The 69,978-nt window shown below is 44.5% G+C and overlaps 7 protein-coding genes across 10 annotated transcripts; 6 read left to right on the forward strand and 1 right to left on the reverse strand.

The window, feature by feature from the left end:
• Positions 1–1,115: 1,115 nt before the first annotated feature.
• On the forward strand, positions 1,116–2,847 carry LOC120671981 (uncharacterized protein At4g15970-like). Its single transcript, XM_039952260.1, has 3 exons — positions 1,116–1,491; positions 1,596–1,979; positions 2,125–2,847. Exons 1-3 carry the CDS (start codon positions 1,231–1,233, stop codon positions 2,611–2,613), a joined length of 1,134 nt encoding a protein of 377 aa, XP_039808194.1. The 5' UTR covers positions 1,116–1,230; the 3' UTR covers positions 2,614–2,847.
• A 15,489-nt stretch (positions 2,848–18,336) lies between these two features.
• Positions 18,337–27,331, forward strand: LOC120672892 (alpha-glucosidase 2-like). Its single transcript, XM_039953500.1, has 22 exons — positions 18,337–18,820; positions 19,573–19,646; positions 19,898–20,149; positions 20,379–20,553; positions 20,681–20,767; positions 20,877–20,945; positions 21,394–21,490; positions 21,729–21,811; positions 22,797–22,904; positions 23,072–23,193; positions 23,317–23,424; positions 23,518–23,591; positions 23,967–24,092; positions 25,115–25,182; positions 25,277–25,426; positions 25,532–25,582; positions 25,877–25,933; positions 26,023–26,169; positions 26,261–26,352; positions 26,542–26,651; positions 26,733–26,796; positions 26,893–27,331. Exons 1-22 carry the CDS (start codon positions 18,476–18,478, stop codon positions 27,044–27,046), a joined length of 2,613 nt encoding a protein of 870 aa, XP_039809434.1. The 5' UTR covers positions 18,337–18,475; the 3' UTR covers positions 27,047–27,331.
• A 7,312-nt stretch (positions 27,332–34,643) lies between these two features.
• LOC120672894 (probable arabinosyltransferase ARAD1) lies at positions 34,644–38,285 on the forward strand. 3 transcript variants are annotated; one of them, XM_039953505.1, is made up of 6 exons: positions 34,644–34,955; positions 35,247–35,527; positions 36,730–37,026; positions 37,193–37,288; positions 37,490–37,573; positions 37,668–37,727. In XM_039953505.1, the coding sequence occupies exons 1-6, from the start codon at positions 34,766–34,768 to the stop codon at positions 37,680–37,682; spliced, it is 963 nt and encodes a 320-aa protein (XP_039809439.1). In that variant the 5' UTR covers positions 34,644–34,765; the 3' UTR covers positions 37,683–37,727. The 3 variants fall into 3 exon arrangements, with proteins under 3 accessions (XP_039809439.1, XP_039809437.1, XP_039809438.1); XM_039953503.1 differs by having other exon boundaries at positions 37,490–38,285; XM_039953504.1 differs by having other exon boundaries at positions 34,741–34,980; positions 37,490–38,285.
• Positions 38,286–41,791: 3,506 nt separating this feature from the next.
• On the forward strand, positions 41,792–45,135 carry LOC120672893 (exocyst complex component EXO70B1-like). 2 transcript variants are annotated; one of them, XM_039953502.1, is made up of 2 exons: positions 41,792–43,928; positions 44,648–45,135. In XM_039953502.1, the coding sequence occupies exon 1, from the start codon at positions 41,928–41,930 to the stop codon at positions 43,914–43,916; it is 1,989 nt and encodes a 662-aa protein (XP_039809436.1). In that variant the 5' UTR covers positions 41,792–41,927; the 3' UTR covers positions 43,917–43,928; positions 44,648–45,135. The 2 variants fall into 2 exon arrangements, with proteins under 2 accessions (XP_039809436.1, XP_039809435.1); XM_039953501.1 differs by having other exon boundaries at positions 41,800–43,924.
• A 7,257-nt stretch (positions 45,136–52,392) lies between these two features.
• Positions 52,393–54,610, reverse strand: LOC120672896 (SNF1-related protein kinase regulatory subunit gamma-1-like; the record flags this gene model as incomplete). Its single annotated transcript, XM_039953507.1, has 5 exons — positions 52,393–52,875; positions 53,058–53,218; positions 53,314–53,589; positions 53,707–53,892; positions 54,095–54,610. Coding segments are annotated over 5 exons (1,419 nt in total), but the record flags the coding sequence as incomplete, so codon positions are not given.
• Positions 54,611–54,980: 370 nt separating this feature from the next.
• LOC120672895 (probable mitochondrial import receptor subunit TOM20) lies at positions 54,981–58,592 on the forward strand. The gene is made up of 6 exons (XM_039953506.1): positions 54,981–55,307; positions 55,422–55,500; positions 56,414–56,583; positions 56,821–56,868; positions 57,189–57,272; positions 58,091–58,592. Exons 1-6 carry the CDS (start codon positions 55,206–55,208, stop codon positions 58,226–58,228), a joined length of 621 nt encoding a protein of 206 aa, XP_039809440.1. The 5' UTR covers positions 54,981–55,205; the 3' UTR covers positions 58,229–58,592.
• Positions 58,593–59,864: 1,272 nt separating this feature from the next.
• On the forward strand, positions 59,865–63,309 carry LOC120672079 (disease resistance protein RGA5-like). Its single transcript, XM_039952369.1, has 2 exons — positions 59,865–60,864; positions 61,224–63,309. Exons 1-2 carry the CDS (start codon positions 60,041–60,043, stop codon positions 63,259–63,261), a joined length of 2,862 nt encoding a protein of 953 aa, XP_039808303.1. The 5' UTR covers positions 59,865–60,040; the 3' UTR covers positions 63,262–63,309.
• The last annotated feature ends 6,669 nt before the right edge of the window (positions 63,310–69,978 follow it).

Consider the following 69,978-nt stretch of genomic DNA (forward strand, 5'->3'; position numbering starts at 1 on the left):
GAAGGTCAGCCCTTGTCACCTGAAGATGCTACCAAGTACAGGAGTCTTGTTGGTGCTTTACAATACCTCACACTTACCCGTCCAGATATTGCGTTCTCAGTCAACAAGGTTTGTCAATACCTTCATTCACCAACAACTGATCATTGGACTGCAGTCAAGCGTATACTTCGATTTCTTAAGCACACCATAGGCGTTGGCCTTCACATTCGGCGGTCTCCTTCTATCATGGTCAGTGCCTTCTCTGACGCCGATTGGGCGGGGTGTACTGAGGACCGGAAATCTACAGGTGGTTTTGCGGTTTTTCTTGGTCCTAACTTGATCTCGTGGTGTGCTAAGAAACAGAAAACAGTCTCTCGATCTAGTACCGAGGCTGAATACAAAGCAATGGCAGATGCTACTGCTGAGATCATGTGGGTGCAATCGGTATTAGCCGAGTTGAATATTTCATCTCCAAAAAGTGCAAGGCTTTGGTGTGACAATATGGGGGCCAAGTATCTAGCATCGAACCCTATCTTTCACGGGCGGATGAAACATGTTGAAATAGATTATCACTTTGTTCGAGACCGAGTTGGTAAGAAGCTGCTTGATGTCAGATTTATATCTACGGAAGATCAATTAGCTGATGGCTTCACTAAGGCGCTACCTCAAAGAAGATTCTTAGAATTTCAACACAATCTCAACTTAATCAAGTTGTGATTGAGGGGGGATGTTAGAATAGATAGTAGCGCATGAGTTGTAATAAAAAATACACCGAGTCCTACTAGAGATAGAAGTCCTAAAGATAGAATAAGATCAATTACGATCTGTAACTAATTAGGACTCAGTGATCCCTGTATCGTGAAGCCTCTATATAATGAAGCAAGGGCGGCCGCTGTTGTCCAGGCAGGCACGCATACTCATCCATACGTTTTAATTCACTGTTGCTCCAAAAAATATTCTTTATATACATAATATCAAACTGGGACTTAAGAGTTTTAAGACCCATTGTTTACAAGTGCAAAGGAAGCCCCTAGAGGATATATATAAATATCTGCGTTTGGCACAAGTGCTACCAGACAGGTCGAATAAGCTCAGATAAATTCTGCAGGAGACACGAGCGTTGGGTAGCACGAACTGGCACATCTATCATCGCTCCACAAAAAGTCAAGCTCGCAACAGACGCACGATGCACATCACATATTAAGTTGAGCACACCGACACGAGTAGCAGCATTATTGGCTCGCAGCAGGAATGGCGACGACCTCCAAGTCCAAGGTCGGCACCTCTCTGTCTCCGGTGGTCGTCTTCCTCCTCGGGGCGGCCTCGGCCACCGCGGTGCTCATCTTCTTCGTCACGTCGGCGGCGAGGCCCGCGTGGCCCGCGCTGGAGGCTGGTGCTCAGAGAAGAGGGGAGGTGCCTGGCTCGGCTAGTGTGCGTTGCGGCACTCCACGGGCAAACGGCGCGGCCGGAGCAGAGCAGCACGTCGGAGTGACAGCTCCTCCGGCTAATGAGGTAATGCTGCACTCCTCCTTACTAGTAGTTCTTGTGGCCGAGAGAGAGCAGATCATATGTTTGTGGTCGGGCATTAATTATTGGAGTTTTGATTTCGCTTGCAGACCGGCGCCGACGACGACGGCGAGTCGGAGTTCGCGCGGATGCTGCGGCGAGCGGCGATGGAGGACCGGACGGTGATCATGACGTCGGTGAACGAGGCGTGGGCGGCGCCGGGGTCGCTGCTGGACTCGTTCCTGGAGAGCTTCCGCGTGGGCGAGAACGTCTCGCACTTCGTGAAGCACATCGTGGTGGTGGCCATGGACGAGGGCGCGTTCCGGCGGTGCCGGGCCGTGCACCCGCACTGCCACCTCCTCCTGCCGGAGAAGGAGGGCCTGGACCTCTCCGGCGCCAAGAGCTACATGACCAAGGACTACCTCGACCTCGTCTGGAGCAAGCTCAAGCTGCAGCAGCGCATCCTCGAGCTCGGCTACAACCTCCTCTTCACGGCACGCACACACAACACTAGATTATTCTATTTCCTTGCATCCATCTCCGATGCGATCGATGAATGCATCGATCTCTAGGCTAGTTCGTCGCTATATAGACTAGCTCGTTGAGTGACTGACTGATGCGGTTACGTTAGTGGCGCAGGACGTTGACGTGGCGTGGTTCCGGAACCCGCTGGTGCACATCACGATGGCGGCGGACATCACGACGTCGAGCGACTTCTACTTCGGCGACCCGGACGACCTGGGCAACTTCCCCAACACGGGCTTCATCCACTTCAAGTCGACGCCCCGGAACGCCCGCGCCATGGCCTACTGGCACGCGGCGCGGCGGCGGTTCCCGGAGAACCACGACCAGTTCGTGTTCAACGAGATCAAGCGGGAGCTCGCCGGCGAGCTCGGCGTCCGGATCCGGTTCATCGACGCCGCGACCGTCAGCGGGTTCTGCCAGCTGGGGCGGGACCTGAACCGGATCGCCACCGTGCACATGACCTGCTGCATCGGGCTGGAGAACAAGCTGTTCGACCTCGAGAGGGTGGTCGCGGACTGGAAGCGATACATGGCGCACCCGCTGTGGGAGCGCCGGATGGGGAAGATCGGCTGGACGTTCGAGGGAGGACGCTGCATACACTGACCGAGTGACCGGCCGGCGACGGCAGAGAGAAGACTGCGCGAGCGTCTGCCTGTTCATAACTCAGAAATGGTACACGGTGCACATTAGGTCATGTATGCATTTGAATTTTCGGATACGTGTATATGTATGCATTATATTTGATTTTTTCACATGTGCATATGTGACCACACGGTCTATTAAATCAATGGGCGGATATGGATCATGGTTGCCTACAGAATCAAGGACATTTGAGAAGATGAAGGGTTGGATGAATATTATGCAAGAGGAAAGAACAACTGAAACAATAAGTTAACCCCGAACCAGTTGCGATCATATGGAGTTGTTTTCCCCTTAGTTGGGACTCAATTCTGCCGGGCTTGTACAAATAAACTTCATAATTCCAGCAGTCGAACCCTTATTGTAGGGATGTTGAAACCGTTGCCCCCGAACCACCAGTTTGAACAGATGTCAAGATCTTCTTCAGCTGGGTATCTCAACATGCTTTACCTCATCTAAGATGCAGTTGCACGATACATCTCTGCCAAACTCCATTTGGTATATCAACGCAATCACGCTTCACACGCCTAGCCATCTGTTCTGTCCGTGTCCAAATTATTTGTACGTGTTCGTTTGGTTATACTGTATGATAGAGACGTGCCCTTACTCCTTCTGAAATAAGTAGCGTTTTTGAAGACGACTAATTGGTTTCATTCTTTTTTAATAATGACTAGGAGTAATTGGATTTATTGTTGATCATCAACAGAATAAAATGAGGATACTGTACGTCTGTAACCACTATGGGCGAGGTAAGCTAAACTGTCTCATACGCGAGGGACTGTGTCTGATCAGACGGCAGCATGTCGATTAGGTAACTAAATCCACCACGCGAATCATTAGAGCCGCCAACTGAAATCGATCGGATCGCAAGTTCCTAAGGGCTTGTTTAGATGCGAAAAGTTTTGAGTGATAATACTATAGCACTTTCGTTTGTATTTGATAATTATTGTCCCGTTATGGGTTAACTAGGCTCAAAAAATTCGTCTCGCAAATTATAGTCAAACTGTGTAATTAGTTATTTTGTTTAGCTACATTTGATACTTCATGCATGCGTTGAAAGATTTGATGTGATAGAGAATTTTGTAAAATTTTGAAATTTTGAGTGAATTTAAACAAGGTCTAAATCCATTTTGATTCGATACGGACTCATGAGCCCAGAGTAGTAACTTTCCCCCCTGAGATGGGCCCTTTTAACGCATAGAGTAGTAGTACTGCACAAATGAGGGGCCCAGAGAATAAACGGCCCATGTCCAATGTACACATGCCGACGCGGCCTCCGTGACCACTGGCGGCGTAGCAACCACCGACGTGGTGCTAGGCAATCGGCGTATCGGCGAGCGCGTCGTGGCAGGCTGGCTGCGGCGAAGAGCATCGGCGTCGATCGTAGACATGCGCCCCGTTTGGTTTCCTAAAATTTTAGGAAATAATTTGACCGCTAATTATAATATTAAACCAAGTCAGTTTACAAAAACAAATTGTAGAATCCCTGCGCTAGAAACCCTAAAAAATCTAATAAGATTTTGAACCGTGTAATTAGAGAATAATTACTGTAACAAATCATCGATTAATTACTATTACTAGATTCATTTAGTACTCTATGCATGCGAGCTTCTTTTCTCGGGAGACGTGTTCTAGAAATCCAGAACGAAACCAAACAAGGCCATGCTCTGAGCCTTTGATCAGACCTAGAAATGCTTGAAAATAATAGGCATCGTATTCAGAGTTTCAGATTGTGACAAAAATATTTATCCTAGAGGGTGTTTAGTTGGTAAAAAAATTTAACAAAAAATTTGTACAAAGAAAATTTTACAATTTAGAAGTGGTAAATGTAATTACAGATCTCGCCTAGAAATCATTAGCAGATGGTTACTGTAGTATCACTGTTGCAAATTATGGATTAAGTAGTTTTATTAAATTCGTCTCGTAATTTACAGTCCATCTATATAATGAATTATTATTTTTATCTACAGTTAATAATTCATGCATTTAAGATTTTCTTTGATATGATGGGTGAAAAATTTTGGGTGAGCAACTAAACAGGATCCTACTAGATGGGCGCAAATGCCTTACAATATTTAATTTCTTAGCCTGTAGATGGATGGGTATGGCCTAGGCGGCTAGGCCCAACTAGCACAATGCAATCACGATGTCCGCTACCATGGCTATTAGGCGTAAAAACAAGAATACGCAACCCCAGTTGCAAGGCGGAAAAATAAAGCAACTACCTAAATCAAGGCAAAATTTGCCTGCGGATGCCGTTAAAATGGCGTTTTTGCTATAAGCCACTAAAAAACTCGATTGCTGCTCAGGGACACGTAAAATCATGATTCTTTGCTAGGAGACACCGCACCTACTATTTTATTCAATTCAATTGGAGAATAACGTGAAATGGCAACTTTACCCCGCTGCCTTGTCCTCACCCTCACCCATCCACGGACCTCTCTTCTCTCATGCTTGCGAACCACGAGACGGCGCGACTCCTCCCCGGCGGCCCCACCTGCAGCCCCTTCCCTTGCGATCCCGGCGTCTTCTCCTCCCCAGCGCAACCCCGGCGGGCGCTCCTCCCAGCACGTAGGAGTGCTGGCGTGCATCTCCGGCGGCGCTCTCTCCGCGCGGCCAAAGCGAACAGACGACGACCGACGTTGTCGGGTACCCTGATTAGAGGCACCCTAACCAGGGGACTAAATCACCCTTAAAACGCAAAACATACATTAGGCAATCTGGACCACGAAGGTTTACAGCCTCCCTCCGATCCGAAGGAAAGGAAAGGAATAAAAAAAGCCCAATCCACGGCCCAAGTACACAGTGCGGCCCATCCGAACCCGCGGGGCGAACTCTGCCTCGCTCGAGGGCTCCCCGTCGGGACCCTCGACAGCGCTCCGCGTCTCCGCCTCGCTCGAGGGTAGCGAGCCTACCATCGAGCACGCGGGTCGACTCCGCCTCACTCGAGACCACCCCTCGACAGAAAAGACATACGTCCATCCGTTCACCCGCCCGCCGTACGGAGGCATTGAATGCTCACGACTCCGCCGCGGCACCCGGATCAGACGGCGTCAGGCCACCTCTCCGCACAGTGGCTGTGATCAGGGTCTTATCCACCAACTCCGGTCACTGCACCACCATCCCTAGCGCTGTGGCACCACTGTGGGAACCTGCGATGCACTGTGCGAACGTGCGCGGCGCTGTTCCTTCCACTGTGCTGCCAACCCCTTGTACTTCCCTCGTACTTTCCTCGCTGCAGGACTCTCGAACGGTATGGGCATGACCCTCGGGTGCGGCCCAAGCCATGACCATATCAGGATCCCCGCCTGCAGGACCCTCGGAACACCGCCACGTCGAGCACAGGGGACGGTACCCTCTACATCGACCACCACGCCGCCCACTGGAGCTGCCAGGACGCCGGCACGATCTCCGCAAGACCAAGGACGACCGCCACGCCCGGCGCCTTACTCTCCAGTGCAGCACAGTGTACTTTCTACAGTATTCTGTCACGGCACGCCCCCGATTCGGGAAATGATGATAATGTTGAGCCTAATGCAAAAGTACTCACATTTCAGATGGTTGGATCAACTCGAGGCACCCCTAGTGGTTTTGGAGCCGGGGGGAATGGCGATCCACCTCCACCTCCTCCACCAGTGGTTATCGCTGAGGTTCTTGCCGCCCAGACGGAAATTTTGCGGCAGTTGGTTCAAGCTCAGCAACAACCGCGGGGTGTGCATCATGCTCATCAAGCACAAGAAGCGAGCTACCAAGATTTCCTCAGTACTCAGCCTCCGCTGTTCACTAAAGCGGATGAGCCTCTGGACGCGGATGCTTGGATTCGCACAATCGAGTTCAAGTTTTCTCTATTGACTACTCCTTGTTCAGAAGCAAACAAGACTCGCTACGCCGCGCAGCAGCTTCGCGGATCAGCTCGAATGTGGTGGGATCATTACCACGGGATGCTACCGGCTGATCATGTGGTGAATTGGAATGAGTTCAAAATATATTTTCGGGATCATCATATTCTAGCTAGACTTCTTGACCGTAAGCTCAACGAGTTCTTGGCATTAACTCAAGGCACTCGTACTGTAGTGCAGTATGCCCAGGCATTCAATCAATTGTGTCAATATGCTGGACATCACGCGGATACCGACGCTAAGAAGCGTGAACGTTTCCGTCGAGGCCTTAGCACGAAGTTACAAGAAAGGCTAAATCTTGTCCATGCGGATTCTTTCAATGGATTGGTGAATATGGCTATCTCTCAGGAGGATCTTATTTCTGCACACCGCACTGAAAAGAAGCGCAAGGCACCTGCTGGACCCTCGAGTACCTCTGCACAGAGGTATCGTATTGTGCAGAACAACCCACCCGCACCCTCTCAGAAGGCCCCTCAGCCAGGGCGTTGGATTATTCGTCCTCCTCAGCAGCAGCAGCAGCAAACTCGATTCGGGCTACCTCAGCAAGCTCGATTTGCACCTCAGCAGCAGCAAACCGGCCCTAGGCCGAATATTCCGCAAGCCGCTCGCCCTGACAACAATAACCGCTGTTTCAGATGCGGGAGTCCGGATCACTTTGCCAAGATGTGCCCCCAGGCGGGACAATCTCAAGGGCAGGCTTTTCGCAGAAATGATCAAAGTAAGGGCAAGAAGCAAACAGTTCAAGTCAGGCAGGGCCGACTTAACTTCACCAGCCTGGCTGACCTTCCTGAGGGAGCACCAATTATGTCGGGTACATTCTCCATAAACCATCACCCCGCAGTTATCTTATTCGATTCTGGTGCATCTCATAGCTTCATTAGTTCTAAATTTGGAGCAAAAGTTGGGTTAGATTTTTGTCACACCAAAAGCTCTTACTTGATATCTACTCCTGGTGGTAAAGTAGCATCCAACCAATTGGTTAGAACAGCGCCACTTAGTTTGGGTAGTAAAACCATTCCTACCACTTTAATCTTATTGCCACTAGAAGGTATGGATATTATTCTGGGGATGGATTGGATGAAAAGACATGGGGTACTGTTAGATATCTCTTCCCGAGCCGTTGAAATAAATTCTCCAACTCATGGTCATTCGGTCCTATATTTACCTCATCACCCGTGCAACAACTCTTGTGCCTATGCCATGAAAGATATTCGTCTCGAAGATATTCCTATAGTCCATGAATATGCAGATGTGTTCCCGGACGATTTACCTGGTATGCCGCCAGACCGGGATATCGAATTTATCATTGAACTTCAGCCTGGTACGGCACCTATTTCAAAAAGACCATACCGAATGCCACCTAAAGAATTAGCTGAATTGAAAATCCAGCTGCAAGAACTTCTGGACAAGGGTTTTATTCGCCCAAGTGCTTCACCTTGGGGTTGTCTAGCATTGTTCGTAAAGAAGAAGGATGACAGTCTGAGGTTGTGTGTTGACTACCAGCCTCTCAATGCGGTGACCATCAAAAATAAATATACACTTTCCCGCATTGATGTACTGTTTGATCAATTGGCTGGAGCAAGGATCTTCTTCAAGATTGATCTTCGTTCGGGGTATCATCAAATTAAAATCCGGCCTTGTGATATTCCCAAGACCGCTTTCCCAACCAGATATGGTCTCTATGAATATTTGGTTATGTCTTTCGGTCTCACCAATGCTCCAGCTTATTTCATGTATCTCATGAACTCGGTATTCATGCCGGAACTTGACAAGTTTGTCGTAGTTTTCATCGACGACATCCTGAAATATTCCAAGAATGAGGCAGAACAGGAACAACATCTACGCATTGTTCTTCAACGTCTCAGAGATCATAAGCTGTACGCCAAATTCTCCAAGTGTGAATTCTGGTTGGACACAGTCAAATTTCTGGGTCACACTATATCCAGTGAAGGCATCTCAGTTGATCCCAGCAAAGTATAAGAAGTGATGGACTGGAAACCTCCTACTTTAGTTCATCAGATTCGCAGTTTTCTCGGATTGGCGGGGTATTACCGCAGATTTATTCCGGATTTCTCTAGAATTGCAAAACCCATGACAGAACTACTAAGGAAGGATGTCAAGTTTAAATGGGATGCGAAGTGCGATGAAGCATTCCATACATTGAGAGCACATCTAACCACAACACCAGTCTTGGCTCAACCTGACAACAATAAACCCTACGATGTTTATTGTGATGCTTCAGGTATGGGTCTTGGTTGTGTTCTAATGCAAGACAATAGGGTTATAGCATATGCTTCCCGAGCTCTTCGGCCACACGAGCTAAATTATCCCACTCATGATCTTGAGCTAGCCGCAGTGATTCATGCTCTCAAGATTTGGAGACATTATCTTATGGGCACTCATTGCAATATCTATACCGACCATAAGAGTCTCAAATATATTTTCACCCAAAGTGAGCTGAATATGAGGCAACGAAGATGGCTGGAATTAATCAAAGATTATGACCTGGAAGTTCATTATCATCCGGGCAAAGCTAATATCGTAGCCGATGCGCTCAGTCGCATAGTTCACTGCAATTGTCTTTCAGTGGAGTCGTATAATGACACATTGTGTGCTGAAATGCAAAAGTGAAATTGGAAATTATTCCTCAGGGTTCTCTGACTCATATTTCTGTGGAACCAACACTGTATGACAAGGTCATCATGGCACAATTACATGACAAAAGTGTTGGAATCATCAAACAGAAAGTATTAGAAGATGAAAGTAAATACAAGTGTTTCCGTGTGGACGATAAAGGAATCTTGTGGTTCGAGGATCGCCTTGTCGTTCCCAAAAATCATGAGATGCGGAAACAAATCCTGGACGAAGCACATCTCTCTAAATTTTCCATTCATCCGGGTAGCACCAGGATGTACCAAGACCTCAAACAAAATTTCTGGTGGACTCGTATGAAGAGAGAGATTGCCAAATATGTCGCAGAGTGTGACACATGTCAGAGAGTGAAAGCTAGTCACTTGAAAGTTGCTGGAACTCTCCAACCTCTGCCAATTCCGTCTTGGAAATGGGAATATATCAGTATGGATTTCATCGTGGGTTTACCGAATACCTCTCAGCATCATGATTCCATTTGGGTCATTGTCGACAGGCTCACAAAGACCGCTCATTTTATTCCAGTGCATACTGAGTATCGAGCCAAGAAATATGCCGAAATCTATATCGATCTTATTGTCTGTCTACACGGTGTACCCAAAACTATTATCTCTGATTGTGGTCCTCAGTTTGTGGCAAGGTTTTGGGAGCAGCTCCAAGAAGCTCTCGGAACTAAATTAATTAGAAGCTCAGCTTACCATCAACAGACTGACGGACAGACCGAAAGGGTGAATCAAATTCTCGAGGATATGCTTAGAGCATGTGTCATCCATTATGACAAGAACTGGGACAAATGTTTATCCTTGGCGGAGTTTTCTTATAACAACAGCTATCAGGCCAGTCTGAAGATGGCACCCTTCGAGGCCTTGTATGGACGACGGTGTCGAACTCCTTTGAGTTGGTCTCAGACTGGAGAACGCAAAATATTCTGACCCGAATTAGTGGTCGAGGCTGAAGAAAAGGTAAAAATAATACAAGCAAATCTCCGAGCAGCCCAGTCTCGGCAAATGAGTTATTTTGATAAAAGAAGGGATCCTTTGAAGTTCACGGTTGGTGACCACGTTTATTTACGAGTATCACCAACTCGAGGCGTTCAACGTTTCGGAGTCAAGGGTAAACTCGCACCTCGCTATGTTGGGCCATATGAAATCATTGAAGAATGTGGACCCGTGGCCTATCGCTTGCAACTTCCTTCATGACTCGCCGCCATCCATAATGTGTTCCACATATCCCAACTCAAGAAATGTGTTCGAGTTCCTATTGAAATTATCGATCAACAAGAAATTTTAGTGGAGCCCGATCTCTCTTATACCGAATATCCACTCAGAATTTTGGATCAAAAAGAGAGAGGTACTCGTCGAAAGGTGGTTAGAATGTATAAAATTCAGTGGTCTCATCACACTGAAGAAGAAGCCACCTGGGAGACAGAAGAGTATCTTAATCGACATTATCCGGGTTTTCTTAGCTCCACCTCAGGTATCTCTTTTCCCCTACCTAAATTCGATCATCCAATCTCGAGGCGAGATTCTTTTAAGAGGGGTAGGTTGTGACACCTCAGGTGTCAGTACACTTAAATACAGATCATTGTACCCATTTAAACTTAAAAGAAAAATGTGGGAAATTAATTCAAAGAGGAGGGGTGAAATAAAAGTCAAAGTCTACAAAAGAAAGTAAAGGAGAAAGAAAAAGGAGTAAAAAGCCACTCAAAACTCAATTCAAAAATGTGCACAAAATTTTAGTTGGCTCATGAGAGGTACTTCAATTGACATGTGCTCAATTGAACTTCAGCCAAAAACCAAACAAAAACTGAATAAAACCAAAGTCCTTTTGTGCAAGTTTGAAAATTTACAAATAGTTCAAAATGTGAATTTCAAATGAAAATTTGCATAACACAAAAGTTGTAGATCTTGAAAAGTTATGCAAGTTAGGTATTCAATACTTTTTCATTTGAGCCCTCTAAGTAGGAGATATTTTTAGTTTACCAAGAGGTCCCTGAATTTTCAGAAATCGCAGATATGGCCTGACCTCCATCTCTCTCCTCTCGGCTTGCTCTGTTTCGCCCGCCGCCCGCCGTACGCCACCGGTGGACCTCGTCCACGGCGCGTCCGTAGCCAAATGGACCCGGGGAAGCCCTCCAGCGCCACCTGGCTTCCCCTTGGCACCTCCCCACGCTCACACGCGTCCTGGGCGTCCTCCCGAGCCAACACGACACCCCGCCATGCGCAGTGCCGCCCGTCCGCTCGCCGTCGAGTTGCCCCGGACCAAACCAGCCTCCCCCAGACGCCACTCCCCTCGCCCAGGTGCTTTCTGTCCTATAAGTACCCCCAGAGCCCCGCCGTCGCGCGACTTCTCCTCCTTCTTCCTCCTTCCGCCGTCCGCCATGGCCGGCGAGATCTAGCTCGCGCGGACCGGCCACCACAGCCTTGCATTGCTTCATCCATCTGCCCCAGAAGCTTCTCCACATCCCAGTTAAGCTCCAAGCATGCGGAATCGAACCCAAACCCTTTCCCGTCGCCGTTCCCCTTCTGCGCCGCCGCCGCCGAGCTCGGGCTCACCGCGGACTGGCCAGCCCAGAGGGAGACCGAGCACGACAGCTACCCCAAGAGCTTCCTCATGCTCTTGCGGTGCTCGTGCACGCCACGTTCCCCTACCCCGAGCCCTCCTTCGCCTACAATGCCGGCGACCCGAACATCTTCTCCGCCATTAACGCCGGCGAGCTCGTTTCCGACCTTCCTCCACCCGAACCGCTACAAGGGTAGGTGTTCCTCGATCTCCTCTCTCCCACACGCCTCCCCGCTGCAGCCTCGGTAAGCCCTGCCTAGCAGAACACCATCGGCAAGATGCAGCGGCGGAGAAGGCCGGCGAAGGGCCCGGTTGTAATTTGTTTTTTTGTTCAAGGGTGTGTTTGCAAAAATTCCAGTGTATGATAGTGAACTTCTAAAATGCTAAACAAATCACAGAAAAATCGTAAAAATGCAAACTCAACTGATATGGAATCCTTGTAACAAGATCTACAAGTTTTGTGATAGTCAAATCTGCAGAAACTCTACCAAATTTAATCTAGGAAAAAGAATAAGAAAATCAACCTATGCATGTTCAGGAAGTTCCACTCAACAAACGACCTTGATTTTTGAATATGTTGTCACTGATGGAATATTAAGCTCACAGTAAAAAGATGGCACCCAACCAAAACATTTATCATGTTGGAACAATCAAGATTCTCTAATCTGTTGTTGACATTCAAGATTTAATACTGGAAAACATATACATAAACTTGCTCTGGAATTTCTACTGCATGTATATGTAACTGAAACCTCGTTAAACCATAAATTGTAGAATTATTAGAGTTCATTTGCTATATACCATGATTTATGCATGTTTAATCAACTTAATTCTTCATATATAGTTTTTGTGCTCAGAAAAATCTATATTTATTTCTGAAGTCTCACTTTAGTTCTGTGATCCTTCCTAAAAATTTGGAGCTGCAGTTACTGAGTTTTGCTTTAGTTGAAAATCATGCTTAGCATCTCATGGGTAGATTTACCATTTTTGTTCTGAGTTATCTACACCATATCTGATCATGATTTTTGGACATATTCTTATTTATAATATTTTATCTCTATAATAAAAAGTTCACATGCAGTACTGGTCAAATGAACTTTGAGAAATTTATGCTAACTCATGTTAAGTTAACTACATAATTAATTTATCGTGTTGATATAAAGCTTGGTAATTTTTCTGGAGTGTATTTAGCTCATAACTAGGCTCTGGTAAAAATTTGAGAATCATATTCCTAGTATAACTCTTTGTAGAATTAATCTTAGTTTATGGCTTGCTAAATTTGTTCATTTTATCACCTCTGCTGTATAAGTGAATAAAATCTGGAAAAATTACAGTACTGAGTAGATGCTATAAAGTTGCTCTCGTAAAATTTGTAGTACAAGAAACCATGTCAAACATTCTGTGCAAAAAGGTGAAGCAACTAGAGTAATCTACTTACATGACTAGTTATGGATAATTGCTTTATGATTAGATGCTAAAATTATGCCATAGATGCTAGAGTATCTGATCTGTGTTACTTTAATTGTTCTTCACTAGCTCATGAGTAGATTTGTTGATATGAAATAGTGAAGGCATGCTATGTTTTAATATTGGAAATGAAAACCAAACCCCACACTCATTCATGAAGAAACGTAATTGTGTTTACTACTCCATAAATGACTGCCCATGAAATGAAATGTTGAAATCATCACTGAATTAGCTTTTGTTGGACTACAACTTTATCGTGAAGGAAAGAAATCGTTATTCATGAATAACTCATAATCTTGCATTGCATATAGAAACGGTTAATCTCGCGGACGGTGACTACGAATTGGTGCCCGCGGACTCTCGTGTTGATCAGGAGGTTAATTTGAATTGTGCTAACTTATCTCAAGGCCTGGGCCAAGCCCCAGAGGTTTTTCTGCCTGACAGTGCCCAGGAAGGCAAGCCCCGGTGCATAATCCCATTATTTTACGCATTATATTCATTCTACTATTTGTATTTGTTGTAATATTTTATTTGCGCATTTACGTTTTCTAGGAATTGATCGAAAACTTTAGGTGCATGATCTCTAGGTACCTATGTTTGATACCCGGATTCTTTTATCGACTAGTTGCCATGCTAATTAGGTACGGTAGAAGTCGAGGGGTTTCCTGCCTCTCGCGAGCAAATAGGAATTTTTACTGACTTTAATTCCTGCTGAAATATAAGGACAACGAGCGGGGTTGTGTAGTTGTGATACCCCGCTGGTGTAGGCAAAAATGGCTAAGGTCGCGGTGTGTGGCTCATTTCGTTAAGCGTTTGAAAGTACTAGCCACATGCCGAGAAATATGGTAATCGGTAAGCTTAAATAACTGATTGGACCGGCGAGTGGAACGACCTTTCACCCTCCTGGTAGAAGTAGGGTTTATATTTTTGTCGCGACGTACGGGTGCAGAGACGTCGGGCTCTGTAGTCGGAGAGGGTGACCCGGATCCACGGACTGGAAAGAAAGGGGGAAAGTTGTGTGGGTGACTTGGTTCTCATATGTGTGGTCTAGGTTCCCTTGGCCAGGTTGAAATTCGATTCGGAATCGTCCGCCTCTCACGGCATGAGATTGCTTAATGTTTTCGGTCACACAGAGTAACAAGTGGAACATGATGATGATAATACTACTGTATGATTAAATGTATGCTCTACCATGTTTGAGTAGAGTTAGTTGCAAATTTAGAATGGTTAAACTCCCACTAGAAAATGGCTAAGTATAACTTGAAAGTAAGGATCAACACATAGTGACATTTTTGGCAAACAAACCCCAGCAACCAAAAAACCTTGCATGTCTAGTTATCGGACTATGTTATATCCGGTGACGGGTCAGTCTTGCTGAGTATTAGTATACTCAGCCTTGCTTGTGGCGCTGTTTTTCAGGTACTAACTTCGAAGATCTGTTTGCGAGTCTTACTTGGCCGTGTACCTTGCCTCCGGGATGGTCTGTTGAGTGGGATGGCCCTTCAGCTGGTGCTGACCACCCTCCCGCTGAGTGACGCTTTCGTACGGGCTTTATCGATGCATCACGTTGTTTCGCTAATTATCTTTTAATGCTTCCGCTGAACAATGAGACTTGAATAATTTGAGTAGATGGAACTATGTAGTACTGCGCTACTCTGAACATGGTTTGTAATAAATTTTCTTTCCGCTGCAACCACTCTGAGATGTATGAAATGTTCTGTGTTGTAATCTCTGGGCTCACCTTCGTGTGAGTGTTGTCTGCTGATCCTGGAATAGCGTGGCTTTTATCGAGGCTTCACTCGAGGAACTACCGGTGAGTGCCAATTTGGGTCAGAGTTGCTTAGCAACAAAGATCAGTGCACCCGGGCCCAGTAGTTTTGGGTGGTTCCGCCACAGCAGACGAGTCGCGCCCATTCCCGGCGGGCACGACGCTCCGGTTCGGGAGTCTTGACTTCGTCGCGACCGGCGACGGCTACGGCACGGACATCCTCCCGTCTGGAGCCAACCCTGACACACCGACACCACCGTTCCGGCACGGGAGGTGCCCTCGCCGACACGCGCGGCAAGTGTGCATGGCGTGGCGCGGAGTGGCTCGCCTTTCCTCCCCCACACGGGTCGAGGCAAGCGAGTCGCAGTCCGGCGCCGCGACGGAGGACATCGTCACCTCACTATCACCGACTGCGGGAACGGCTCGCCTTGCCTCCCCCACACGGGTCGAGGCTAGCGGGTCGCAGCCCGTCACCGTGTGGAGGACGTCACCGCTTCACCGCCACCGACTGCAGCGACGGTGCCTCCCGAGGAGGACGTGACCGCGACGTCGCCCCTTCCTTTCGGGATGCACACCCCGCTGCTACCCACGCTTCATCCGTCAGCCCCCACGTAGGCGTGTACGAGGACTCGCCAGGTCATCATCTGATCTCAATCCGCAACCTTGTCGCACCGCCACCTGACAGCTCGTACCCAGACTCCGCGGATGAGGGGTACGTCTTCGTGCGTGAATGCGTCACTCCGGACTTCTCCGGGATCCGCGATCGCGAAGCACTCTTGTCGTTTCAAGCTGCGGCGGACTACTGCTTCGCCTGCTCCGATGACTCCAGCGGGGAGGACTGCGATCTCGCTCGGAAGTTCTCCATGGCCGAGCTGGCGGAGCGGGGCAACGACGTGGCAAACGACACGGCGGACCCACCGACGAACTGACCAGTTGAGCCACTGGCGAAACTCCGCTGCGCCCACAACAGCCACTCCGACGAACGGCGCCCAGAACTAACGCTTGGAATATTTAGCAGCTATGTCGCTTCTATCCTTAAATTCCAAGTCGCATACGAGAATTTCCTTGCAGAAATTTATCTAAGTCGCATACGAGAACACGAAAACTTAGTAACAAAAACGGTGCGCACGAACTCACGAGGCCTCAAGCGGCCACGCTATCGGTTCACATTAATCTGTTTTCTCGCACAGAAACATGTTTAAGATAAATTGTTAATCTATCTACATGGGCTCTACGAGCCACCGACTTTCTACAGGTCTCCCTCTCCGTCGCTTGTACCATCGGGGGCCACCCTCGGGGGCTACACCCTCGAAGGCTACCCCCGGGTGCTGCACCGGCGTACAAGTTGAGCTAATGGAAAGGACGAAGTCGTCACCAACGCTTGGAACATTCAGCAGCTACGTCGCTTCTATCCTTAGAATTTCAAGCTCTTTGTACATCATTTGTACTCACATTTAAATTTTCCCGAAGCAATAAAGTGTATACTTTACTTATTTATTTTTGGGAACTTTCCGAACCCTCGGGGGCTCGGATGCGCACGTACACTGAGGTACGCTTGGCTTTACCCTCGGCAAAGCCCAGCCTCCCTCGTGGGCTACTACGGGGGTAACCCCCGAACGTCCCCGAAATCACGAATGCTTTTTCGAAAAATTTCCGTATCCAAGTTTCTCGTATACTTGGAAAGGTAGACGCAAGGCGCAAACAACTAAGTAACGGGATCGGCCGAGCCGCGGGACCGCCTACACCTCCGGGATACGGCATCCCCACTCACCTCCCTACGTCTAAGTCATTTGTGAACTCAAACTTCCTCGCTGAAACCTATCTAAGACGCATACGAGAACATGGAAGTTAAGTAGGAAAAAATGAGGGCTCGAACGCACAAGGCCTCGATGGGCCACACCGTCGATATACATTAGCAGATTTCTTAATCCAAAAGTACGATTACTACAAGTACTAACTTATTACATGGGTGAAGCGTCCCCTCATAAGAGAAGACTTAAATGTGATACAAACATCAGTCCCAGGAGGCTGATGACACATTTATTACATCAGATGGTATATCACCATACAACTCTACGCGGTAATAGGCAGTAAAGCGCCACTATCGCGAGGATAACAACTAAAACCCACACCACGGCATTAACTACATAGAGGTCATCAGAGTCTTGCGCCATACGGAGCTCCCTGCGGGTGACCCTATCCACAGACAAGGTTGGGTGTAGGACGGAACCTCTACTCAACGTCTTCAGGAACGAAGTCTGGATCTTCCTCTGTAAAAATTAAGAATGGGGTGAGTACAAACGTACTCAGCAAGCCCAACCACACCCACGGAGGGGGTATAAATAGAATATAATGCACATGATAAATCAAGGATAAGGCTAGGGTTTAATTTGCGAAAAACTATCTTTTGTGCAGGGGTTTATTTGAAAGAAAATGGATTTTCAAACGCAATTATCTTGCACTGGATAACACATAGGATTGATCGACACAGGATCCCAGTTTCAAGTTGCTGCCGGACTTCTCATCCGCCGTAGCACACGACACAACTGCCAGATATTTTTCCAAAACAACTCACGCCAACCCATCCATTCCCAGGAGAAATACTAGTTGTGTGACCAAACCGTAACTCGCCCAGTATTGTGGGCACGGCTATTCGAATAGATTTTAACTTTGCAGAGGTGTGCAACTTTACACACAAGCGGGATACCACAGCACGATCAACTTAGTGTCAGTGCAGATCCCAACAAAGCCATTACCCACCTTAGCTAGATCTGACTAGCCAACACGAGCTCCACCAAAGGGCCATTGACCTATCACTAAGGTTTAACCAGGGCATAAGTCACACAGAGTTTATCCCTTATCCTTGATCACCCGTTGCTCTCAGCTCTCCTGATGGCTATCAGACTAGCTAGTGGGGTTTATGCTAAGTCGTTGCTCATACAACGGTCGAGTGGTTTGCACGATAGTGGAGTTAGGCAAGACGACACACCAACTCGGTCCTTAATTGTGACAAGACGGATATCTCCCCACCTTGCTCTACCACACAGGTACGAGCACACCAATCGGCAAATCACACAGAAGTGCCATCCATCCCGTCTAAACTCATCTTTTGAAAATTCCGCATATTTCCTTCCCACACACACTCACACATTTTCTTTTTATAAAACAAGTTGTACCGTGTTTAAGACCCTAAGCATTCTAGCAGCGATCAACATCCAAACAAATCACATTCAGATATTAATCTAGGTGATCAAAGAATGGTTATAGCAAATCAAGGAGTGGTTATTCAACCATGTTTTCAGCAGTGTGAAAAACACCATGTTTTTTAGTGGGCTGTGGCAAAAGCACCATTTTACCGGTGTCCTACGGCAAATTTTGCCCTAAATCAAAGGTTCCCCTGCAGACTCCAGTCTCCTAGTGAACGACTCGACGGAGTCACGGTCCCCAGCAGAACGGAGAGATCGCCGGCGAGAGTTTCCCGATGACCGGCGGCGGCGGAGGCAGCACCCGGCGTCCGTCCGCCGCCGCTAGGAGCCGCGGTAGGCCCTCCGACGCCTCGGAGCCGGAGCCGGACGCTCGCCGAGCCGCGGCCGCAGCGGCGCGGCGCCGTGGCCGTGGCGACCATGGCCCCCTGCGTATCATGGACGTGAGGCGCCGAACCCTCGCGTTCTTAGGGATTGCTTCCTTCGCCCTCATGTTGGTTGCCTTCGTGGCGTATACGGGCGGGTGGTGGGAGGAGGTGGAAGGGGAGGGCGCGGCGACGCTACGAAGGGTCATGCGCTCCGTCACGCCGCTGCCAGCGCCCAGGATGATGGATCTGCCTCAGGTGATGCCCATTGGTTTTCCATTTTGTTTTTTCGAGCGTTATATATTAAGTTGCAGTGTGTAGAACCTGAAGGTTGAAATGGCACAAGAGCTATGCTAGCGGGGAAGCACGCCACGGGAACCTCTAGTTGATTTTGAATTGGTATCAAGTATCAACCGTAAAATAATGGTGATTACTGATTTAGCATGAAGTGGTATTGTTACCATGAACTAGTGTGCATCACTGTTTGAAATGCGTTAGTAAATGCCGCCATTGATCAACAAGCCTAATCAAATTTGTTTACTAGGAAGCATGAACTAGTAGTTGTGCATCACTGGTTTATATTTTATTGATGATGGAGTTATCTGAAACGCATTAGTAAATGTTGCTATGGATCAACAATCCTAACCAAGTTTGTTTTCTGGGAAGCATGAACTACTAGTGGCGCATCACTGGTTTATATTAGATTGATGATGGAGTTATCTGAAACACATTAGTAAATGTTGCCACTGATCAACAAGCCTAACCAAATTTGAGGATGGCTAGCTAGACTTTCTTGGTTACCAAGCACTTCTTTTGATAAAATATACACTATATTTTCTAATTCGTCTGCTGATATGCATTTGAATTTCTCATCTAGGTGTGTTAATTCACTCTCCATCTATCAGTTGTTCTGAATAATGCAAATTTGAAAGGCTCTCATTTCTTCGCATCATTAAGTTTTGGTTGTAAACAGGTTAGCTTTATGGTGGTTCATGTTTAACTGGTTGCAGTTCCAAGGTGACCACAAGGAAAGCTTGTATTGGGGCACTTACAGACCAAATGTGTATCTTGGAATTCGTTCAAGGTGCTTAACTGCTGCAACACCTCTGTATTCTCCTTTATAACATGTTGTCTATGAATACATTTGAAATTCACGGGTTTTGTATCTTTAGCTTTGATGATGTTTTCGTACCCTTCCCCTCCCCCCTAATTGATTCCAGTACTGTATGTGCGTAGTGTTATTTACTATTAGTTGAAAGTATAATTTCTATGCAATAAAAGTTCTGTTGAATCAAGCATTTTGAGAATTTTATGCTACTATTACTTGTATTCCAGATCTCCTCTGTCTTTAATTGCTGGATTGATGTGGATTGGCTTGAAAAATGGGCAATATTTTCTTCGTCATGTTTGCCAAGATTCTGATGAGCTGAGCACATATGGGTGGACAGTTCACAATGGTAGGGATTATGGACATCAGGTGCTGGTTGATCATGGTCTATTCTTGACTACTAGTTTTCTTAAAGAGAAAGGAGAGGGCAGTGGTTATGGTGGAGACTGGGCAGTTCGATTGAATGCTAACAGTGAGAGGTAAGCGTACATTCATTATCTGTAAAAATGAGCATTTCAATTTTTACTAAAAAGATGTAAGTGCTTCTCAATTTCTAAACATATTAAACACTGGATGGAAAGAATGATGATTCTGTGTCGTTTTTTGTTGCCTGATCCCAATTCAGTAGGATTACCCTGTCATTAATAATTTGCAACCCTGCAAAATAATCAAACCAAAAGAATTAATTCCATGTTAAAATTTGTCTAGGTCAAGTTTAAGTGATTCTCAAGGAAGCAGCACACATCTATTTTTCTACGTTGCTGACGAAAGTGGAAAGTCAATCACTATGGGGTCACATGTATCTTCATCAAGGGGCCCTGTTCTTTTGGCATCTGGATCGCACGATGAGATTGGTGATTGGGAATTGTACTTGAGATCTGAGGTATCCATGTCTTGATATCTTCTGACCTTGTTAACTCTTCAGTGTTGCGTGCTGTTGGGATGTGCTGACACAACTCCATTTGGCTAACTTTTATATGGATGTATATGTAACTCTGTTTTTCTCACAGGACAATCTGGAAATTCACAGAGCTGGATTCAAATCAATGAGTATGCATAATCTGAGTGACCTAGTACAACAGGCCGTTGCAACTAATGTATTTAAACTCTTCACCATCTACCTTATTATTTATGGAAAAATTCTGTACATTTTATGTTTTATGAAGTTACGTTTCCATGTTGCTACTTATGTGGACTTCTCTCTAGGCAATGCAAACTGGGAACCTTAACTTGCCAGACACGACTGAAGATTCTTCAAATATAATGATCTATCAGGTAACTTGAAGAGGACAAGGAAATTTGTTCAGTCATTATAATGTCTATGCTCATGTATGTGTGAAGCCTTTTTGATAGAAAGAATTATCAACATCCTCTTATTAACTTTTTCTAAAAGATTAAATGATGTGCTGCATGTATTTGTTTCCTCACTAATATCTGGAAGCAGGTGTTGCATGTCGTAACTTTGATCATTAGCACATCATAAAGCATCCACAAAATGCAGTGTGGTAGAAAAATAATATTAGCACATTAGCTATGCGCACTGTTATGTATATAAATATGTATGGGCGCATTATATCTCCACAAAAAAAGAATGGATTTAGCACCAAGGAGGATACAACTAAGGTTGTTTGGACTTCTGATCCATGTTTGTATTGGTTTAGGCCTCATGTCGTTTCTTGTGAGCTATGAAAGTATGATTTGTACTTTACTTTTATTTTTGCAGATTTCCATAAAGACTCCTGCTCAAATAGATATAGTATTCTTGTCAGGGTCTGCCTCGAAAAATCCAACGGTTGAAGAACGGATTAGCAAGCTAACAGGTGATCTGCTGCATATTGCATACTGCATACTGATACTTTCGTGTGTGTTTGTCATGAGGTGCAAAGAAACTTCTTTATCAAAACAAATCTACTTGGGCTCTTGAGTTTCGACTTGTTCTACACTCTTGCGTAGTTTGTCAGATCTGTTTTTACGTACGTCTTATGCTTTCAGTGAATCTGAAATGGACAATGTTGGAGGCACAAGTATATTCATTGTCTTAGTCACTGATGATGTCAGGTCCCATGCTGAGCGCTCGTCTTGAATCAAAACAAAAGGAATTTGAAGAGAGATATGATCAAATATTCAATGTCAATAATAAGGTACACTCTGTTGGATGAACATCCTGTTTTCCATTCCACATTGTTTTGTTTTTTCAGTATCTGCAGTTGTTCTCTTCTCATTGTATGTTACTATTTCCTACAAATTACTGTTGGCCCAAATGAAATCTATTTCTCTCGACCCGTTGGTCCAAGGGGCACTGGGTTGCATATATAGGGGAGGAGACTTAGCCAAGTCACCTCTTCAACCCAGTCCTACCTAGGTGGCCACTGGAGGCCAGAAAATCCTCCGTGTGATCCCATCGACGGTCGAGATCACCCGGGGGGGGGGGTGCTATACCTAGCCCTATCTAGTAATATAGATAGATACATAGACACACATATGCGAGACTTATCTAACAATTACAATATATGTGGTTTCTTAATTCAAATGTCTTCCCCAAGGGATGACTCTTGTATTCGTTTGTGTGTATATCGGTAGTGCAGTAGTGTCATTCAATTAAAAGTGTCAGCGCGCTTCATTGTACAGTTGAAAAGCATTTTAAAATTTAATTGCTTTTTTCTGTGAGATAAGCAATATTGTCATGTGGGCGTGACACTATATGCGCCGGCCCCGTCACAGGGACGTGCCTAGGGCCGCGCAAGACACTGCCGCTGCGCCGTAGGTGTGCGTGTATTGCTGAGCATGCAGCAAGTCTGTTAGCCGCCAGCCATCAGGCCCTTAATTCTAGCGATTGCTTTCCAAGTTGGTTAGAGGACACTATTTATTTGATGTGATCCGGGATTATCAGTTTAAGCAAGTATAAACCATTCCCTAATCTCCCTCTTCCTCTCAATCTCACCCCCTTCACCATTGGGCGCTCCGGGGAAAACCCTGACGCCATTATCGGTCGAGATTACGAGCTCCGTAGTCGAGGGCCAGCCACGCTCGGGCCCAACACCCTTGACAAATATTGTAGATAATCGGTGAAGCTTGACTAAAGTTTTGTGCTGGACCTACGCTGATGTGGTTTTTACTTTGATTCAGATTGATTCCAAAGAATTATCTGTTGGTAGAGCTGCCTTGTCAAATCTTCTTGGTGGTGTTGGCTACTTCTATGGGCAGTCCAAAATTGCGCTTCCAAAAGGTTTTACAGTAAGTTTTAGGGCTTCAGCTGACATCAATTCCATTTGGCTATCTCAGGTTACTTTTATTTCTGTTGTTGGCAGTGTGTTAGTTTCATGTTGTTTGTAGTATTTTGCATCTGAATCTTAAGATGATTACCACAGACAACCATTAATGCTTATTTTTTTCTCTCCCAGCAAAAAAACGGGGATAAATATATTCCATATTGGCCAGCTGCGTTATATACTGCTGTACCCAGCCGCTCATTCTTTCCAAGGGGATTTCTGTGGGATGAGGGCTTCCATCAATTAGTCATTTGGTAATATTCCATCATCCCAGTGTTCAGTTAAGGGTTTGCGATAATGCAGTTCAGTAAGTTTATTGGTCTGTGCTGGTTTTATCACTTTCTGCTCTAACACACATCCTCGGTGGTGATGTACAGGCGTTGGGATGTGCATATATCAATGGATATCATTGGACATTGGTTAGATCTGCTTAATTCAGATGGATGGATTCCTAGGGAGCAAATCTTAGGAGCTGAGGCTTTAAGGTAGTTTCCGCTATGAACTATGGACTATGGTCAAAACCAGTGATAAATCTAGTGTCACATGTCTTATATCATCCAACTTCTGCAATCATGCAGTAAAGTTCCTGAGGAATTTGTTCTGCAGTACCCTTCCAGTGGAAACCCTCCAACTTTATTTCTTGCGATACGTGGTAAGGCATTACTTTCTTTCTTGCTCTTTACATTGATGATGTTTTATTTATCAGTGCTGATATCTCTAGTTCTTTGTTTTTCTCCACATTTAGTGTAATGTGCATTCTTTTCATGCCTTTATTTGAAAAATGTTGAAGAATAACACATTAAATGAATCTATATTTATTAACTGAAGTTCTCTATTATGACAAATCTTGCAAATTCTTTTGGTCTGTACAGTTTTGTTGCATGTTTATCAAATTATAAACACCAAATGGTAAGAAATTTTGTTGACTGGAAGGCACCACAGGTCTGTTAAATGGATGGTGGTCTATAGTCAAATCTTGCTTTTGAATATTCAATTAATTTGCCGTATGCCCTTTTTCTTTGGACAGATTTGGCAAGTGGAATACATGCACAACAGTTTTCAGATGATGAAGCTGAAAAGATTTCCGCTTTCCTTGAAAGGGCTTATATACGGCTGAATTCTTGGTTCCAGTGGTTCAACAGTACACAATCAGGTAAGCTTTACTTGTTCCACTTTAATTTTCTGTACTCACTGACTAGTGTGTGGGTTGGAGTTTGATGCTATTTCCATGATTATTTTCTGAGAAATCCAAACATGCCAAACCAACAAGCTGTAATATGGTCTTTTGACATGATAGTTGAAAGCCTAACGAGAACCACTAGCTCAATTGACTATTGTTAGGCACAGTGGTTGTATGACAGAAAAAATCACAAGTGATATGATTTGGCCTTCAAATCCTTAATTGGGTACTATTAATTTTTTCGGTTGGATTGAGAAATTTTACCCTGTTACTGCTGGCTTCAGTTCACTTATTGTGGTCGGCATAAGTTTCTGGTAAGATAAATATTGACAATCTGACAGAGTCATATCAGAAATAAATTATTTGGAGTGTATGACCAAACCTAAGCTTGATCAGAAATAAATTATTGACATATCTGACAGAGTCATATCGGTCGATCAGCTAGACTACCTTTCTCCCTTGAGATAAATATCACATTTACAGAAGTGATTTCTGGTTTCTCTATATTTTCTGGCCTCAAGTTTGTGAACAAAAATATATATTTGGTTCTCAACTATATTTTTGCAAGTGTGATGCTCAACTAGTTCAGTAGCTCTTATATCACAAATCCACTGGTCCAATGAGAAAGAAATGTGACAACTGTTTTGAGTGTTTAAAGCTTGGAAGTTGGAATACTTGTGTACTTTCTGGTCCAACTAAGGGACCTGGCCTGCTTGCTCACTAGGAAGCATGCACTTTGGTAGGGAATGGTTTGTGTGTTTTGTTGATCCTCTAAGAGATAAACACCATGTGGCTTCACTTTGTGCACTAGAGTCTAGAGCTTTCTTGTATCCGTGTAGGCTGTAAGATATGAGATATTTGTCCTACAAAATTGTAGTAAAAGCTATGCCCTTGTGAAGGCCAAATGACCATGGATATATGATTGTTCCGTATATTTGTCTACTTGTCATGTCACCGCTTCCCTCTTTGGCTAATTTATCCTAAATTGTCCATAGGTAAATACGAAGGCACCTTCTATTGGCATGGAAGAGACAACATGACAACAAAGGAGTTGAACCCAAAGGTTTTTTTTTTTGCATAATTCATTGTTGCTTGCTCCTGTACTGATTAGAGTTCCTTCACTCTGCACTCACCTAATTTTCCCAAGTACTTTGCAGACTTTGACATCTGGATTGGATGATTATCCTCGTGCATCTCACCCTAACGATGATGAACGCCATGTTGACCTTCGTTGCTGGATGCTTCTAGCTACAAACTGCATTCGTTCAATTGCGGAGTTTCTTAAAATGGATAGCGCTCTTGAGAAAGTAATTCAGTATGGATGTGGGAACATGAATTGCTAATTTCAAGTTGACTTGTCTCAACCATTGACTTTGGCTCTTTTTTTGGAAAACTTTGTTGAATTTTTGCAGGATTACTATAAGATGTCAAATCAACTTTCAGATTTTGGAACACTTAACAAGGTATTGTGCTGTCAATTCCTTAAATTTTGTATCACTGGAATTATTATTTTGGAGACCTCTGAGTGTTTAGGCCTATCTTGGCTCCATAAAACCTAAAATCCCTCCTCTTGAGTGCGGAACTCTCAATAATTTTGCCTTTATGTAATATTTAACAGAGTTATACATTTATCAAAATTCTGCCCCAAATCATATGGGTTTTATTATAATGGTCATGTTCTGAACCCTGTTTTGTGCCTTCTATGATACAGTATCATGTTTACTTCCAAAATTGATCGATGGTTGGCATTTTTACAGTGGCACTTGGATGACAAAATTGGTGCTTATTTCGACTATGGTAACCATACTGAAAAGGTTAGGCGTTTTGCTTCCTCTTAGCTTTGACACTTTGTTTGCCACACATTATTCTCAACTTTGATTGTGATGGGAGGTCATTTTTGTAGGTCCGATTGAGATGGTATGATGTCCAAGACAGGGATACTATGAGACGAGAGCTCTTGCGAGAAACATTACAACCCCCTCAGCTGCAATTAGTACCCCATGTTGGTTATGTCAGCCTCTTCCCATTCATGATGGGAGCTATTCCACCTGTATACTCTTTACTTCTGTCTGTTTGTTTGTCACTTCAATGATTTTTCTGATGTTCATCCTAAGTAATAATGGCCATTTAACTGTGCTCAGGAATCATGGGTTCTTGAGAAACAGCTCGATCTAATATCCAATACCTCTATATTGTGGACAGATTATGGCCTTCGGTCACTTTCTAGAACAAGGTATAAATGGTCGTGATTTTGTTCTTTACTCTGTAAGTTTTGAAGTATGGCTGTATGAGTAGATTACCCCCCCCCCCCCCCCCAATACACACACACACAAATGTAGCTTCTGATGAGATGGTTATTGTAACATCATTATTTGCTCATCCAACTACTGAGGCCTGAATTATCTGTTGATACATGGTCCAGTTCAATATACATGAAGCGTAATACGGAGCATGATCCCCCATATTGGAGAGGTGCCATTTGGATAAACATGAACTACATGATTCTTTCAGCACTACATCATTATTCACATGGTAAGCTCTTGAATTGGCCACTTTATCCCCACTGCAAATCTCTATGTTGGCACGCTGATATAACATTGTGCTTTACTGTAGAGGATGGCTCATACAAGGGCAGGGCAGGAGAATTATATGACAAGCTAAGATCAAATCTTATCCGGTGTGTTAGTTTTTTCCCTCCATTAAAGCCTATTAGTGCAGAACTGCAGCTTGTCTAATATACTGCTAATGCTACTTCCCGGCTCAACATTTACAGGAATATCGTGAAGAATTACCATGAAACTGGTTTCTTCTGGGAAAACTTTGACCAGAAGAACAAGGGAAAGGGAAAGGGTGCACGGTCATTTACTGGATGGAGTTCACTTCTTGTTCTTATCATGGCAGAGTCGTACCCGACATTGCATAGGTGAGATATACATGGCTAGCAACCACAGAAGAAGATACCCGGGGCAATTCAAATGGAATGGGGGGGGGGGGGGGGGTGGCCATTGTTTGGCTCGACTTCAACCAAAAAAGTGAGGGAACTTGATTCATAGCATACTAGAATTACTCCTGGTCAATCTGTTTAGAATTAGTTACACATTGACATCACTATTCCGTTCTCTATCACCGTAAAGTATGAGCTTATAGAAACCGCAAACAATGAAAGCTCGTTAACTATTCCTTTTTCGTTAAAGCTGAACTGTGGAGCTGTACTTGCGATTGCTATCGAGCCTCTGATGGAGGTAATCTGCACCGCCCTTTACATGCTTGGCGATTTGTACACTGTCCTGAGGGAACATGATGGACAGAGTTAGTGGTACAACGCAATGCAGACATGTGTTTACAAATCGTTTTAACACTCTGTACGACTGCAACACACCAATCAATCAATGCAAATGGAAGCACGATCATCTTCAGCGAAAGAGACATCGGCACGAAAATAACGACGACGACACGCCGTTATTATTATTAGCTAGTTTCTTTCATCACCCAATGCAGGCTAACTACAGTGCCGGGAGAAATAGCTATGACAAGCTAAGCTAGCGTCGCTCTCAGGTTTATTAGGCGCTGATTTGATTTCTTTTATTTGCCACAATCACGCACGCGTCCGGTCCAAACTCCAAACTAAACGGCTCGATAATGCCAAGCTCGTCTTGAGTTGGATGTGAATTGAAAACTGAGCTCGCCACGGCGCGCGCGCGAATCTCGCGTTCAAATATCAAATTGTAGAATTTTCCTCGCCATGTGCATCGTGCATGATGAGTATACGGGGACAAGCAAGGCTGGCGACTTCAATTTTCCAGAGGTACGAGCAATTAGTGGTACAACGCAATGCATTACTACATGTGTTTAGGAATCGTTTTAACACTCGGTAACGTAGGCCCTGTGTGTCACTGTGTCTTGCTTGCTGCGCCTGCGAGCATCAATCTATCCCGTCTTGCAAGCAAAGTACTTGTCCTGAAGACTGCGTGTGTCCTCACATCTGGTCTTCTGGATTCTAATCATAGCGAGGAGCACCAGATCTGGAGCTAATGTTCCCTTCCCCTAATAATGCACAGTTACTGGCTTCCTTTTCAGTTCTTTTTTTTCGTATTATAAAGCACACGACCCAGCTGGTAGCAGCCTGTTAGATTTATTAGAGCAGCACTGCCATACTCGAACAATCGTAGTCCTGCCGGAGAATCACATGCGATCAATTAACGGAATTCCTAGTTTTGCCAGGCCTCCTGCAATTGATCTCTTTGATTCACGCGTCAGTGTCATTTATGTACGGTGGTAGTACCATTGCTCCGAAGTCCAAGCATGCAGTACTCGTCTGCACTAGAGTACTGAGGAATTTCCCATCATTTATTTGGGAAAAACTGTTGTTATGAAACAAGAAGGAAAGCATATACCTTATCCGGTATTTTAAAGGGATTTTCTCTCTTAATAGGGAGGGAAATGTGCTTAAAGTTTGCTTCTGATGATTAATCTTGTTAGAAGTGAAAGTGAATGGAATGGTTGGATTTTCTTGATTGATAGATATCACTGTTTATATACAAGACCAAGGGAGGTCGAAGGGACATGCCCCTTCGGTATGGCCCCTTCGTGAGTTGGCCCTTTCGTGGATTGGCCCTTTCGTGATGGCCCTTTCATGAAAGGTAACCGCCTACTGACTAATCTTATTAACTATTACAGAAATTGATCACTAATTCTAATTTCTTCATAACACTCCCCCTTGATCAATTTGTCCTTCTTGTGGTCTTGTAATCAATCGAATAACTCCTTGAAAACCCAATGTTAGTAGACCCCTGAGATAAATCCAAAGTCTTAGTCTAATAACACCTTGACCCTATGGTCAATATGCTTCAAATATCATCTTTCAAAAACTCCGGTGGGGAAAACAAGATGACATAGCATATAACTTTATGTTGTCATTGCCTCATCAAAAACTTTATATGAGAAACCTCAAAAGGAAAAACTCACATAAAGAAAAGAGTACAATGTATCATATGTCCCAATATCATCCACCAAAAACCCCTTCGGAAAAAATGGATGATATGACATAGTCTTGTGTTGATATTGCCTCATTAAAAACTTTATATGAGAAACCCGAAGAGAAAACTCATACAAAGAAATGAGTGCAATATGATGTTTTCAACAAGTTATTAATCAGAGAGGCGAGAGACTCTCCCCCTGAAACTTGCAAACCTTTCATACCAATGTATTCAACGCATATAAAATATGAAATATGGTAGACTATGTGAAACTCTCAACGAGATTATCACAATACTTAGTTTGCAAATGTTCATATGTCCATATGACCTATGGAACAGAAAGTATTGCATTAAGTATAACTTGTCTCCATCTAAACAACACAAGCTGCATTACCTTTATAGATAATGACATTTGATTCAATAGAATCAATACCACATAACTTCATTCTACCAAGCTATGCACATTCATGCGCAGTCTTGTATAGTACAATGTCAGAATAATTAATGGAATTGACCATTAAATGTCTACTTAAATACTATTATATAATGGTATTTCCATATTCATGTAAAGCTTATTTCAATGATCTGGGATTTTGGGGATCTTATAGATAACCAGAATCATGATATCCACGTAATCGGCCAAATCCGTATGTGATATTTTAAGATATCAAAGATATTCTTAACTTGAATCTACTAGCCTTAGGTAGAATAGCGCAACTATTAGATAGCAAATTATTGCAAAGACAATATCCGGCCGGAAATTTTTGCAATATATATATTAACGCATAAATAGCACAGAGATAATGGATCACATGTCCCATTATCTTAATTCAATCACTATAGCATAAAAACAATCTCCCCTCATATCTTTTCTATCATGAGGTAGAACCACCATAGAATTCCCTTTCATATTAAATGATTCAATATGATATGGATATAGATAGCTTTACTACAAAAACCTGGGAGAAGACCGTATCTCCCATCTCTAAACTCCGTCTATAGATTATAACATGTTCTTCACAAGTGTTCATTACCAATGATGTCAAGTTTATTGACAATCATATCATACTAGAAATTCCAATTAAGGATTCTGAAATGAACACCACGTGTAATCAATCATGTATCCCTTCAATATAAAGAATACATACAAAGTCGATTGTACCAAAATTGACTTAACTGTTTTAAGCCATATATCGACTTAAGTAATATACGGTATATGTTGTGATTATATATATAAGTATTGGATATGTGAACTCCTTCCCGAAAGTTTCACAATATACCAAATCAAGTGATCGTATGTAATCACTACATCTGTCAACTGCAAATATAGATGCTTTTGTACTGCCAGTCAAAAGTTAGTATCGGAAATTTTATAATTTACTATAGAGAATAACTTGCATTTGAAAATCAATGCTCTGAGCTTTGCGTAAACCCCTTGTGCTACTAGTCTTGCTTTAATCTCACCACCTCATTGTTCTCAATCCATTCTAGGATGAAAACACTTTTGTACCCACAGTAAAGGTACGTCTAGGTGTTGGCTTTACTACCAAACACCTCTCTTTTGGTGAGCAAGACTATCTCTGTATGTATAACTTTACTCGTCAAGTTCCAGTAAGAGTGACAAAGCACTCTGCCATGGTCTTATTAACTGGATAACTTTGAATAATGTATATAATTTATTCAGAGAAGTATGAGTCGACTCATGTAGCCTTTATATGATATAATTCTCCGGTTATCAAAACTCAAAAATGGACCCTGAATGACTCATCGTGACTTCCTTAAACGAGAGTCAGAGCTTTCCGATATCCCAGCATCAGTATTTTGGTGCACCTCTAAGCTGGGTTGTGGATTATAAATGTCCCCTAGGTATATTTCAACCAAAGGTTGAGTTGTATTTACTAATTTAGAAGAAAAGTCTTCTATTGCTAGCATGAATAATCCTGCTTTATGGCAATACTGCTCCCCCTCTTATTTACAATTGGGAGTTGAGTGGTTTTACTTAGTACCACTACTCTTTCTGGCACATACTTGCATTAGATTAATGATTAGTAAATGCATGTGACAGTTTATTTGCAATACTATGAAAATCTTTGAACTCAAAGTTCAGTTAATTTAGTACGTGATCCTGAGCTTGAAATGCTTTATGCATTCAAATGTTTTCCGGGCATTATATATGGTACTTCAAATCTCCCCCTAATGCCTGGAAAAGCTCATTTATACTAAAACTCAGCATATAGGTTGTAAATAGATCCTCTCTAAGAGATCGAGATACTGAACAATCGACGAAGATTTGAAATCTCAGATGATCCCCAATTTTCTGTGTGAACCCATCAATGTATGCTGTGGTGGTGAGAGTGGTACGTATACAACGTAACTCAATCTTACACAAATAGGAAATCTTCATGTATTTCCATGTACTATATGTATATGGGAGATATGCAATTAATCATAAGTCAGGAGTGTGTAAATCTACCTGACTTCAATACGAAGTTGATGATAGCAATCCAATAATGATGATCCTGTTATGACTTTAATGTTATACTTATAGATTCCAATTTATGCTTTTGGATATGTAACTAAACTCTTGTGATACCAAGCAATCGTCATTGAAGGTATAAAGGTTTAGTAATGTTCAAGATAATGCTCATAACTAGAACCATTATCTACCAAATGCATGATTGAGTGTGTAAATTTTACACACTCTAGATCATCTCATAGATGTATCTATACAACCATGAAACACCTGAACTGTCCATACAATCTTTGTACGAACCCATACATATTCTTTTGAATATGATTAAGAAATTTAATAAAGTCAACCTGATTTTAAGATAAGAGAGTCTTAAAATCTGTTTCCCCATGTTATTTATCGTATCCACACTTTGGGAAAGTCAGGACCAAATGAATTGCCATTAATTTCTCACGCATCTCTTTGGATGCCCAGGTTGATCATTTCAAATTGAATAGATCAACCGTGTGAAAAATTTGGATACGCAACATGGTGTACGGGATGGTTGTATGCATAATACAACAAAAATGAGATCCATCTCATTACTTATATGCCATATCCAAAGTTGTCTTTTTGTGTTTTCCTAAAAACACATGTTGATATCTCTATACTTTAGTAAAATATGAGTTGAATTAGGACATAATTAAATGTCATCAATTGTTTACTCATATCCTTAGGAAGAATGATAGTGGAGAAGAGTCGACCAAACTATCATTGCATCGCATTAGCGATAGCCAAAATTATTCCCTCTTCTTGTCATAAGAACCAGGAATATTTTGCTTCCATAATTATAAAGTTTGTGGTACAAATTATCCACTAGAGACATATTATTTCAAATTGGAGTGATTCCCGTACAATCTATATATGGCAAGAATTCAATGGAATTTTTGTCTAATATATAGAAAAATCCATAAGTATTGTCAAGTATCAAATTCATCAATATGATACTCACAGTAGTTATGCATTGATAACAAATGTTACAATATATTTTGATGGACTAAATAATATCAATGGACCTTGAGATTATTCTCAAATCTCAAAACAAGTCATTCGAATTATGTTCGATGATCTTGTTGTCCATGAATTTATGTTCTCTTATGATAGAAATGGGAGTCTTTGTTATGCGATCTTAGAAGATCTGGCAAAAACAATCAAATTCCTAGAGGGCTTAAAATTTCAGATTGAAAAACTTTCAAATCTTATGTCCTAACTCCTATTTTATCCCTTATTGATGTTTAATATAGATAAATTGTTCCTTCCATAAAATATTCTTATCGATAATCTTTATGGATGTAGTGCCTTAACAATAGCAAGGCACATTTTCTGTTATCTATAATAAACAACCCCAATCAAGGGTCATTAAATTCTTTTATTAGTTTATGGGATAAAAGCAATATTAATGTCCATTATTTATGTGGGATATTGATGCCATCAAGAGCGAGTTCAATAGACTCCTCTGAAGTCAATATCCAAAACATGTGACAGACCAATGATTTAATTAATTTACACTTAAGGTAAATTAAAAATCACTTTGATGTTGTAATTTCCAATGCAAAATTTAGGGGATCCATATCTTCTTTTTGTTTTGGATAGTTGGAGGTAGTCGACGAACTTTAAACCTCACAACAATTAGAGGTAGTCATAAGTTGTGTAGACCTCATAGACAATCATTATTAATATGACACACACATAGTAGATAATCTCTATGTCCAAAAACATAGAGTAGATCTCTCAGTAGTAGGCAAATAAATTGCTGCTATAGGCATGGTCTCTAGGCTGATATATTCACATGAATATACCGCAGCCAATGCCTAAGACTCTATTAGGGTGTAACCTTTAATAATGAATGATGGTAGTCACCATAAAAATGTACCATTCGTATATTACCAAAACACTTATCTGGAAGAACACAATATAGGTAATCATCAAGTTCAAATAAATATGATGTAGACCTCTTAGCAATGGGCGAATAATCGCTGTCATAGGCACGGTCTCTGGGCTGAATAATTCAATATGAATTAAGCGCAGCCAATGCCTAGAACTCCATTACTTGTGTTGGGATCCCAGATGTATATAGGATATGGATATAACAATTTTGCATAATCCATCATTAATTAAGAAATTCTTAATTAAGAGAAACAACCGTTGTTAAAATGCAATTTACGGAAAAATTACCAAATTAACAAGGTTAACAAAGTACTTTACCGTATTGGTATTGTTTAAGTTAGAGACTAAAACAGAAAATGTACTAAGCACATAGTGCTATAGTTGCATAGCGGCATAATTTTGCGCAAATTATGTAGGGATTAAAGCAAAATTCCACTTTTTATGTTAGCGTTACTAGCGAAAATTGTTTGGTTGCCATTTTGTCCTTTCTAGACTAGGCCAATATGAGCCTAAATACAACTGTCATTAATTAAGCATCACTTAATTAAAAGGATCCGATTTTATTGCAATTAAAATAATTGCCAACCAACAAAATCAAAACTATTTATATTTACATATACAACTTTCTGGTCTCAAAAGCAAATAATGTATAGGAGTAAAGATTCTACTATACAATTCTGTTAGAGTCCACGACTAAAACAGAAAATCATAGACACAGAAAAATATATGTAAATATTAAATAGTAAAAATCTCCGCAATATAATGTATTATAATGCAATTTTTAAAGACTCATAGGTCTCAAAAACTATATATTTACTCTAGATAAATAATTTGCATCATTTTTTGTTTAAACACAAAGTCTAAAACAATCATTTATATTTTTAATTATAAATGCAATATATTGCAGTGTTGTATTAGTTTAGGGGCTAAAACGTATCAATTTAAGGTCTCAAATATAGAACTAAATAATCTAAAACGTGAAAAGATAAAGTTCTAAGAGCCTTATCGCAATTTTGCAGAGAGAGACGGCCTGCCAACAGGCAGCCTGCTAGTGGCCCGGCGTGGCGGCCTGTGGGCCGATCTGGCCCAAGTCGACCCAAAAACCGGCCTGGCAGTTGCCGGCCCGTTTAAAAGGGAGAGAGGGGGGCCGCCTCCTCCACCCCTGTAACCGCCGCCGCCGCCGATCCCGTCAAGGCGCGCAGCCGCCCCTTGGTCGCGCCGTCGCTGGCCGTGGTGCGCCACCGCCGGTGTAGAGCGCCGCCGCGCACCGCCTGATGGCCTCTGCGCTGCGACCTCCGGTGTGCGCCGTGCTCAGCGCTGTAGCGTCGCCTCCTCTCCTTGCTCTTCCCCTCCCCCGTGCGCCGGGCTTGGCCGGCCCGCCGGTCGTTCATGGCTCGGAGGGTGCCCCTGGTCGGGGAGGAGCAGGCGCCGTGGAAGATCACCGTGCATCTTCGGCGTTGACAGGTTCTTTGCCTGGGCGGAGAAAATGGTTTGCTTCTTCCATTTTCATGGATGTCGATGAGGCAAAACGCATCTGTTCTTTTCCTCTTCTCTATCAAGGCTGAGAAACCAAATACTTGATTCTCAATGTTGTTGCATGTACTCGATTTGTGATAAATAACAGTAAAGAAAGAAGAAATTTTGAAGAAACAGGTTGAGATGATGGCTGGCCGATAGTTGTAGTTTTCAATTCTTCTTTCATTTTCTTATGCTCTTTTGCTTTGGGCGATTATCCTTCGATTCTTATTCCTGCAGTTGAGGTCGGGCCTCTGTTCGGGATGGCGACTGCAGAGTTCATGGATGAAGAAGTTGATGGCGCCCGTTGTCATCGCCGGCGAGTGGCCGTTATTCATTGCGGTCTTCTTCTTGGCCTAGCATGTCACCGGCGAGCCCATGCGTCCAGTGGGGAAACGGCGTTCGCGACCACCACGGGAGCGCCGACCATGGCGGCCTCGTCGACGACGACCAGCATAGGCCGAAATAGCGTGGCCTATCGGCCTTTGTTCATGCAGCAATTCGGCGAGTTCTTCTCCACGGTGATTGTGTTGTTCTTGTTTCTTGTTGTGCGCAGAAGATTAGAGCGTGCGTTTAGGCGACTCCGCGAGCTTTTCTCCCAGTGGAGAGTGGAGAGCAAAGTGCATGATAACGTGTTAGAAGTGAAAGTGAATGGAATGGTTGGATTTTTTTGATTGATAGAGATTACTGTTTATATAAAAAACAAGGGAGGTTGAAGGGACATGTCTTTTCGGTATGCCTCCTTCGTGAGTTGGCCCTTTTGTGATGGCTCTTTCATGAAAAGGTAACCGCCTACTGACTAATCTTATTAACTATTACAGAAATTGATCACTAATTCTAATTTCTTCATAACAAATCTGACTAACAATGTGATTAGTAGTAGACCTTTTAAAGTGCTAATTTACGTTGGGTATGACATTAAATTTTATGTCATATCATCAATTTTGTTGACATGACGACGAGAGAGAAGGAGAGAATTTCATAGAACGAGAGAGAAGTTTCATTTCTTCATAGAACAAGAGAGAAGTTTAGGATTTCTGGTTGCTTACACCTTGATCACTGTAAGGATGTTTCTGCAAAACTGTAACCAATTGAGATATGAAATGCTGCATTTACCTATTACCTGCTAAGGTTGATAGTATTGTGAATGGTTAAATCTGTCAGGAGAGATTCTTGTCTTCTTGACTGGAGACAGTATGGTGCTTCCTATATACGTTATAAGGCCAGCAGATGTTGCTCCTTGTGAACAGGGAATCTGCGGCTGACTTGATGTGCACAAGCACAAGTACACAACTAATACCAACCTCTGCAGACTTACAGTTAGCAATCAAGCTATGATGGTTTTTTATGAAAATTATAGCTCGCAATCAGGTTTATGGTAGTCACTGCAATTAAACTTCTACTGTGATGTGGGCATGTAGCTGGGTGCAGTTCTTCTACTGTTTGATGGTCTGATGGCTCCTTTCAAGATCTTTGGCAAGTTTCGAACTGTTGCATGGCGCAATGCACATGTGCGAAAGAAAAAAAAAATCAACTCTTCTGATATGTTAGAATTATAATTGAGCTAATCTGTGGTGGTGTCTTGCCTTGTGAAGTATATGATTGTGTCCTAGTTTATTTTAACAACCACAAAGACTTTCGGTCCCAGTTCATTGTAACATTAGAAAATGCAATTTCATGTAATCAAACAGTTTTAATTCGTCTTGCTATCATTCTCGTGTAGGTTGAACTTATGGACATTCTATGGAAGTCTAAATATTGGCAACGATCTGCAGGCCGGGACCACGTGATTCCCATGCATCACCCTAATGCTTTCAGATTCCTGCGAGAAATGGTGAATGCATCTATTCTTATAGTTGCAGACTTTGGGAGATACACAAAGGAACTGGCTTTGTTGAGGAAAGATGTTGTGGCACCATATGTGCATGTTGTGGGTTCCTTTATTGATGATGATCCACCTGATCCATTTGAGGCTCGTCATACACTACTTTTCTTTCGAGGCCGTACTGTCAGGAAAGATGTATGGAACTGATTTATGACAGTAATAACTCCCTCTGGGCTCTGGCCCTCCTCTATTTGTTATTTTGGTTCACTGATTTCCCCATAGTGGAATTTTTCTAGATATAAAGCAACATTAAGGTTAAGTTTCAGAAATTTGACATTTATGGCATTCATTTTTTCCCCAGGAAGGGAAGATCCGGGCAAAACTTGCAAAGATATTAAAAGGAAAGGATGGTGTGCGCTTTGAGAATAGCCTTGCCACAGGCGGTGGCATTAAAATAGTAAGGCACATTTTTCATTTCTATTCTCTACTTAGTGGTATAATCTCAAATGAATATGCCCCTCACCTTATTAGTGTTTTCTGACTATAGGTTAGCCTTTTATTTATAATTTTACTTCGTCTGGGTCATATTAACTTTTTTTTTGATAAGACATCTTGATATGGATACATAAAATTTACAGAATCTGTTTGATCCTGACAGTCTACAGAAGGTATGCAGTCATCGAAGTTTTGTCTTCACCCTGCTGGGGACACTCCTTCCTCGTGCCGCCTGTTTGATGCCATTGTCAGTCACTGTGTTCCTGTGATTGTGAGCAGTCGCATTGAGCTCCCTTTTGAAGATGAGATTGATTACAGCGAATTCTCCCTTTTCTTCTCAGTTGAAGAAGCTCTAAGACCTGATTACTTGCTCAACCAGCTCAGGCAGATCTCCAAAAAGAAGTGGGTTGAGATGTGGTTGAAGCTAAAAAATGTATCTCACCACTATGAGTTTCAGTATCCCCCCAGGACAGGTGATGCTGTGAATATGATATGGCGGCAGGTGAGACACAAAATCCCCGCAGTTAACCTTGCTATTCACAGGAATAGAAGACTAAAAATTCCAGACTGGTGGGGATAATAATCTTTGAGTACATATTACCAACCTGGTTATTTTTGGTGCGTGATCATTCCTTGTGAACCAGTGCTCATCTTAGGATCCAAGGACCGAGCCCACAACTATTGTGTGATGGGAACTGACAATATCACACCTTTTTTTGGTTCATTCTTTGACAGGATAAGTATATTTTCCCCTGAAACTACAAAATAGTGGGAACAAATATTATTTATAGCGAGTGAAGACTTACCTGACAAATAGGATATATGTATCTTCTTTGATGCTGAAAGTTGCAGTATATTGCTGTTGTTCGTGCTGGTAGATATACCGTTCATCTCAGTGGTTGCTTGTGCTATGGATCTGTTGACTTCAATAGCAAAGTTTTCTCTGCTTAGCTTGATCATTCTACTGAGTTTCACCTTGGGTTGGTGAGATGGTGTGAATTCTGTTGGAACCTTCTTAGGTTTGTCGGATCCTGCATTAGTCGCTAAGCAAACCTGATCATGCATCAGATGTGAATCTGAGTCTCTGGTTTTATTAGTTTAGAATGTAGGAAGAAGGTTGCTGAAAAGATGGGATGAAAGGAACGTTTGTTCCAATCCAAGGTGCTCTGCCGCTCGGGAATCATCATTGTAACTTGTAAGCCTGCTGGGGAGCATATCTTTTTTTTTCAGCTTGCAATTTTTCAATAACAGTTTTCCAAGCTAATCTGCAGTTGCGCACTTGATTAAACACAAGAGGCATAGGTACCTTGCATTGGGCATGCAGATGCGGACACGTCATCACACTATCACAGTCCACACAAGAGCTTCGTTTGTACGTTTATTATTCTTGTCCTAGTTCAATGTCTTGTGAACGAAAATCAGGAGTAAAAAAAAACAGTAGGAGTTGAGAACCATGACATGTATGAACTGCCTGCTTAAACTTTTGACTAGCCACGCCAAGTACTGTACTAAGATCTTATTGCACTGCTATAAGCTGGTCCCAGGAGGAGGGCTCTGACCATTCCCTGCCTGGTTGGCCATCAGGGTCAGGAACAGCAGCAAACAGTAGGAGACCATTGACATTGACACGCCCAAGACGAGACCTGTTGCTGCGGAGGTGAAGGTGAAGAGGGGTGACGGTGCGCATGCATTCATAGGGGTGGGCAAAATATAACCGAAACCGATTAACCGAACCGAACTGAACCGTTTTAACCGCAAAAGTCGGTTAATTCGGTTAACGGTTAATTTTGCGGTTAAAATTTTTGAGATATTCTTTAACCGCATATTATTTCGGTTTTGATGTGCCACTAACCGATTTAACCGATTTAGCAAGTTGAGTGTAATATGTATTTATCTTATGTCTTAAATATATGCATAATCATGTGAGATATCAAGAATTCTTGGTTTTCATAATTAAGATATCTAAGTGAGGCTACATTAATTGTTTTTCTAGCTTTCTAAGCTTATTTTAGTGGCCAATAGCTTGTAGTTGATGTCATAATTTCATTCTAATTTGCTTGTTATTTATGTATTGTATACATTACGGTTAACCGCAAAACCGAACCGATTTAACCGCAACCGAATTTACGCGGTTAAAAGATTTCTAGCTACAATTTCGGTTAAGAATTTGTCATAACCGAAATATTTCAAAACCGAATTAACCGAACCGATTTAACCGCACTAACCGAATGCCCAGCCCTATGCATCATTCTTTTTGTCAATGCGTGCTTGGTTGCAAGCAGTGGTTGGTTGGCGCTTGATCTTGGGGGAATATATATACTAGGGTTACCCACCCCTCCATGATTCCTTCCAGAGGACAAGCAAACAGCACGCACGGGCACGAGGCCATGTGCTTGCAGCCTGAGAAACTTTTGGTTTACTGCAACGGAACAACTAGAGAATAATGATATTAGTTGGCTGACTTAGGAGACTAGCTGGGACGGTGTCCTGCGTGGCCGTGCAAAGTACCGGGATAGATGTGTTCCATTTGAGCGAGACATTTCCTCCTAAAAATGGCCAAGCAAAAGCATGATGCTGATGGTGGCTGTCAATCGGGTCACATTGCTGAATGAAACGGCATTGCGGAACTGAGTTTGTGTGCTTAAATTTTTTTTTGGGTTGGAGAATAGAATTGGCTGATTTATACTACCTGATACCTCAATAGTTAATAGTACCTCATGAGGACACGTTTAGCTTAATGACACTCTACTCGCTTGGTTTGTCAGCCAATCAGGCAGTAGTGTTTTTCTCTCACACCAAATCAGCACTAGCTACCAGCCAACTAGAAATATTTTTCTTTCATAACAAATCAACATCAGCCACCAACCACAGCCAAGTGAACAGAGTGATTAGTAAGGAATATGAGTTCGTCCCACCAAAAACTATGGAGTGACTTCATGATGGACCATTGCATTCTAGACGAGGTGATTTCTCAAGCAAAGCACCTCTTAGAGTGGCACGACAATCTTTCTCATATTATTTGTAAAATATGACATGCTCAGCTAAGCGGATGGAGTGGACGAGTTTGAGCATGGATATCTCAATCAATCATTTGGGTGTTTGCCATCAGCCATCAAGGCAGGGGGGAAAAGCGGCAATCATAGGATGGGCACGTTTTTTTCCTAACGATGAGACGGACAAGTATTTTAGCATGGCAATCAAACGGCTCCAACTGGTAACGCGTCTTTGGTTCGTCTAAACTACTGTGCCAACATAGATACTCCGAGGAGTGACTAAAAAATTCACAGTGCTACAGTTGCTCAGCACTCGTCTTCGCTTTGGCTTTACCTCTGAAGCCGTCGGTGCTGCGACATCAATCACACTACCATAGTATCAGGTGCTGGTGCTGGTGCATGCTGCTATCAACTGCATCTTTCCTGCTACAAACTCAGGCCCGTATTTGGGCACGTGCAGGCCGTGCGACCGCACTGGGCCCCCGAATTCGAAGGGCCCCCAAAATATTATGTATATATTAGATATAGTCATGCAAACACTTTAATTTAGTTGATTGTTTGACCCAAATTGTGGCAAAACATGGCCCAAATTGCTCCTAAAAGATAAATCGTTGTAGACGTATCACTTGCCACTTTTTTTTACATGGGTGCTGTTTGGGGTCACGTGTGTGATCTCAAGTGTACCTGTCACAGCACCCCAACCTCTTCAAGATTTCGTGTTTTGGAGATAAAATCGGCCTAATAAATCAGACCCCTCAATGCTTTGTTGCTAGAAAAAAAAAATTCGGAAAAAATTTTTTGTTGCCCAAACAATAACAATTGTTCCAGCAACAAAAAAAATTCCGGAACAAAAATAGTTATTGGGCCTTATGTGATGATTTAACTATCAGTCACACGTGTGACTTCTAACATTTGTGCTTCCACACAGCACATCGCACTCATGTGACTTCTAACATTTGTGCTTTCACACAGCATATCGCGCTTGCCGACTGATATCGCTTGGTATTCATGATCCTTCACTAGGTCACCAGGGCCCCAGTCCATTGTTTCGCACAGGGCCCCCGAATTTGCCGGTACGGCCCTGTACAAAGATAGAGATGGAAATGGTAAGAAAATAGAAAAATGGATATTCGAGATATTTAAATTCGTTTCTATGTGTATCTGATTCATTTCCATTCTAGCAGGTGTAAATTGGAAGGAAACAGAAAAATAAATTTTCGAGATATCCAATCCGTTTCCATCCTTATATAGACACAGATACTGATACTGGTAGTCCACATTAAGACAGCTGGAGCCGCTTTGTTGCGGTAGATGATCGGGCCGTCCGAGGCGAATCCGAATCCCATCCGTAGATCAGAATCCAGCGATATCGGCCAGCTATGGTCGTGGTCGTGGTAATAACCCCTCAAGCGAGTGAGAAAGACAGAGAGAGCAGCAAAACCACCCGGCTGACCGATTCAAAACCGCCCAGCTCAGCACAGCGGGCAGGGCGATTAGTGGTAGTCGACTCCATTTCGCTTCCCATTCCTTTCGCCTTCGCCCCGGCTTCCCCCACACCCGGTCGAAGCGGCGGGTTCCTGCTCCCGATCCAGCCAGCGGCGACCCGGGATGGCGGCGGCGCCGCCGGACGGCCAGGAGAAGGTGATCGCGGCGGCGCAGCACATCGTCAAGTCGCTCGCCAGCTCCAAGAACGCCGCCGACGACATGATCCGCATCCTCTCCGGCTTCGACAACCGCCTCTCTCTCATGTCCGACCTCTTCCCCCCGCCCCCTGGCGCCGGCGCCGGCGCCGCGGCCGGCGGTCCCATCCTCGAGGCGGACGAGGGGACCTCCCAGGGGGACGGGGAGGGGCACGAGGAGGACGAGCCCGACCCCGACGACGCCGCCGCGGCGCGGGCCGAGCAGGAGTGGGACGCCGCGGCGGAGGTGATCGAGCGCTGGGAGTCCCCCTCCGCCGGGGACAGGACGGTGTTCGGCACGCGGGAGGACGCCGAGGAGTACCTCGCCGCGGCCGCCTGCCTCGCGGGCGCGCCGGGCCCGCGCGCCGAGGCCGCGCTGCAGGCCGCGATGGCGCGGCTTGAGGACGAGTTCCGCCACCTGCTCATCCGCGGGGCCTCGCCGCTCGCTGCTGAGGACCTGCAGGCGTCGCTCCTCCGCCGGCTCTCGCTCACGGTACCCTCCTTCAACTCCTCCGCCGTAGACCTAGATTGCCCCTCCTTCGCCAACCACGCCGGCGAGGGCCGGGACGAGCCGGCCGGCAGGAGCTCGGTCTCCGACGACGAGATCTCGCCCTACCTCACCGCTCCGGACACCGTCGGCGCCCTCAGGGACATCGCGGACGTCATGCTGCGCGCGGGCTACGCGCCCGAGCTGTGCCAGGTTTACGGGGAGGTGCGCCGGGACACGCTCATGGAGTGCCTCGCCGTGCTTGGGGTCGACAAGATGAGCCTCGAGGAGGTACAGCGCGTGGAATGGGGCGTTCTTGATGGCAAGATGAAGAAATGGATCCAGGCGCTCAAGGTCGTCGTCCGGGGCCTTCTCGCTGAGGAGCGCCGCATCTGCAGCCAGATTCTTGCGGCTGACCCAAATGCTGAGGAGGAGTGCTTCGCTGAGGCTGCCAAGGGATGCGTCCTGCAGCTGCTCAACTTTGGTGATGCCATTGCAATTGGGAAGAGATCATCTGAGAAGCTGTTCCGCATCCTTGGTATGTATGAAGCGTTGGCTGATGTGCTGCCAGAGCTCGAGGGTTTGTTCTCAGGTGAGGCCAAAGATTTCATCAAGGAAGAGGCTGAGGGGATACTTGTGCGGCTTGGTGATGCAGTGCGTGGCACGATTGCTGAGTTTGCCAGTGCCATACAGGGAGAGACTTCTCGGAGGCCGCTGCCCGGTGGGGAGATCCACCCCCTCACACGTTATGTTATGAACTATGTACGGCTTCTTGCAGATTACAGTGCCTCGCTGAATCAACTTCTCGAATATTGGGACACTGAGCTGAATGGGGGTGATAATCCAAACATGACTCCATTGGGGCATTGCGTGCTCATGCTGATCACACACCTACAGAGCAAAATTGATGAGAAATCAAGGCTGTATGAGGATGAGGCGCTGCAGAACATATTTTTGATGAACAATCTGCTGTACATTGTGCAGAAGGTGAAGGATTCAGAGCTGAAGACATTGCTTGGTGATAACTGGATACGCAAACGCCGTGGTCAGATAAGGCAATACTCTACAGGGTATCTCCGGTCGTCATGGACTAGGGTGTTAGCTTGCCTGAGAGATGATGGGTTGCCACAGACAATGGGTTCATCAAGTGCACTCAAGAACGCACTGAAGGATAGATTCAAGAATTTCAACTTGGCCTTTGAGGAGCTGTACAGGACACAGACATCATGGAGGGTTGTGGATCCTCAGTTAAGGGAAGAGCTGAAGATTTCCATCTCGGAGAAGGTTCTTCCTGCATACCGTTCGTTTGTTGGGAGATTTCGGGGCCAGTTGGAGGGAGGGAGGGGGTCTGCAAGGTACATAAAGTACAACCCTGAGGATTTAGAGAACCAGGTTTCAGATTTCTTTGAAGGGAAAAGGCCAAATGCTTGATGGTCAAGGTAGGTGCTATTCCCAGACTCTGTTTATATTTTATTGAAATTGTATCTTTATATTACTTTATAGATCATGAAATTGCAGCAAACAGTTATATATTTTCAGTAGTTTTGTAGTTTAGTAAGCAATATTTATTCTAGATTCTTCAATGGTTTATAAGTTTCGTACTTAACTGAGTGATGTCCTGAGGGATTCTGATACATCAGTTGGCAATAATTTACTAGCTCTTATCTGCAAATTTAAATGATCCAAAAAATTCTCCTGGAGATCTGAATGCTTAATCCCATAATTGAATTCCCTCTAGATGTTTCTTCCAGCTGCCTCACTTCCAGAAGGGCATATGTTTCTTGTAATCCTTGCACTTGAGAACTTAATGTAAATTGAGAACCACAGTTTATCCTGTAAGATGTTTTTTTTTTTTGCATTTTTATGGCTTGAGAACATCATGTTAACTGAGAACCACAGTTTAGCCAGAGCTTTGCACAATTCCTTTAGAACACTATGTCAAGTTTAATTGGCTTTCATGTGCTTCTTATAAGAGAATACTGGCATGGCATATTGTCCTTCATAGATGGATTACGTTCATGATAATAAAATTGCAAATTAATGAAGGGGTGATTATTTCCCCAAAAGTTCATCACTTAACAGTTAATGTTAGTTACTCTGATAGTAAAAAACTTTTGTGAGTCTGGCCAAGAAGCTAATCTTCTGACCCTTTCTATGTTCAGGAATGTTCATATCAATGATGCCTCCAAGTCCCATGGAAATTTTGATGATGCTAGTTCCAAGTCCCGTCCAAATTTTATTGGCACTACTGTACAGGGAACTTGACCTTCCATACGTCTTTTGAAGGTCTGAAGATGGAAATATAAACTTCTCCTGAACTGACCGAAATGAAGTGAACTGCAAAGCAACCTAAATTGAATGATTTAGCTTCTCATCCTTGATCCTGTCAAGGTGAGTGGTGACATTATTGAGGCTTGCACAAGGAATTATGACAACTGAATCTGTCATGAGCTGTGTAATCCGATTCTTACACTTTGCCCTTCTTTTGTTGATTGTAACATCTGGTCACTATTGTTTGACTTCAAAGAATGTTGGTGCTTGGCATTTTTATGTACAACTAGGTGAATGCCCGTGCGTTGCTTCGGGTAATAGAATATTTTTCATGAATAAACACATGAATATCCAACTGCTTTAGTTTGTTAAAAAAAAATCAATTTCTCCTCTGAAACATGCATATGACAATTAGCACCTTTCGAGGAATAATGCAAGATGAATTGAGGAATCAAGATAGTATACAGCTTCTCTAATACGCTGGTACCATATGTCCAGAAGCAGATTCTGCAAACGCCAATAGGACTGCAATCAAAGAACTAACCAGAAATCATTGATAATGTAGAATAGATTAGGTTATTACCACAGGCTGTAAAAGCTCAAAACCTAAGCATAAGTGTCTCAAAATTTCCTTGTTGATATTTGTTCAGAATTGAAGTATTGATATCTTTAAAAAATGATAGAACTGGAGCATAGAAAATATCTACCAGAGCTGAAAGATTTACTCTATTAAACACATGATTTTGAGCTTTAAACCTATCATCAATACTCAACTGACACCAATTTTGGCGAAAAATTTACAAAAATGGGACCGCAAACATTGGTCTTTGCAGTTTTGCCATTGGCCCCACATTTCATAGGCATAGATGGTCCCACCGTGTCATTCACTGGGAGTAGCAAATTTACGAGTGGTCAGTGTTTGCAGTCCTAATATTGCAATTTTTTCAATTTTGGCAGTCCTCATGTCAACTGATAGAATAACCCCGTACCTTGACCTTACTATTGCGGACTACGACAACATGCTGCAGCTCGACGACACGGGATTGGAAGCCAGCCGTGAGATAGCGCAGCTGCACCTCAGTGCCTACCACCACGATCTCCTCCTCCGCGTTGAGTCCGGATCGGGGCGGATCAGAGGAGTGGCACGGCAGGTCCGGGAAGAGAAGTTCATGCGGCGGACGAGTGGCGCGGCAGTTCGAGGCAGAGCAGTTCCTAGCGACGGGGAGTGTTTTGTGTTCATGGTGGATAGGAGATCTGTATCCACGGCGGTCTGGCCAGCCCGGGTGAGGAGGAGGACAGGAAGAGGAGAGCTAGGGGATCTCGTTTGTGACCTCACCAGGCACGGGGAGGATCAAGAACTCCGGCTGGATTTTGGTCGGCGCCCGGCGACGAGCTCCGACAGGAGCGAATTGGACTTCGTCTTTCGGAGGCGCTCCGGGGCGAGCGACGGGCGGCGAGGACCGGCAGGGCAGCAGTATCGGATCAGATCGCCTCGTCGGGGAGGAGGTGTCGACTCGGGCGAGCCGACGGCGAGGGCGGCATCGGGAGGCCGCCAGCTCGAAGGAGGAGGATGCGAGGGCGAGGGTGGCGTCCGGAGGCCACCGGGTCGGACTCGGAGGAGAGGATGACGCGACGGCGCAGGCGGTTTCGGGAGGCCGCCGGCTCGTAGGAGGAGGACGCGACGGCGATTGCGCGCGCGGATTCATCGGGGAAGGGGATCGCGAGGGCGTGGGATGGGGGACGGATTTCGCGTACGCATGGGATGGAAGCGCAACATGGGTGATGGACGCACGGAAAAGAGCGGCACTTCAATCGGACGGTCCAGATGATGGCATGGCAGAACCACCACGGGAGGAGGGTTAGGGTCACACCAAGATTTTTTTCTCCCAATCATTTTTTTAGTAGTATAGATAGAGATAGAGATTATACTAGCAGTTATGTTCACATTTAACTTGTGGCAACGTTTCTTATGTTCAGCATGTCTTTTGCAGCCTTTGGTTGTATTCATTTTGGTAAGGACTCCATTACAACCGGCCGTATATTTGTCTATTCTCGCAGCCGCTCCACCCTTCATCCGCGCTGCACCCATGTGCAGCTGATCGAGCGGCCCCACATTTCCAGAAGGCAGGTGGTAGAGTGGTGGAGAAATTTTATTCCAAGCGCCGGTTCATTTCGTTCCTCCTCTCTCTCTAGGGTTAATCTCTCTCCTCTTTTATCGCATACATCGGCCAGCGATTCGCCTCCATCCGCTCGCATCTCCTACATCGGCGCCATTCTCTGGATCCTGCGGGCATCTGCAGCAGTTCGGGAGCTCAGTTAAGTTATTCCCCCTCCCTTGCACGCCCGAGCAAAATCTCCCTGTTCGTCGTTTTGATGTCTGGCTTTCCCCCATTTTGATTTGGTGGAGATCCAACAAAGCAAAGCATCTGGAATCCGTGAGTTAATCAGGGGAAGGGAGAGGGGAAACAGGTGAGTGCATTCACCTACGCAGCCACCACGCTCGCAGATCTCCTCCCCTGTTTATCATTTTGATGTGCGACTTTTTCTCGTTTTCGATTTGTTGGAGATTATGAGCGCAATCACCTGGAACTCGGCGACATACTCAGTAGGAGAGGGAGAGAGAGGGGGTGGGGGGAGACCAGGTTAGTGCATGTCCTTCCGCACACCATAAATCCTCACACACATGATTTTTTGCTGAGTTTGACTCTAGGTCAGCCGCGCTCATCTCCAGGTGATTTTTGTTCTGTCCATCGATGGGGCAAAATAACAGGCTCACATCAGGCGAGCAATCTGTTACTGTTCTTTTGGTGTCAAATCTTGTCACCCAGATTTATTCTGATTCTATTTCGTTTTTTACAAATTTTTAAGCTGGGCAACCTGAAGTTGAGAGAGTAGATTTTCTGAACATAGCAGCAGAAAGGTGAGTCAAGCATATCCATCATTTTTAATGTAGATTGTGCTTTACCTGACTGTTGCAAGCAAGAGATAGCCCTACTTTGTATGATGTTTTGCAGTTTATTGACTGGTAGGATTAGCGGAGGTGTATCTAATGACATATTCTAGATCTGTGCTACCAGTTTACTTATGGTAGTTTACTGTTATTAGTTTTACACATAGCTTGAATAAACTTGGCTAATATTAGTTTGTACTTCCTATAGTTCTATGCTAGTTCAGAATTAATGGGTAGTAGGATTGTTTTCAAGCTGTGATGGGGAAGGGTACATTCTCTATGCATCATTTTTTTCATCTTCTGCAAACCTATAGAATATTATATAACAAAGTAACAAACATCTCATCGTCAAGCACAAATCTATAGTATGCTGAAAGGGAGGTAGATACGTAAGAGAAAACATTGAACAATCTACTCCTTGCGTGTAGCTGCCCGATAGTCAAGCAATAAGCATTCCTGTTTGTACAGCTCCTCCTTACACATTTAATTCGGTAGCATTTTTAATTGTGAGTGATTTTTTTTGTTTTTTCATTCCCATTTTCTGTAAATCAGCATGATGGCTTGACTAAGTAAGTGCAAAACTACATTTTGGATGCATGCGACCCATAAACTTTTCTACTAGCATTATTAGAAACATGTGAATAAAATTTAGTTGGCATTTAATTACTATTAAGATAGCATTTTAAGTGTTCAATTCAAGCAATTTTTTCATCAATGATTTGCCAGTGATTGAATGATCCATCAATGATTTCCTGCAACTAATTATCCATTCCTTCTTAGTTTGTGTTATTATTAGTTAGGCAAAATACTATTTACACTTAGGCAATATATTTGTCGTGGTGCTGCAAACCACAGCCGGGTGGCGGAAGGCACCTGCCCTAGCCCAGAGGGTGTATACTCGGGGGTTAGCTAGTCTAGATCGATCTCCCTCAAGAACACAATGAACACAGCAAGATTTTGAGTGGTTCGGGCCGCCGGAGCGTAATACTCTACGTCCACTGTGTGTTGTATTGCCTTTCCCCGAGAGCGAGCGAGCTCACCGGGGCTGGTGTGTGTGTGGAGAGCTTGTGTCTGTCTGAAGATCTCTCCGCTAGAAGGAGGGCGTGCTCTCCCTTTTATATGTCCAAGGGGAGCACGTACACTGAGCGGGGCCCCGACATGTGGACCCGGCGATGTATTATAAACTACACTTTGGCCTTCAATGCATCAGATCCGGAGATCTTGTTGTCGGCTTCTGTGCGTAGCTTCTGACCAGGGATGGTCTTGAGTTGTCCTGTCAGAGTAGAGTCTAGCCTTTGCAGCCGCGCGTTGAGGTCATGATGAAGCGCCGAACTACTGACTCAGTCACTGTAGCAGCGTGCACTGTTACTCCAGTCAGTAGCTGGTCATCATGACTCGTCGCCCATGCGCACGACTTGTCTTGGTAACTGACGAGCCGCCTCGGTAACTGACGATCCACAGTGTGGACTGACAAAAGCTGCCCCGTGCCCAGAGGCAGCAGAGCCTGCCTCGACCACTCGCACTTAATGCGGGTGGGTGAGGGAGCTTCCAGCGGAAGGCTTGCGCCCGCGCACGCGTCTGCGTGACACATGGCGGCTCCGGACCCCTCTCGATCAGCTAGCTGAGCCGAGAGCTCACGGGGGTCCGGATAGGCACGTGGAGGTCCCAGACCCATCTGCGGGAGTCCGGATCCGCGTCCACAGGTACTGAGCATTTCCACCTCTAGGACACATGGTGACACCGGACCCGTCCCCGAGCGGGAAGCGGGTCCAGGACTGTTGGTCCGGTGAGATGGAGTCGGACCCCAGGGGTTCGGCTGCTCAGCTCCTTAGGGCGTAGTTACGGATAACTACGCGAGTCTTGGCACAGTAGGAGTGGGTACCCCAGTTGCAGGGTACCGACAATATTGTACTTAGATAGGTAAAGTATTGTCATTAGTTTGGCAAAGTACTGTTATCCGATAAGCAAAATTTTATGTTTAGTTATGCAAAGTTTTATTATTGGTTTGGCAAAGTTCTGTTATTAGAAAAGCACTTCCATCATGATACTGTTTTGTTCATTTGGAATCGTCTGCATTAGCCGTAGTGTCTCCTCTCCATTTCATGCCAAAGCACTCTCCGTACTATTCTGCTCTGTCATATGTACTCTCTACTTTTTTATCCCTCCTTAATTCTTGTGCCCAACTCCTAAAAGTACACTTATTTTGGGACAGAGAGAGTAAGTAATATACTACTATCAGCACTAGTATTTAATACATAATCTAGTTCTTTTAGCCTTATCTGACCACACAGGAGTAAATGCTATGTGTGCAATCATCATTTACTAAAAATTTCACATAGGAGTAAAACTCAACTTACCAAAATCGTTAGATTCATGAATGGTTATGCTTAATAAACTACACTACCTTTGTTGTTGATCCTGAAAAATTCCAAATAAGCAAGTGTGGACACAAAACAAGACAAAGAAACTTAGTATCATTTGCTAATATATCATTTCTAGCATTTAAGTTGAAGCCAAGCAGTTCAGTGATTATTCAAAGCCAATTTAGAAATATGATATAGGCAATGATATTGTATTTATTAGACAATATTATAATTTATTAACTAAACATTCAGTTTACTGGAAGGTTGCCTATGCTAAATCAACAAGCATATTGTTCGTTTTGCCGTCTAGCATTGTTTTGAATGGAAAATATCATCATTAAATATATGTAATTATTTGTGAAAAATGCTAACTCTGCATAAAGTACAGCTGAACCTAATCATAGCAGTTCTATTTGTGTGTTTTTGATCTTGGCGAAATTGTTTTGGTGTGGGTAACAAGCCCACCATTTTGCTATGTCTTTGTCTTAGAGCTATGCTGGCGTAACTCGCTCAATTTTCCAAAATAATATAGTTTATTTAGTAGGCAATAATGTGGTTCTAATTATACAATTTTACCGTTATAACTAGGCAAAACAATGTAGTTTGTTAGACAAAATTACGGTTCCCACAATAATATGGGAGGGAATTAGGAAATATTATGGTTCTGGATTATACAAATCAATATACTTCATTACGCAACCAACTACTTGGAATGGACATCTGAAATGCTTAATTGGTATCATTAAAATGTATAATAGATATTAATCTAAATGCTTATGGCACTAGGACCTTTTTTTGCATGTTATATTCTAACTGATTTGGTTCTTTTTTTCCTTATTGTATGACAGGTCATGAAAGGAGATAATCAGTTATGCAAGTATGAAGATAACGTGCATTTGTGATAATATGCCTAGTAGATCTCTATTTTGCTTGTGATGCAATTTGGATTTAAGGGGGGCGGCAAATGCATGCACACAACACCAAATTGCTAGGTTCACAATCAATTATCGCAGCTCACAGAGAGATATGCAAGCTTCAGATAATTATTTTGTTTGCCGAGTCTGAAACTCTGACAGACTAATGGCTTCCCTACTTCTTTTCCTAAGTTAAAAGGTTACAGATACAGATTGCCTAAACGTTCTGCTAAATTATGGTTGAATTGTACCGAAATTAGTTTGTTATGAGGTGTATGATCATATCAATCTTGTAGGTTCTACGCTGCAGAAGTGCTTCTTGCTTGCTGGAGTACCCGGACATGCTTGGAATGGTCTACAAAGACTTGAAGCTGGAGAACGTCCTCATTTAGGCAACTTGACCAAGCAATTTGTTCATCTTCCGTTAGCATTTTATTTTATCTAGCTTTGGCATTTAGTCAGAGAATTGAATGATGTTTGTGTAGTTTTTGAGCAGCGTACTGGAATTTATAATACTGCTTTTTTTTGTCATGGTTCATCCTGTAATAGATGCCATATTTTTTTCCAAAAAAAAAGAAAGTGGATAAATACTGAATGATTCCAGTTTCCAAAAAAGAACAGGCCGTACGGCCGGCCAAAATTACGGCCGGCCGTACGTTAGTCAAGTCCATCCATTTTTTTCATAATATACAAAAAGTACAGTTACCTGTCAGGCAACTAATGGTAATAACATGCAATCGATCACATTATCTTATCAACCTCTGATCGTAAGGCTGGCAACTTCATGATGACTTAGGATGTTCTTAGTCTTGTCAATTCATAAGCGTTCTCTGTTTATCCAACTTAGTTGCATTTGTTATTGTGCATGTGCTATCTGATTGATGATGACATTGAGACCTTTCCTTTAATTCCCTAGTTTTATCTTTCATACTTTGACATGTGCCTTCCGGATTTTGTTTTCTATAGTTGCCTGAGGTTGCATAGTGTGGTCGTGTATATGCCTGTTCATATGCAGAAGCAGAACATATGTGATGTCTAAGTAAATATCTGACAGAATAGAAGAGTCATGTGTCTATTCATTACTTCTTGCATTGCCTAATGTACAGATACATGGTTGACACCTATGTGGGAGAGGTTAGGGACCTCCATAATTAGGCAACGTATTTAATGGAAACTACAGACACTGTAAATACTAAAATTATGTATCAAAGGACAAAAGAAAAGGGGAGGAAAAAAAGGAAATATGCTACTTTTGACATAAAAATACTTAAGATATTGCAACCTGAAAACCATTTGGATTTAGGCACTAAATAAAAGTGGCAGGTAAACTGGAGCTAATGGTAAGCTAGTACCTAGTCCCAGGAACAGGATACATAGTAATAGGGAAATAAGTGAAGCTAGCATGGCTGAATTCCAGGATTTAACTTGTTTTCAACTTAAACAAGCATTAGTGTTCCACACATGGAATCATTATGACAAACTATTTATCTACATAGAAGGCACTAAATACTTATGAACACTAGAAATGTGAAGGAAAAAAATAATCACGTCCTACAGACAATGAATCGATAGAGAGCATGACAAAAAGTAATTCCTGATTTGTCTAAACTTTTCAAACCCTGCTGTTTTGTGGTAGAGGGATAACACCATTGAAGAAGTCCCCAAAATAGCCAGGTGGCTCATACACCAACTTGGCGATGATATCTCTGAGGGTGATCAAGCCGTCTAGGTTCCCTTCCTCGTTGATCACATAGATCCTCTGCTTCTTTTCTGCATCCAGCTTCAATATTATGTCCTTGACACTGTCCCCTCTGCTGCACGTTATGATGCTCATTTGCCTTTCGCCGGAGCTCTGTCGTGCATTCGCAATGAATTCTTTCGCTTTTAGTGTCCTGCAAGTGGTACATTGTTTAGTATACTTGGCTTCTGTGTTGTATCTTATGGTTGTTTTGAACCTAGGATCTGTCTGTTTCGATATACATCTTCCATGCACGTGCACTAATAGTTCCTGTTGAACAGTGTTTCTAAGTAAAAGCGATGATGTTGCCATGTAAAACCATGTACTATATCGGACCTGTAGTCTCTGTTTGCCTCCGATGCCGTAAGGAGATGCTTGACATCCTTGATCATTATGCTGCCTACCGCCCTGCCGCAATCGTCCACAACCGGTATGCCTCCAACCCCTTTTCTCCTCATCAGCCTGAAGGCCTTGAGCGCCGGCTCGTCCTCGCGAACCTGCCAATTTCACCTCCAGGATCATCACCGGGAAGCGCGAAGCGCACCTTTTCCGCGACCGGAAAACAGGGGATCTGAACAAGAAAAATGTGTACCTTGACGATCTTGCTGAGCCTCATGATGGGCAGTCCGATCTCGGAGAGCGTCTTGGTGCCCCACTCCTCGAACCAGTGGAGGCCGACGCACTCGGAGAGCATGTGCACGACGGCTCCCTGCGTGATGACGTTGCTGATGGTGCCTTCGCCGATGTCCACCACCGGCAGGCTCTTCATCCGGTACTTGGACAACAGCAGCAGCATCGTTAGGAACGTGTCGGAGCTCTGCAGCGCAAGGAACGGCGCCCACCGGAACGACCCGGAGATGTCCTTCACCTGCCATGTCGATCAATCCATCAATGGAGGTGGTGGAGCTGGCCATTGATTGATCTCTCTCGCAGGCTTGCGAAAAAATCTGACAGACTTGGTCAGGAAGCGGCACGGCAAGACCACCTTTGTTTTGTTGAACAGGTCTGAAGAAGGCAGGGCTCCGAAGACTTCCGCGATCGCTCCTTCAGACTCCGCCATTTTGGGCTCTCGCACGTTCGCGGCCGCGGCCGCGGCACCCTCCAGGGTGACGGTGCCCAGCTTCGCCGCTAGCTCGTCGGCGCCGACGTCGGCCTTCGCCGCGGCTTCAGACTGAAGAAAAGTATAACAGCCGAGCCGGCCATGTTCAGTTTTTTTTTTGGAAAAGATAGCAGGAGCTCTGCTCTATCATTTAAGAAGAAAGCAATTATACATTAAGTGCCGAAGCGAACACCACCATCACAATCATAATCATGCACTGGGCAGTGCATGTAGGCCATTATCAGAACAGAAGCAGAGGTTATGAAGGACCCACCTGATGGAGGAGCCAGACGGCGATTCCGGCGAACTCGACGATGCCGATGTAGCGGTCGATCCAGCTGGCGTCCTCGGGCGCGTCGACGTTCCTGACGGGCGCGCTGATGATCCTGTTCCGCGACAGGATGTCGACGGCCTCGGCGAGCGTGGCGTCGGAGGGGATCTCCACGAGCTGGGCGCCGTCGAAGGTGTGCGGGAAGGAGGCGACCGGGATGCTGTCGAAGCAGCTGTTGAGCTTGTCGCCGTGGCTGAGCTGCTGCTGCTGCACGTCGAAGCTGTCCCAGATGTCCTCCACGCGCATGCCGATCTCCGCCTCGGGGCTCCACGACCGCGCGCTCGCGAGCGGGCTCGCCTCCACCGCCGCCTCCGCGCGCTGCTCCGGCCGCGTCCGCACAGCCTGCATGGCTCTGTGCCGCTGCTCTGCTCCCTTTCCCTTCCCTTCTTCTACCTCTCGACGGTTTAGCCCTTCCTGGTTTCTTTCTTCATCCACATGCGCCGATCTGTGCTCATCCCGTCACCCTATTTTGGTCCGTCGTTCGCAGCCGAGAACTGAGGCGCGCGCGGATCTCACTCAGATGTGTCGCTCGTAACCACCGGCTTCGCGGGCTCACAGGAAGCCGGCAGGTGGTTTGCAGTCTTGCAGAGCGCCATGCGTGGCCGCGGCAGCGCGCCGACGCAAGAGGACGACATATGGGCCGGGTAAAACCATGAGACTCACTGGGCCGTTTCCTCTTGAACACCGAGCCCGTTCCATCTGGGCTCCAATTCTAGGGCTTCGTGGGCCGCGAGATATTTCTCTCCACCAACCCCTTTCGCAAGTCAGTCATTGGTCCCGTTCACCTGCCTCTGACATGTGAGTCCCGCGCGCCCTCGGCCCACACGTCAGCGTCCCTCTGCGGCCGTGTTGCTCCCAACTCCAAAACTCCTCTCCTTCCCCTGCAAGGAAGGCTAGGACGCCACGTCCCCACCGCCCACCACCGCTCCGGCCCTCCCCCCAAATCCAAGCGACAAGTATCGGAGACGGAGAGGCCGAGAGAGAGGAGAGCCTAAAACCCTAACCCCCGAATCGGATCCCGCCGCCGGAGAGCGGAACCCGCCCCCCGGCCGCCATGGAGATGGGAGCGATGAGCGACGCGGAGCGGATGTTCTTCTTCGAGCTCGCCTGCAGGAACGCCGAGGCCGCGTACGAGCAGAACCCGCTCGACGCCGACGTACGACGCATCTCGCACTCTCCTCCTCCCGTTACCTTTTTTTAGCCGCCTGGCTCGAACTCTGGGCGATCTGATCTGATTTGACCTGGTGCTTTGTTTCGTGCGCGCGTGCAGAACCTGACGCGGTGGGGAGGCGCGCTGCTGGAGCTGTCGCAGGTGCGGACCGGCCCCGACAGCCTCAAGAGCCTTGAAGGTATTCCTTCGTCGGATTTGGACGATTCCTCTTATTATAGATTGGGCGATTCGGATGAGCCCTTTGTTATGAATTTTGTTTTGTGTTTTCTGTTAGCAGTCCGGTCTAATGAGCTTAGGATCTCAATATGGTGCCTTATGGATCCATATATCCGGTGTTCAAGCTTTGCGCCATTTGTTAGGCCCTTGAGCTGTATGCTGGCAGTGTTGGCCCGCCATGCACGATTGCTACGCGATCCATTGTGCTGTCGTTCCAGGCATTCAGAAAATTTGTGACTCAATCCGTGCAGCCATGCTCAGAAAACTGCAGCTGTACTAGTGGTTTTTGGACTAACAGACGGGCTTCTCCAGTGATTTTTAGCCCCTTCTTTTTCTGCCTCATTAGTTCACATTATGGATGGGTATCTAGTGCTCTTAGCTTTGGGTATTTGCTGGAAAGTGTCTAATTGTATATAAAAAGCTGTTAATAATACTTGGTGTTCGGCATATTGAATACTGCTGAAATCCAGTGGCGCTTTTGAATCCTCTGTAAGCAGTTGTGAACAAAACACTCCAGGTGATATGTACTATCCATCAGGGAACTGCCTGTTTGCTTCCATTTTTCTTTTCGTAATTGTTTGGTATGTAGTGAAGCTTACAGTGGCATTGTGCATAACTTCATATATTTGTTATAGTTGCTTGCTTCAAGTTTTCTTTTGATTGGTTGCTTGTTCATATTTCACCATGCAAGGTACAGATTTTCACATTTCATGATGCACTTTGCATTTTGGTGGTTAATTGAAGCTGTATTTTCTAGATTTTACTATTTGATAGTTCATGTATAGGATTATGTTGTGTTCACCTTATGTAGCCTTATGTAGATGTTACTAAACAGGGTTCTAAGTGTTTTGCTAACTGTATAAATGTTGTTACAGATGCCGAATCCAAGCTGGAGGAGGCACTGAAAATTGATCCCAGCAAGGCTGATGCACTCTGGTGCTTGGGAAATGCTCAGACCTCTCATGGATTCTTCACTCCAGACACAGAGAAGGCAAATGAGTACTTTGTGAAGGCAGCAGAGTGTTTCCAGAAGGCTGTTGATGTGGTATGTTTACGCTGCTAGTTTGTTCATTTATATGCATTTCCACCATTTCCTTATGTAACCTTCTCTATGTGGGCTGACCGCCACATGAAGTCAGATTGACATGGAAAGCATCTGGAAGAATGTTCATGGAAGAACTATTTTTACGTTTCGCCATCCAATGTTACAAACTTAGGTTTCTGCTGTTGCCTCTTGTTCCCTTTAGTTTTGTTGGAAATTGATGTGCGCTCATGTTTGTAGGAACCTGCAAATGATCTGTACAGGAAGTCTTTGGACTTGTCAGCTAAGGTGTGTTATGCTCTCCTTTTTGTTCTGCAGGAAATATAGGCTGTTAAGCTATAATGCTAATGCATCCGTACAACTGTAACCAGAGCCTAAACTAAGTTAATAATCTTACTGGATTTGAGTTTTGTGTAAGAAATCGGGTTTCTTTTCCTTGACTTATTACATCTAATTGTTGTGCTTGTTACAGCCTGCAGTGATAAAACATAATTTTGATAACTTGGTTATGATTTTTCATTTCGGCAGCATTTTTACTGTCATGCTTGTATAAGTGATAATCACTTGTATAAGATTGTTGTTGTAACATTTGCTTCCAATCATATCAGGCACCTGAACTGCATTTGGAGATCCATAGGCAAATGGCTTCTCAGGCGGCAGCGCCACAAGCATCCTCAGCCTCAAATCCACGGGTAAATCTATATTGCTGTGAATAACTACTTAAATGCTTTGTAGTTGCTTGAGATAGTTACATACATCATTCTTGTGTATTGGACTGGTGATCTTATGATAAGACTTCTTGTTAATAAGATACTGCTCTTTCAGCCTAGGTTGCTACTTCAGCACTCAAATCGTGGGGTTTTAATTCAGTAGCTAAACCTAAATGATACAAAATTCTTCTGTCGTACTTTTCTCATTAGTCATTACAAGTTATATCATTTTTCAACTAGCATTTCAGCTGCGTATATTTAAAATCAAATGTTGGTCCCTCCTTTTCTAGTTATATGCTTATACGCTTCAGTAATCCAGTATTTGATACTCTGGTTCTTACTTGCAAGTATTCTTCAGTTAAGAACTAATCAAGGCTGATTTTCTTTCCCACTGCTGTTCTTAAATTATGATTTTGTATGCCAGTCAATATACAGTGTGAGCACAATAGAATAGAGATTTGAGTAGTGGAGCAACCATGTTGGGCTGGCTGCTGAGATTTTACCCCTTCTGTGTCCACCTGTGCTGGAGGGATTGCGGCAGGATTCCTATGCTGCTCTAGACTGAGCCTGCCAGCCTTGATCTAGGGTACTCAAAACAGTGCCCAGTGTTTCTGGCCATTGAGCCCCTGTTCTGAGGTCTAGGGTCCATGAAATCTTATGATAAGCCATCATTGGTAAAAAATCAGAGAAGTTATGAATCAGTTTTTTTTTTAACTTTTTGTAGTGTTACGGTTTCATATGCCTTGTTGCTTGACAAGTGCCTTACCCTTGTCTAATCTGATAATATTATATCTTTTCAGCAATCAAGGAAGAAGAAGAAGGATACTGACTTCTGGTACGATGTTTGTGGATGGGTGATCCTTGGTGTTGGCATTTTTGCTTGGGTTGGAATGGCCAGAGCAAACATCCCCCCTCCACCACCGCCTCCAGCCAGGTGAACTGGATGCACCACCGACAGAACCTTGCACGTGGCATGCCTATGTCAAGTGCCTCGGGCATGAATCTTGCTAGGAGTTAGTTTGTGTATGCAGAGGAGGAAATGGTATTTCCTTGTTACGGTTTGGTCAAATTTTTCATGCCTTTTTCCCCGTAGAGCCTTTATGAGGTTTCCTCATTATCATCGGACGTACCGTGCTGGATAATTTTGTAGTTGCCTACCTTACTGCTGTTTTGAGGTTAAAACCATTGCATGCTGCGATATTAGTTCTGTGAACTTTGATACCGGATGTTATCAGAAGGTACCACACATCAAGTGGTATCCTATTTTAGCAATGCATGAAATAAATGTATACGATTATGTCACGGAATGTTGCATCTCAGCACGGCTGGGTAACCCTGGCGTGCCCAGCTAAATGGCCTGGCTTTTTGCCGTGGAATCTCAGTGTCATGGCAGCGTGGAATCATAAACGAGCTGGCGAACGCGTTCAATACTTCGGCTGCCCAAATCCAATTTTGACTGGTACATGGACCCAGGTGCTACCCCTATCTCATATTGGCTTGGAAAGCTGGTAATCTCTCCGATTTGCAATCTCTGCATAATTCCACTCGTTCTTCTATCATTGTTGGTAATTGTCTTGAACTATCCGTCACCCTGCATTGGTATTCTAGCTCTCAAACATAGTTTATTTCTTGCCTGTAACATAATTTAATGGATCATGCAACAAGTTTGAACTGAAGCAGCTGGAATGTATTCATACACTTACGCTCGTTCGCTCGCTAAGAACCACCACATTGCTTACAGCTGATTTGTAATACTTCCGTAGATACTAGAAAGAACAGATGATAAGCCTCAAGTCGGGCGTGATAGTTTCATGATGTTACTTCCCGACGATGACGGGTTGATGCTCTCTGCTGATATTTCGATGCTCTCAATTGCATGAACTTGTGGTCCATGGTTTCACAAACGTAAGATGGGCTTTAGCAGCATCCGACGATATATAATTCATCCGGCACGTGGATCCAGACATGAAAGCTGGGATCAGTAGCTAATCGGGGTTTGAGTATGATTATATTTGGATGATTAGCATATTAAATTGCTGGCCCAGCACGAAGCCCAATCAAATGTACAAGTGGCCGGCAGGATGCATGGTTGATGGAGTCTTTTTGGCTGCTAGCGCGTGAGGCGTGCGTGACCAAGCGCACCTGGTAGACATCCTTAGACGAGTGAAAAATGAAGGGAACATATCTTGTGCAAACTATAATTTTCGTTAAAATTCATGCAAATTACAGTAAAAAGTCGTTTAAATTCATAAAAAAATCACACATATAAATGATATGATGATACACAATCTTGTAAAATATTTTATCCAAACTCGACTTCGTCTGTAAGATATAAAAATAACAAATTTCAACCAAATCATCTAGACAACTTTCTGGCTAGAAATTTGTTATTTTTATATCTCACAAACGAAGTCGAGTTTGGACAAGATATTTTAAAAAATTGTGTATCATTATATCATTTATATGTGTGATTTTTTTTATGAATTTAGACGACTTTTTTACCGTAGTTTGCACGAATTTTCACGAAGATTGTGGTTTGCACTAGATACGTTCCTAAAAATGAAAAGCTTGCAGCTTACGAGGTATTCCCTCCATCCCTAAACTTTTGACGTTTTGAACTAGCCATCGTTACTACTGCTTGGTCCTGTATGCTCTTGTTTCAACCTTCCCTCACTTCTCTCCGCTCCAAGCACAGACAACACAGGCCACTGGCCACATGGATTGCAGAGCTTAGTTGAGCACACAGATCAATGGAGGTGGTGAGCGCTTCTCATGGCGTGTTGGGTCCCCTACTGTGGAAGCTCAACTCCCTGCTCGCCGACGAGTTTGTCCGCCTCAAAGGTGTCCGCCGTGAGATCCGGTCACTCAGATCTGAGCTGATGAGCATTCATGCTGCAGTTCAGAAGTATGCCATGCTCCAACATCCTGATGTCCAAGGGAAGGTATGGATAGCACTGGTGAGGGAGCTGGCCTATGACACCGAGGATGTCATTGACAAGTTCGTACACCACCATGGCAACGGGACTCACCACGGTGGCTTCAAGGAGTTCTTTCGGAAGACTGCTCGCCGACTCAAGACTCTTGGGTCTCGCCGTGGAATAGCCAACCAAATTGATGACTTGAAGGCTCGTGTCAAGGAGGTGAAAGAGCTCAAGAGCAGTTACAAGCTGGATGATATTGCTGGTAGCACCGTTGAGCGTTCCGCTGTGGATCCTCGGTTGTCTGCGCTTTTTGTCGAGGAAGAACACATTGTAGGCATCGATGGTCCAAGAGACGACCTTGTCAATTGGATGGTGGAAGAGAAAGATAGCACGACCAAGAATCTCAAGGTGCTATCTATTGTTGGGTTCGGGGGGCTGGGAAAGACGACGTTGGCGAAGGAGGTATGTCGCAGGATCCAAGGGCATTTTCATTGTCACGCTTTCGTCTCAATCTCTCAAAAGCCGAATGTGAAGAACATTATGAAGGATGTGATCTCCCAAGTGCCTTGCAAGAAAGAATTTATAGAAGATATTGACACTTGGGATGAAAAGAAATTTGTTGCGAAGCTAAGGCAACTGCTGCAAGATAAGAGGTAATTTCATTCAAGAAACTATTTAGTTTTTATGATCATCCCTTAATACTACACCAACTATATATTTCTTTTAGGTAAATAGACGGACTATATTGCCGTGAAAAAGAATTAGTGTTAAAAAAAGGACACGTAAATGTACCACTATAGATGGTGTGCCACTTTCATTCTTAGCATGAAACAACAAAACAACACAAATTCTTTCATTCTTCTACTCAAACCACTATAGATGGTGTGCCACTTTTGAAAACAACAAAATGGAACTCCCCATAGAGACTAGCCTTACCATCATGTTCATGTCATTCTGTTCCTACTTGAACTCTTTTCAGAATTGGTTAACAATATTTAATTCTATCAATTAGGTACCTCATCGTTATTGATGATATATGGTCAATACCAGCATGGGACGCTATTAAATATGCCTTCCCAAAGAATAACCTTTCTAGCAGAATTATAGCTACAACACGAATTGTTGATGTAGCAAGATCATGTTGTCCGCATGGTGATATTGACCGCATCTATGAAATGGAAGCCCTAAGTGATCTTCACTCCAAAAGGTTGTTTTTCAAAAGAATATTTGGTTCCGAGGACTGTTGCCCTGATGTGCTAAAACAAGTTTCAAATAAAATATTGAAGAAATGTGGAGGCCTACCATTGGCACTTATCAGTATATCAAGTTTGTTGGCAAACCGACCGAAGGTCAAAGACGAGTGGGAGAGGGTCAGTAGGTCTATTGGTTTTGCATTGGACAAAAACCCAAGCTTGGAGGGAATGAATAGAATACTATCCCTTAGCTACAATGATCTTCCACCTAATCTGAAGACCTGTTTGTTGTATTTAAGTATATTTCCGGAGGACACAGTTATTAACAGAGAGAGCATAGTGAGGCGATGGATAGCAGAAGGCTTTATCTGTGAAGAGCGCGAACAGAGCAAGCAAGAGGTTGCCGAGAACCACTTCTATGAGCTAATCAACAAGAGCATGGTCCAACCAGTGGGAATTGGCTATGATGGTAAGGCTCGTGCTTGTCAAGTCCACGACATGATGCTTGAGCTCATCATTTCAAAATCAGTTGAAGATAATTTCATCGCTTCCGTGGGCCACGGGAAGACTGATCTTGCAAATCGCCAAGGTCTCATTCGGCGACTGTCAGTCCATCATATTGACCAAGAGGTGGCATCTGTATTGGCAAATGAAGATTTAAGTCATGTTCGATCTCTAACGGTGACAGCATCAGCTTGCATCAAACACTTGCCTAGTCTTGCTGAGTTTGAAGCTTTGCGTGTACTAGATTTTCAAGGTTGCCAAAATATGCAATTGTATGATATGAATGGTATAGATAAACTTTTCCAGCTAAAGTACTTGAGCTTTAGGGACACTGACATGGGGGAGCTACCATCAGGAATTGTGAGGCTATATGGTCTAGAGACGCTAGATCTTAGAGATACATACATCGAAGAGTTGCCACCCGAGATTGTTCAACTCATTAAGCTACAGCATTTACTTGCATCCGAGGGATTATATTCTAGAGCTGAAGGTAGATTGAAGATTCCAAATGGGATTGGAAATATGAGGAACTTACGGGAGATCTCAGGCTTTAATGTTATCAAGAGTTCATTAAGTGCAGTGGAGGAGCTGGGGAATCTGACAGCTTTGCAAGAACTCCATCTACAGCTGGACGGCGGAGGGTCCCAGGAATACAAAAGGCATGAAGACATGTTACTTTCCTCTCTATGCAAGCTTGGCGGATGGCAACTCCAGACTTTCCGAGTACGTGCTGCCAACTCGACACCACTCCAGTTCTTAGATTCTTGGTCCCCTCTGCCATCATCTCTCCAAAGATTTCAGATGACCACTAACTATTGTTTTCCGAGGATGCCAAAGTGGATTACGCCAAAACTCACTGGCCTTGCGTACCTAGACATTAATTTAGTGGAAATAACAGAGGAGGATCTGCACATACTTGGAGAGATGCGTGCCTTGCTTTCTCTGGTGTTGTCATTCTATGGTGCCCAAAATGAAAGGATTATTGTCAGAGGCCATGCATTCCCATGTCTGAAGGAATTCTATGTTTCACTTAGTCTTCCTGATATCCCATGGAACACATATTTGAAGTTTGAAGAAGGGGCAATGCCAAAGCTCGAGAAGCTTGATGTGCCATTCTTTGTGTCAGTGGCAAAAGCCTATGGGTTTAGATTAGGTATTAACCATCTTCCATGTCTGAAACATGCCAATGTTTCTATACTTGACAAAGGAAGTGCGACATCTTCCGAAAGCAGGGCTGCAGCGGCTGCCATAAGGAATGAAGCAAATGCCAACCCCAATCATCCTAGGGTATTTATCATGGGAGAAATGGAGGAGGACGCGGAAGAGAGTTCCACAGATGAAGAAGAGGGATAGATACCTGGGAAATGTTACCATCACAACATTTCATTACCGGTGCAAGAGGTATCGATATCAATTACCAATTTGAAAATCTGCTATTGCTTTCTGTACATAGCGTTTACATTTCCTTTGTATCTGCAAGAAAATTTGACACGGCCACATGTTGTAACCATTTCCGTTCAGGTGAAATCTGCTCATGCAAATGCAAGGTGGTGCACTGCGTTGAATGAATGTTGCGGTGAAGCTTTGAGCTGCCATTCGTTTTGCCTTTCAGATGGGAATATACATGTCGAAGCTCATATAAAGATGTCTCGGAAGAAGTCCTAGTTGCTCTGCTACATGGGACCCATTCGTTTTTGTTGAAACCTCGTATCTGATTTTAATTCCCCCTCGTTTTGTTAAGGAGAAATAAGGTCACCTCTAGGTGAAATTTGTTTTGTCGTTGCTGAGTTTAATTAAGTGCTCGTGTGTAACTTATCTTGCTGGATCATGGATTTATTTTAAGCCAAAACAGCTGGATTGATGGACATTTGCAACAACTTGGATGTCGAATTTCAGAGATGTAAAAGGTTTGGTCGCTGCCATTTCCTGCGGCCGACGTGGAGCAGCAGAGCTACTTCTTGCTTATTAAACGTGTGAATGCATTGTAATTTCTCTAGTAATGCAAGTGCAACAGAGAGCTGCAGCATCAGTTGCGGCATGCTGTCGTCACCGAACCAGTTGTGGTCTTGTGGATTGGAGGGAAGCGGGCTGATCTCGTTGTCGCCGCCGAATGGACGGTTTGTTCACCCTCGTCGCGATTTGGTCACTGCTATCTCCGCCGGTACGATCACAGCCATCGCCGAGGCGTGGGATTCACTCTTTGTCCTCATCGCGCAGGATCAGTTCATCACAGGAGATGCTCCCGATTTTTGTGTGGCTTTCCTGAGGTCTTTTATTAGAGCGCGGGCCACCTGGGAGAAAGGCAAAGTTAGCTGCGACCCGGCCTAGCAGGGAAGAAGGTAAGGCGAAAAAAAGGAATAGAGAAGATATTGGGCCGGCTAGTTGAAAATGATTTGGGCCGGTGGGCTTAGGAACGTTGAATTCGATATTATTTATTTATTGTTAATCCCATTTGCTACACTCCTCTCATCTCAAAAATAAGATTTGCTATATCATGCTCAATATTCCTGAATGGTAATTATAGCCGCTTACACTCGAGGATTCAGACATGGGATGCGGACTAAGGAGGAGTAGCCAGCCTTTTATTGTCACGACTGACCAAAGCTGTGAGGAAGAGGAATGATGCTACTAGCCTCTCAAACGATATGGACATATGGGGCGCATCTAGTCTCCCCAGCCATCATCAGTCACCCAACTCTTGACGCGGCAGGTCTCCAGGTAGGGGGCCCGGCGGCGGCGCACATGTCGCCGCCGCGTGGGTGGGTGGGTTCCGTCCCGTCCCCGTCGCTAGCTCCGATCGGTCGGCTGTGATTACTCCATGTTAGCATCTCGTCACCTACGTCCGCCTAACCCCAGGCAGTCGTTCCTGGCAGATCACGAAAAGCTCCGGCCCCGCTAGGGCGTCGCGCGCCGGTGATGAGCCGTGAGATGGGTTGGTGCCGTAACTGTAGGTACCGGCTGGGCGGTCTCCTAGGACCCAACCCACGTCCCCTCGCCCATGACACTCATGGCCGATGATCGCGCCGCCGGCCGGACGCGAGGACGAGGGCGCCCGCGCGTGCCATCATGGATCCATGTCGCAGCTCGGGGTGGTAGGAATCTATCCACGGACGGACAGGGCGGAAGAACGCTTCCTCCTCACGCCTGCTGATTGCGCGCGGGGAGGGAGGAGCGGCGCCGGCAGCAGCATGAAGCCAGCAGCAACAGTGTGCCAGCCGAACCATGGCGCGCATGGGGCCATTGCCTCATCACCGCTAGCTCCGTCCCGGATCCATGCACCACGAGTCCATGAGTGCGCTGCACGCAGCGGCACTCCGATTTCTTCTCGTGTTGATCCGGCCGGCGAGTAGCCAAGAAAATCGGAACAACAGCGCTCCTATACCTACGGCTAGTTTGCAGCAGCAACAACAAAGCGGCCAGCTGCTGAGGCGGTGGTGTAGGCGACGGAAACCCCGCTGTGCTGGCCTGTACCCACACGAGCCCCCGATCCAAATCTGATGGTGGTCATGAGTTGCGCTACTCACGCTAAAAAAATTGCATGCATGGAGTATTAAATAAAATTTATTTGTAAAACTTTTTCACATATGGATGCAACTTGTCGCGACGAATCTAATGACGGTAATTAATTCATGATTGACTACATTAATATTATAGTATGTCGGTGTTTACCGCCAAGCCTGCTCAGGGATACTCTTAGCAGTAGGATTTGTAGGTAGAGATCGACGGCTCTGAAACTCGATGGTGCAAGAAACACAAAGATTTAGATAGGTTCGGGCCGCGAGTTGCGTAATACCCTACGTCCTGTGTGGTGGTTTGTATTGCCTTAGGTGTAGCTGTGTTTCGAGGGAGTCTCTGCCCGCCCTTATATATCCGGGGGGACAGGGTTACACGAAAAGTCCTAGCCGAGTACAGTTGGAGTCCTTCTACAACACGATCGGGTAGTTTCATTGTACTGCAGCTAGTACTACGCCTATTCGGGTAGTTACAAAAGAGGTAAGATACTTCCATGAGCTATCCCTTACTCTAGAATATTCTAAGCCTGTGAGCAGTCCCACTGTCCCGGGTCTGACAAGCCCCCGAGCTCTTCGTAGCCGAGTCCTGCAAGCGTCGAGTACTTGGACGGCGTCTTCGAGTACTTCAAGTAGTCAGAACATCCTTCTGATTGCTTCTGGATCTTCCTTCTGATGCGCCGAGTAGTCCTCCAAGTACTCGTGGTTGCTCCGAGGCTGTGAGGTGCTCAAGCCCTAAAATCTTGATCATATATGGTGCGCGAAGTACTCGTGCTCCATATGGAGTAGCCCCCGAGCCTTAGGTTGAATCGCAGAATCAGGCTGAGGGTCACTTCAATCTTTTTTCCTTCTTTATTTTTTAAAAAATTTGAAAAATAAATCTCTGATACACATATCCCGCAGCCCTCCGAGTCTTAAATTTAAATTTCTCCATTTAGATTTAAGAATCAATGTAAACTCGTGGTAAAAATTAAAAACTTCCCTGAGAAGGAAAACATTCGTTGGCATCCCAAATATTCACAAAATTGCTCTTGAAGACCGTATAAAGCCAATTGAAAATTTCCAAAGGTTTTACCCCTTGAACTCCTGGCCGCTGTCAAACTCAGATTCACATTTGTCTCTTCTCAGTCAAAATCCAAAAGCCCCTCTCGTAGCCCCCAGCGAAAACTCGCGACTGCGAGATGGCTCCCAAGAAGATTAAGTCCAAGATTGAAGAGGGAACGATCGCCAATATGTCCACAGGTTGGCGTAAAAGCAAGATGTCTGAGTCACTGGTCCGGGAGTTGGAGAGTATGGGTCTCCTCCAAGAGCAAGGCGTAAGCCAGTGGCGCGCGGGTGAAGGAGAAGATTACCCCAAGGAAGGTACCCTTGAGACCATTATGTTTCGCGATTTTGTAGAACGTGGTCTCACTCTTCCCGTGTAAGAATTTTTCTATAGACTTCTGTGAGGCATTCCTTGGAATTCTCCCACATTTCCACCTTTTCCAATATTTCTTCTTCCTTGTTCCAATCCCTAATGCCACCAATCCCGCCGTCGTTGGGGGATGTGAATTGGTACTCCGCCCTGAGAACCGAGGCGAGTACTTGGCTTATGATCCGGCGGGTCAAGGAGCCGAATGGAAGAAATTCTGGTTCCATGTTGGGAACTTTGAATCCACACTTCCAGAAAGGACTACTGGTGCCCCTCCAAGTCCAGGAGAGCTGATCGAGTAGAGGACCTGGCAGCAAGCAAGTTGAAGCCATTCTTCGTACGGTTGCCATTATTAAGAAGAAAGGAATCACTGGAGATCATGTGGTCTTCTCATTTATCAGTCGCCGTACGCAGCCTCTCCAGCTGCGAAAGCATCCTGCCTTTAGATATGAAGGTACGCAGGATCCCACTAGGATGTCCTCAAAACCAATGGCTCAGTCTGAAGTCGTAAAGAGATGCTGCAAAGTACTCGATAACTTCGACAAGTCTTTGACGCTTCCAACACTCTTCTCGGCACAAAATCCTCCCTAGAATGCCAGGATACGTGCTTTGGATACCATGTCGAGTACTTATAGTTAATTATTTTTTGATCTTCTGACTAAGTATTGGCTTCTTTCTGCAGAACAATTATAAATCCTGGTATTGTATGCCTCCGACTTCTGCAAATGCTGATTCTGACAACAGCAAGAAATGGAAGGTGGCTCCCGGACAATGTTGCAGAAGAAAGTCCCTCATCTCGATGCCGGCGAGTAAGTATATAATATTTTGTTAATTGTATCCCATTTGCCTCAGCTTTCTTATTCAGAATCTTGCTTGGCTAGGGTCCAACATCTTTCGGCGCATGAAAAAGATCAAGTCCAAGACTTTCGCAACTGGGTGTCGAGTGGTTCGGAAGAAACTAGTCGATCAGCCCCCGATTCTCCTGTAATTGGGTTGATCGAGACCCCAGCTGCCAGTTTCCCGAGTGCAGACACAGCTGAGAAACCAAGCGAACCAAGCCCTGAAACATCTGATACTCCTGCGGCTGCTGAAGGAGCTTCCAAAGCTAGTGGATCTAGGAGTAGTGGAGCAGAAGGGTCAAAAGGTCCTTCCATTCGACTGGTACTATTCCAGTCTATGCCTCAGTCCGCCCAGGAAGAGTTGGGAAATGAGCTGTTTGATGATCCACTGTTGTCTCTAGACAACATGAAGAAACTTGCATATTGTATGCAGTGGAGTTTTAAATTTACCAAGGTGAGTCTTCTGTCACTACTTGTCGAGTAGTTGTTGATGTCTGACCAGATTCGCCTTGTATTTCTCAGGATGTAGCCAATCGATCTTTCTTGAAGTCTCATGCTTTATATAAGACTGTAGACAATCGGAAGATCTTAGAGGAGCAAAAGGCCATGATTGCCAAACGACTGGATGAAGCCCTTGCTGCTCGGAACGAACTTTATGAAGCAAGTTAGCAGCATCATCTGGAGATTTGTGACATGAAGCGCCAGATTAAGAACCTTGAGGAAGAAAGATCAAAGCTTCAAGAAGAAAATTCCAGACTTCAGAAGCAATTACAGACTGCCCAAGCCTGTAAGCACTCGATCTTTTGTCCTAATTTTGCTTTGTCATATCAATATCTGAGATATCTTCCCATCAGGTTCTCCGGAAGACCATACTCGACTAATAGCAGCAGCTCAAGCTCTTGTGGATGTGGTTGATAATGAAGAAGAGTCGTCAAGTAGCAAGTCCTTGGTGGAGCATTTGGAAGAAGCTCCCCAGAAAATTTTTGATGTTATGACAGATACTTCGAAGAATTATCTAACCCACATGATAGGAATAGCTCCCAGTTGCTCTGATGAGAAATTCCGAGAGTATTGTAAGAAATCAGAAGTAATTGCAGAGGAAATTCTGAAGAACATGGCAGAGTAGACTGCTCGTAACAACTCTTATAATCTTCAATGAGCTCTTGTCGTTGTTCATAGCTTGTATCCTGTTGGTATGTTGTTGGCGCTCCTTAAGTACCCCTTTTATCCCTTGTTCATCCTTGATAATGGCATGAATTTAATATCAAAATCACTAACCGTCCTAACCCCGGCCTAATTATTGGTCATTTTCACGTTTGCACATATATTTTGGTGGAACTTTGTTTTTGCAGGTTTTTGGCCTATTTTGGAGCATGAAATGAGGAGGCCTGTGATCGAGCGCTAACACGAAGAAAGACGAAGGCCAAAGCCCAAAGGGAGGACCAAAGGCCATGTTGATTCGAAGCACATTCATGCACATCCATCCTCCAAGAGAGCCCAAAGGACTAAGCCCACAAAGATGAGATCAAGATACTTCGGGATTAAGCAAAACAAATGAAGATTTATGGAAGGATTCCCTATCCTATCCTTTCCCCGAAGATATCTCCAAGATAACGACGTCCAAAGGGGTGCAATCATGAATGACATAAACTCTAAAAGATGCGAGGAGTCTACACGCAAAAGATGAGACCGAGGCGAGCCCAAAAGGGGGTAGGCCGGCCGGCCTAGCCCGTTTCTGAGGCGGTTCGGCCTCTCCTTGGACCGGTGACTTCCTCGGCTTATAAATAGCTCGCACCTTATTCAACTCGTAGCATCCATCCACCCAGAACTCGACGAAAACCTAGGGCTAAGACCGGAGGGAGACAACGACCGCCGTAAGTCTTCGAAGTTGTCTAGGAGATGACTTAGGCCACCCCTAGCCGCCATGGCCTCCCTGTGTGGTTGTGTCATGGTGGAGTTCATGAGCTAGTTGGAGTCGTCAATGGTGTATACGCGGTGGTGACGATCCAAACGAATCTATTATGTGAGTAATGTCTTCATGTCATCCGATCTATTTAGCGATCATGTCTCTCCTCTTTGATTTCGTTCTTTCCTAGGGTGTGCTTATTCCTAGATCTATTCTCGAGATAGATTGCATGGGGTGTTCTTGTAGCTATGGTGGCTAGGAATTTATACCGGATCTACCTAGGGGGGTTCGACACTAGCGTGCTTGTGGGTGCCCTTGTCCAAAGGGAGTGTCGTGACAGGGCGTGGCCTGAGTAGGGGGGTTCCCGAGGGGTTGGATTGGAGGTTTTGGTTTAAAGAGTCTTTG

The sequence above is a fragment of the Panicum virgatum genome, chromosome 5N, assembly GCF_016808335.1.
Source record: "Panicum virgatum strain AP13 chromosome 5N, P.virgatum_v5, whole genome shotgun sequence".
Taxonomy (NCBI): domain Eukaryota; kingdom Viridiplantae; phylum Streptophyta; class Magnoliopsida; order Poales; family Poaceae; genus Panicum; species Panicum virgatum.

Coding starts and splice junctions, on each gene's coding strand:
- LOC120672894 (XM_039953503.1), top strand. CDS start 34,766: ATGGCCTCTGCGCTGCGACCTCCGGTGTGCGCCGTGCTCAGCGCTGTA. Junction 34,956..35,246: donor TGCATCTTCGGCGTTGACAG/GTTCTTTGCCTG, acceptor TTATTCCTGCAG/TTGAGGTCGGGCCTCTGTTC. Junction 37,289..37,489: donor CAGGCGGTGGCATTAAAATA/GTAAGGCACATT, acceptor TGATCCTGACAG/TCTACAGAAGGTATGCAGTC.
- LOC120671981 (XM_039952260.1), top strand. CDS start 1,231: ATGGCGACGACCTCCAAGTCCAAGGTCGGCACCTCTCTGTCTCCGGTG. Junction 1,492..1,595: donor CAGCTCCTCCGGCTAATGAG/GTAATGCTGCAC, acceptor TTTCGCTTGCAG/ACCGGCGCCGACGACGACGG. Junction 1,980..2,124: donor GCTACAACCTCCTCTTCACG/GCACGCACACAC, acceptor TTAGTGGCGCAG/GACGTTGACGTGGCGTGGTT.
- LOC120672895 (XM_039953506.1), top strand. CDS start 55,206: ATGGAGATGGGAGCGATGAGCGACGCGGAGCGGATGTTCTTCTTCGAG. Junction 55,308..55,421: donor AGAACCCGCTCGACGCCGAC/GTACGACGCATC, acceptor GCGCGCGTGCAG/AACCTGACGCGGTGGGGAGG. Junction 56,869..57,188: donor CTTTGGACTTGTCAGCTAAG/GTGTGTTATGCT, acceptor CAATCATATCAG/GCACCTGAACTGCATTTGGA.
- LOC120672892 (XM_039953500.1), top strand. CDS start 18,476: ATGACCGGCGGCGGCGGAGGCAGCACCCGGCGTCCGTCCGCCGCCGCT. Junction 20,554..20,680: donor AATTGTACTTGAGATCTGAG/GTATCCATGTCT, acceptor TTTTTCTCACAG/GACAATCTGGAAATTCACAG. Junction 22,905..23,071: donor CGCTTCCAAAAGGTTTTACA/GTAAGTTTTAGG, acceptor TTTCTCTCCCAG/CAAAAAAACGGGGATAAATA.
- LOC120672893 (XM_039953502.1), top strand. CDS start 41,928: ATGGCGGCGGCGCCGCCGGACGGCCAGGAGAAGGTGATCGCGGCGGCG.
- LOC120672079 (XM_039952369.1), top strand. CDS start 60,041: ATGGAGGTGGTGAGCGCTTCTCATGGCGTGTTGGGTCCCCTACTGTGG. Junction 60,865..61,223: donor CAACTGCTGCAAGATAAGAG/GTAATTTCATTC, acceptor TCTATCAATTAG/GTACCTCATCGTTATTGATG.